Source organism: Corythoichthys intestinalis, chromosome 5, assembly GCF_030265065.1.
Source record: "Corythoichthys intestinalis isolate RoL2023-P3 chromosome 5, ASM3026506v1, whole genome shotgun sequence".
Lineage (NCBI taxonomy): Eukaryota > Metazoa > Chordata > Actinopteri > Syngnathiformes > Syngnathidae > Corythoichthys > Corythoichthys intestinalis.
Genome location: NC_080399.1, coordinates 5,241,943 through 5,314,031, shown reverse-complemented (window position 1 = coordinate 5,314,031; position 72,089 = coordinate 5,241,943). Strand labels below are relative to the sequence as shown.

General features: G+C 40.1%; 1 protein-coding gene across 1 annotated transcript; it reads right to left on the bottom strand.

The window, feature by feature from the left end:
- Positions 1-49,963: 49,963 nt before the first annotated feature.
- On the bottom strand, positions 49,964-68,391 carry lrrc4.2 (leucine rich repeat containing 4.2). The gene is made up of 2 exons (XM_057837570.1): positions 67,342-68,391; positions 49,964-67,259 (listed from the first exon to the last, which is right to left on the bottom strand). Exon 2 carries the CDS (start codon positions 67,137-67,139, stop codon positions 65,151-65,153), a length of 1,989 nt encoding a protein of 662 aa, XP_057693553.1. The 5' UTR covers positions 67,140-67,259; positions 67,342-68,391; the 3' UTR covers positions 49,964-65,150.
- Between the last annotated feature and the right edge of the window lie 3,698 nt (positions 68,392-72,089).

Here is a 72,089-nt window from a genome sequence, read left to right as displayed (position 1 = left end):
TAATATTGCTGTGCCTGTGTGGCCGAGCAGGAGTCTTATAACAGTGAATAATGCGGCACAGAATGTCACGGAGGCTAACTCTGTTGCTCGTGCTCTCATCTGGCCAGGTTTCTCAAGGGAACAGCCGGCTCGGGTCTGTTCGAGTTAATCTGGAAAATCAGGCCAACGGCACCACTTCAGACACAAATTTATTTTTCAAACGTATTCTGCATTCTATGTCATTACTGGAATGCTGCAAGTGGGCTTCAAATCATTTTCCGGAATTGTCCAAATGACAATTATTAAATGACGAGACATGAGGAAAAAATTGCTTGGGCGGGGGAGATAAGACTTAGTAATATTGCTTGAGTGCTGGCGTGTCTTTAGTATAGAAAAGGCCGATCATGTGTTTATATGGTGTCAACCTGTGAACAAGGTTTATAATGTACATTGGATTTCATTTTGAAGGGCCATTATGTTGTCCAAACCATATATTATATATATATATATATATATATATATATATATATATATATATATATATATATATATTTATTTATTTACCTTATTTAGCTGCCATTGAAGGGACGAGACGTCCAATCCATTTTACTTTCAGGAATTTGCTCAGTGGATGGTTGACACACACTTGGTACGAGTACAAGTTTGAGCAGACTACAGATATTTTACTCGAAATTACAAATGTGACCACTAAAATCATTTTTAGAAATATAATGATAATGATGACAACTAACTCTTTATGGGGATACTGGCTAAATTTGGTGATAAGGAGCCGGGGAAAAAAACATCACACATCCTGTTGAGCCTATTATCATCACTAGAGATCGATCGGGTCCGATCACGTCATTTTCAAAGTATCGGAATCGGCAAAAAAATATCGGACATGCCTTTTTTTTATATATATATTTTTTAAATAAATCGTTTTCTAATTGTATTTAACGTTACAGACATAATATGTTACACTCATCCAGAGTCCTTAGTTTTGGCTTAAGGTAGGGTTATCAAATTTATCCAGATGATGGCGGTAATTAATTTTTTTAAAAATTGCATCACATTAAAATTTAACGCAATTAATGCATGCGCTGCACGACCCACTCGCGCATTGTCGTGCTCAATCTGTAATGGCGCCGTTTTACCTATATAGAGAGTTAAAAGCAGCATAAAATGAGTAGAGTGAATTTTGGAAGCCTTTGGAGCCTTTTTTTTATTTGGCTAAAGCCTTAACATCTCTCTCTCAACAATTAGAAATATCGTGGGAAACAATGTGGGGAAGCAAGGTAGTAATTGATCTTTTTCTTAACACCCTATGTTATTTCCCAACGCAGAGAAGATATATCAATTGGTAGCACTACGCACAGTCATGGTTCCACTTCCCATCATGCATCTGGGCATGGCTACAGTAGCATTTACTGAAAGCTCAACAAATACACCAGATGGCAATATTTAGTCACAATATACAAAGTCACATTAGTCCTTTAAGAATTACAAGTCTTTCTATCCGTGGATCCCTCTCACAGAAAGAATGTTAATAATGTAAATGCCATCTTGAGGATTTATTGTCATAATAACCAAATACAGTACTTATGTACTGTATGTTGAATGTATATATTTGCCCGAGTTTTATTCATTTTTTTTCTTAATGCATTGCCAAAATGTATATAATCGGGAAAAATTATCAGGAATGATTGGAATTCAATCGGGAGCAAAAAAAAAGCAATCGGATCGGGAAATATCGGGATCGGCAGATACTCAAACTAAAACGATTGGGATCGGATCGGGAGCAAAAAAACGTGATCGGAACAACCCTAATCATCACAAAGTTGGCGTTGTCCTTTTAGATGCTACAATATGTGCTCATCCGTCTATGTTCATTCGATATTGTTGGAAACCTTTTTTGAACTAATTAAATCGGCTGCCAAAAACAACACTGCTCACAATACAGTGCCCTCCATAATTACTGGCACCCCTGGTTTAGATGTGTTTTTTAGCTTCTAATTATTTGTTTTTTAAATTCGAATAATATGGGACCTTAATGGGAAAAAAAGAGAAAAATCCAACCTTCAATACAAGTGCATTTATTCAGTGGGGAAAAAAATCCCACATAAAGAAATAATTATTTGACATCAAATAATGTGTGTCACAATTATTAGCCCCCCCCCCCCCCCCCCCCGTGTTAATACTTTGTACAGCCCCCTTTTGCCAAAAAAAACAGGACCTAATCTTCTCCTATATTGTTTCACAAGCTTGATTTTGTGTCTGGTGAACCATTTCTGTGTAGATTTGGCCATATGTTTAGAGTCATTGTCTTGCTGAAAGACCCAGTGACGACCCATCTTCAGCTTTCGGGCAGAGGGCAACAGATTTTGATTTAAAATGTCCTGGTATTTCAAAGCATTCATGATGCCATGCACCCTAACAAGGTTCCCAGGGCCTTTGGAAGCGAAACAGCCCCACAGCATCACTGACCCACCCCCATACTTCACAGTGGGTATGAGGTGCTTTTCAGCATGCGCATCTTTTGTGGCACGCCAGACCCACTTAGAGTGTTTGTTGCCAAAAAGCACAATCTTGGTCTCATCTGACCAAAACACACGGTCCTAGTTGAAGCCCCAACACCGCTCGGCGACGTTTGTGTTTATGATTGTGAGTGAGGAAAGATTTTCTCCGTGCATGCCTCCCAAACAGCTTGTTGGCGTGTAGACAGCACATCTTAACCAGGGGTGTCAATAATTATGGAGGGCACTGTATATTGTTTAATGACCTATAATAAATAAAATACTATATAAATATTAAAAAAAACACACCTCGGATCTTCTTATTTGGTTAGTTTTCTTCCCGAGTAGGTCAAAACTCTATGAGTTTGTACAATGTCGACATTTGGTCCAACACTGATTGGTTGAGATTGCCACCATGATCGTGTCCTGACTTCAATTCAAGTGTCAAAGGGGCAGGTTCAAAATAAAGAGGTGTCAGATCTGCCCATCTGTGGAGGACGGAGAAAACGAAACAGCTTGTGCTCTCTGTGCCAAACACCAATATGCACGGATCACAGCGACAAGCTGCTACTTTGCTGTGAATGTGTGCACTGAAGAACATCAGTGGATGCAAAGTGAGTGCTTGCCCGGTCAACAATAGAGGGTGTGACAACCCAGATAGAAAAATATAAGTGGAACGGACATGGGCCAGATGTACTGCAAATTTCAGCCCAATTTCGTAAAACGGATCCACCTCAGTGTCTTTTGAACCATGGGCCATACTCAGTTAGGAGTCACCTGACAGATCAACAACCAGTTTTGGGCCAGAATTGGTTCAAAGTAGCAGACACTACATTAATGTATGGCCCAAATGTGGCACGCATGTTACCCAGTCTGAGCCACATTTGTATCAAAACCATTTTCAGTAATAAACTTGGGGTCCATTTGTTCAATGTATCATACAGTAATGTGTTTATAAGGCAAATTAAATTAGCCTATTAATTGCAATGCAATTGCAAAAATTGCAGAATTACCTTGCAACATTGTTTTTTTCACAAAATATTTTAATCGAAACAAGCAACTCCACATAAAAGATGACCCCTTTTTAAACTGTAAACAACATACTGTATTTGTTAAGTTTCTGGGGTAACGGGTAACCAAAGCGCAGAGACAGAGGCAAACTGGCAGTGGTAACAAGAGTTCATTGACGATGAGAGGGAGTGGCAGATAGTGTCCGAAGAATCCGGTGGGCAGTTTGGTGATAGAACAGGTGAATGGGCAGTGTGTGTGTGTGTGTGTGTGTGGGGGGGGGGGGGGGGGGGGACAAAACTGAGCTCAGTATCAGAATTAGGGCTGCAGCTATCCAATATTTTAGTAATCAAGTCATCGACTGAAAAGTCTATCAATTAATCGGATAAAACATATATTTTTAGGTGAAGCGCAATTATAAATATACATGAGAAAACAAGACATTTCATCTAATATTGAACTATTTTCAGTCAATCAATGTCTTTATTTTCGATGTACATTGTTAAAAGAACAGCCAACAATTGCATCTCAGATGTAACTAGAGTAAAAAAAAGACTAATTCACTGCTTTCACTCAAAATACTTTTAGATCTTATTAAAAAAAAAAAAAAAAAAAAAAAAATATATATATATATATATATATATATATATATATATATATATATATATATATATATATATATATATATATATATATATTAGGGCTGTCAAACGATTAAAATATTTAACAGAGTTAATTACAGCCTAAAAATTAATTAATCGTAATTAATCGCAATTAATCGCAATTCAAACGATCTATAAAATATGCCATATTTTTCTGTGAATTATAAATATATTCTGTAAAATAAATTGTTGGAATGGAAAGATAAGACACAAGATGGATATATACAATCAACATACGGTACATAAGGACTGTAGTGGGCATTTCACTCTACTGTCATTTAAATCTGTCTATGCTGTCCTCACTCCAAAGCGTCTACTTTTTCCAAAGCTAGACAGCTAGTGAACGACGCCTTAATAATCAGACTTCTTCCTTTTTCATCTGATTTATTAATAAAATGGCCTCAAACCATTGTCCTCTTTAGACCGTTTACGTAAAACTACAAAAAAAAAAGTAAACAAGCATTGCATTAGCGACAACGTTAGCTTAGCACGCTATACAGGTTGACTAAACATAAACAAAAAGCGTCTCATACAAAAAATATAACATTTCGCTTATTCACGTAATATGTACATTCTTTACAACAACCATACTTACGGACAAATCTTTTCCAAGGATCATATAAGCACAACAGAGACGTCGTGCAGCCATATTGAACTGGCAAGAAAAAAATAAACCATGTCGCAAAGCGACCACAAGAGTTCGCTGTTAGACAGCACAAAACGCCTTGCTGTAAAACTTACCAAAAGGCAGAATACTGTCTGAGAGGGACATGTGCGTTAATTGCGTCAAATATTTTAACGTGATTAATTAAAAAAATTAATTACTGCGCGTTAACGCGTTAATTTTGACAGCCCTAATATATATATATTTCTTACCTAAAAATGCCATTACACTTGATAACACACATCACTTATAAGTTAGGATTTTTTCCCACGTGTTTCAATTGAATTTCTATTCGTGTCAAACCATTTTTAAGTTCTAGTTAAGTTTTAAGTTAGTCTAAACTGTAAGTCCTGATAGGATTTTGAGTTTTTGCAGTGTTCTAAATAAATGTGTGATACAGGCTGTATTGGAGCACATTAGGGACCAGTGCTACTTGGTGTTTTATCCAGCAATGACTACTGAGCTAAAATTGATAGTTAGCATTATTAAGTTTTTATTTTACACCCTAATAACTCCACAACGCTATGTTATGTTAAAGCCTGTATGTAAGACACATTAGCCACGTATAGACAGTGGTCATAATTAATAGAAACCTAACCTGTTAATCTTATTTATTAGTGCTTAGCGCTCTTGATTAGCGCTTAGCGCGCTACTGCTTTATGATGGCGGCTGTTTACTAACGCCGCTGACTCTGTCATTTCGCATCTAGTTCAACATACATGTGATCTCTATGAGACGCATTAGATGCTACCTGCTACCAACGTAGCATCATGCGGGCTAGTATTTAGCAACGTCGGCGTCGTTTGTAGCGGCTGTCGGCTGCAGTAAGTTTTTTTTTTTTTTTGCTTCTTCCACTACGCACGTGACATCAGCGCGTTGTCCCGCATTAAAAGCACTCCGAGCAAAACGTGATGCTTGGAGCTGTCAAAATAAACAATTACTCGAGGTGAATAAAATTACACGGATCCGTTTTTAAACTCGAGTTACTCGAGTTGCTCGAGTATTTGTTTCAGCTCTAATCAGAATTACAAGATTCTTTGAAAACTGAAAGTCACGTAGGTGAGTTGTTGATCTGGCAATGGTGTGAGGCCAAAGACCAGTTTAAGTTAGCTGCTGACGATGATCAGCGGCACCTGGTCCCAGGCTCAACCATCTGTGCAATCAAGGCAATGACACAAATACACAAACACAAGGAGGAGGGGCTCAGTTTGAATAATGGTATTCAAACATTGAAATATTTACAGCAACACAGAGTAAATGCTTTCTCCCTTATGCAACTCATTTTAAATTACTTGAAGACATGGCAGATCACTAGAATACACCGGCCATTTTATTAACGCTCGAGTGAATAACTTACGTAGCAGTCAAGAAGTGACTCCAAAATTCAATTATGACTTTCAATTAAGCACTTACCCTAAAAATTTATGTACGCTGAGATGATGTGTCCTGAACCCTATGTGTTTTCTTGTTTGTTGTTGCAGCGGATGCCTGCCTTCATGGTGCGCGCTGTTGTGATGTCACACGTCGATTGTCAAATTTCAGATTTTAAGTGCATCACGTCTGCGTGGTCTGCCCCGAACCAGTGCGTAACCTATCATTTGGACTGTCGGATTAATGATCCCGGCGGAATCTGGCGCACTGAGGCCGTTCAACTGATGCGATTGCGATGTGAACCTGGCGAGCTGACACCGGATCCGACGCACAGTCACCTGCTATCGGGTTCGGACTGTCAGATTGATGATCCCTGCAGCATCTGGCGCACTGACGTTCAACGGATGTGATTGCTATGTGGATCTGGCGAGCTGACGCCGGACCTGGTGCACAGTCACCTGCTATCAGGTAATATATCATTTAGGTGATATATCGCGATACTTTGTAGCCTAAAAGGTTATCCCTATGCTTCCACCAAAAATCGATAGATTGCTTAAAAAGTTATCATTAAAAAAAAAAAAAAAAAGGAACTAATAGGTTGCTACCAAAATCGTCCATTAGAATAGTGTCTACATTAACTCACTAGCAGCCATTGACGGCGCTAGTTCATTTTGACCGGATTGGACGTCTAGCGCCGTCAATGGCAGTGAAACCAGAGTATTTACAGCCAGTCTTTTGTGGGGATTTACAGGTCACTGTCTGTTCATTTTAGGGCATTTACAGGTTACTTCCTGTTGAGTTTGAGTCACTTCCTATTTACCTAGGGACATATTTAAGTCACTTCCTTTTCAGGAACCCAAATTCAACAGGAAGTGAGCTGTTATCACCCCAAAATGAACAGGAAGTGACTCGTAAATGCCCCAGAAGGAAAGGGAAGTGACCACAAATCAACAGTAAATGATGTGAAATGCTCCAAAACTAACTCACTGCCTGGCATGGGCTGCCACTGATGGACTGATGTTGATTTTGGGGCATTTCGGGTTCACTTTCTATACACATTGGGTCACTTCCTCTTTATTTTGAGACATTACAGGGTCCCTTCCTGTTGAATTTGAGCCAATTCAGGTTCACTTTCCGTTCATATTGGGTCAGTTCTTGTTGATATGGGGGTTGGGGGGGGGGGGGGGGTCAGGAAAAATCAGCAATGATGAATGACAGAGGTAAGCTAGGTAACCTATCTAGGCAACATAAACAACTTTTAGTTCACAACCTGCCACTACCAAAAACAACTTTTTTACTGAAACATGTATTTTGGTTTGATTTTATAGGCTGTTTCTGACTTTTTATGATAGATAAATGCTAAAAACAAAAACAAAAATCTGCTCACTTGCCAATGCCCCACTGTGCTCCAGTATTGTGTTAGGTCTAGTGACGCCCCTGGTAAGAACCCTCCAAAGGAAACCTTAACTACAATGTGGCCCACATCAAAATACAGTATGAACCTTTTATTCCCTTCTTGGGAGCAACAAAAGACACAAACAAAACAAATGTCCTCTGTTGTGCCGGACATGTGATACTGTAGAACCTAAGTGGGTAAAGATGGAGCTTCAGCGGGATCATAATGCAGTGCAGAGGCGCGTGAATGACGCCTGTGCTTGGTATTCCCAAATCCCCATCCACTGCACCGTTTGCTCTTTTCATGTTATTATCCTTCTTCACTCCCTGAGAAGCTCGAGAGGGGATTCGCAGGTATTTTACTGAGGAACTAAAGCTGGAAGGAGAAGAAGAAGAAAAAAAAATACTGAAAAATGAAGCAGTCTTCATGTTGACAGGGAGCCAATAAAGTCATTCAAATTCAGGGTCTGACTCAGCTGCATTATGAAAATTTATAGAATGTAGAGCAATATATATATACACCTATATAAATACAGTGGGGCAAATAAGTATTTAGTCAACCACTAATTGTGCAAGTTCTCCCACTTGAAAATATTAGAGAGGCCTGTAATTGTCAACATGGGTAAACCTCAACCATGAGAGACAGAATGTGGAACAGAAAATCACATTGTTTGATTTTTAAAAAATTTATTTGCAAATCATGGTGGAAAATAAGTATTTGGTCAATACCAAAAGTTCATCTCAATATTTTGTTATGTACCCTTTGTTGGCAATAACGGAGACCAAAGGTTTTCTGTAAGTCTTCACAAGCTTTTCACGCACTGTTGCTGGTATTTTGGCCCATTCCTCCAAGCAGATCTCCTCTAGAGCAGTGATGTTTTGGGGCTGTCGTTGGGCAACGCTTTCAACTCCCTCCTCACCCCGTGGTGTCAAAATGATAACAAGAACGGTGAGCAAAAATCCCAGAACCACTCGGGGGGACCAAGTGACTTCATCTTTATGACCAGTGTTGGTAATCTTACGTTTAAAAAGTAATTAATTAGTTACAAATTACTTCTCCCAAAAAGTAATTGAGTTAGTAACTCAGTTACCTGAAGGTAAAAGTAATTAGTTACTTGGCAAAGTAACTGGTGTTACCATTCATGTTTTTTTACATTAAAAAAAAAAAATAATAATAATAACCTTTGCTATGTTTAGAAATCGTTTAATGTTGTGAATCAACTGCACTTGCTAAACTAAAATTGCTACCATTTTTGCAATAGTTCTCTTCCGTCTACTTTCAACATATTAAAGTTTTAAAACTGTTTCATCATTTAAAGATAGATTCAAGTCAAGATTTTGCCGATTTAAGAGTATTTTAGATAAAAAGTTACTTAGGTTCGCTGGGAAGGTTCACTACAACAGAGCCTTTCTGAGAAGTTTACTGCTTTTTGATGGCGGCTGTTTACTAATGCCGCCGAGTCTGTCATTTCGCTTGTAGCTCTATATGCATTTGATATCTAGGCATAGATTGTAGGCTGTCGGCTACAGTCAGAAGTGGCGCCTCCAGAAATTTTTCATGGGGTGGCCAGATGGGGCCACTTAAAATCTTGGGGTGGCCAAAACTAATAGCCATAATTTCAGGTTTTCATTATATTATTGCAGTAAATAGGTCAGGGGAAAACTATCAGAAAGACTTGAGGACACGGCTACTGATATACTTTGGTGTATTGTGTAATATTTGATGTTACTAATGATTTAATGTGCATAGTCCATAACTGTATAGTCAACATTTTGAGTTCCACAACAATTCTGTTTTATTGTGTTATGTATATATTGGGCATAAGGTGTACATTTAACTAGGGCTGTCAAATGATTCAAATTTTTAATCGAGTTAATCACAGCTTAAAAATTAATTAATCGTAATTAATCGCAATTCAAACCATCTCTAAAATATGCCATATTTTTCTATAAATTATTGTTGGAAGGGAAAGATAAGACGGAAATATGCATTCAACATACTGTACATAAGTACTGTATTTGTTTATTATAACTATAAATCCACAAGATGGCATTAACATTATTAACATTCTTTCTGTGAATGGGATCCACGGGTAGAAAGACTTGTAATTCTTAAAGGATAAATGTGAGTTTGTATATTGTGACTAAATATTGCCATCCAGTGTATTTGTTGAGCTTTCAGTAAATGATACTCGACCGACTCAACTGTTCTGCCCAAATGCATGATGGGAAGTGGTGCCACCATGACTGTGTGTGTTGGCTGCAAATGCTATATCTTCTCTGCGTTGGGTACACTACAGGGTGGTAAGAAAAAGATCAACTCCTGTCATTTTTCCCCACGTCGCTTCCCACAATATTTATAGTTGCTGTGGGAGAGACGACAGAGCTTTTGCCAATTAAAAGCATGGCCCCAATGAATGCTTGTATCTACTCCACTAACTTGACACTGTCTCTTATCTCTGTATATAAGTAAAACGGGGCCATTGTAGGCTGTTTGCAGCAATGCGTGAATGAGTCGTACCGCTAATGCGTTAATAGCAAAAAATATTTTCACGTGATTAATTTTTAAAAAAGTCATTACCACCCGTTAACGCAATAAATTTGACAGCCCTACATTTAACAAAACAAAATAAATGCATTCATTTGGGATCAAATGCATAACTGATGCTACAACAATCTAACGATATACTGGCAAGCGGGGTGGCCCCTGGTGGCGCCACTGACAGTCAGGAAATATTGGAGCCGCCTAGCTTAGCATCGCGTTTGCTACAGCGTCAAACACTCTTCTCGCTCAGTGTCTCTGACTTTTCTCGCGTCATTCAACCAACGTTGTAACGGGGACTCACATTGTCTCGGTGCCGAAATGGTGACAAAATCCGAACGGAGAAAAAAAAACAGTAGGCACGAAAAACGTACCGATTTTGAACGAACGTCGTACACATTTAAAAATCAGTGCTCACTTGTACAAATTACGGCGAAACCATACAACTTGACAGGTATGGGTACAATAACGTACAGTTTATGCAACTAAAAAAAAAAAAAAAGAAAAAAAACGACTGGAGACAAAATGGCGGATCGGCGTCGTACAGACAAAATCGCATTTGTCAAGTCTGTCGAAACCCGGGGACCACCTGTATTTTACTCACTGTTTGCCTCTGACGGTGTTAGACGTCCAATTCATTTGGATATAGTTCCGCTAATAACAATCAAGTTAAAACTTAAGAGTTAATATACACAATTCAAGTGGACAATTTTGGCCACGTGAAAAATTTCACTCGCAACCGATTGGTTCCTTTTTGAACAGAAACATCTTTTTATAACGATGCTTGGCGGTAACATAAGGAAATGATACAAAATATATCACTATATCGTCATATCACATGTTGTCAACAGCTTCATTTAGGCAATTGGATCAGATTATTGTTACATGGAATCATCAGAAATGCTTAATTAACATTGTTTGTCTTGGCTGAACTGCAAAGAAAAAACCTTAACGAGAAGCGGGCTATTATTAGACTGAAATCTGCTGCGCTTTTCTACCTTTCTAGGAGAACGTTTGCCCGCACATCTCGCATCTGCTCCCATTTGCTGTGCCAATTTGTTTGCTAAAGCAAAACCGTCACTGCTGAATATTAGAAAATATTCCAGCGCGTCAAGGTTATGATCCGCTGTCGATGACGCTGACAGTCAAAAAATGTGAAAAGTGTTGATGTTTTTATTTAGTCATTGGCTGATATTGCCTTAGAGGCCAATCCATTTTGACTGGGAGGGGGAACATTTGTTAAACTAAATGAAAACATTTATTTATTTACTTTATGAGATGAAAAGTGAAAATGTTTTCTTTGTTCAATATATATAATAAATAAATATAATAATAATAATGATATGAAATATTAATAAAAATATTCAGTTTAAGCCTTTTTGTTTGATTAAAAATGAAAAAAAATATTATTATTATTATTATTATTATTATTATTACTGTTTCCCTTATATATTATTAAGTTAAAAACAAACAATAAAAAAAAAACAACCAAAAATACTGAAAATAATAAAATCATTTGAATTTAATAAATGTGATTTATTTATTTATTTTTAACAGAAATAACCACAAATGTTTTAATTCATTTTTATTATTATTATTATTTTTTTTTTTAAATTTGGACCATTTTAGGTTTTTGGACCTGTCTTTTTTTTTTTTTTTTTCAAATAATGTTTTTAATGATTAATAATTGAAAACATGTTACGTCTTTTGAAAAATAATATATATATATATATATATATATATATATATATATATATATATATATATATATATATATTTTTTTTTTTTTAAACTTAAGTATTTCCATAAATATTATTAAAATATACAATGATCCCTCAGTACTTAATGCTTCAAACTTTGCGTCCTCAGTCCATTGCGGATTTTTTTTTTTCTAATAAAATAAATAAAATAAATAAATACAGTATTTTATTGAGCTGTCCTCATCCGATCGCGTAGTCTCTCACGCCCTCTCCTGCTGCTTTTCTCAGTCAGGCAGTTTCTTGTTAAAGTTAACGACGATTGACATGTGTTAAGGTTTGATCTTGCCAGAGAAGCTTGGGAGCTGAAACTTCAATGTGCCGCATGTGTCAATCATCATTTAAGCTTGTTCAACACTTGCTGTGGCAACTTATTGTGTGAAAGTGAACAGCGTGAGTGGATTTGAGTTGACCGACTCAAACATTCAATAAAGACAAGCATTTTTCTATGTTATTCTTGTTTTAAAATAATTCGCTGGGACAGTAACATGTTTAAAACTTATTATACTTATTATATTTGAAGTGCTTAAAAACATTTACAAAATATATACAGTATATACACACATGAGTTTTTTTTTGGTTTTGTTCTTTCTCTTATATCATGTATCTCTTTCCAATGCTAAACCAATAAAAAATTAAACTGAACAAACACACCCACACACAAAAAAAATGCTTAATGGAGGGGCAGTCCCCATTAACTGCGAAAAATGAGGGATCACTGTAAACAATATTTAGTTTTTCAGAATAGAATAGAACAGACTTTGTCATTATACATATGACAATAAGATTAGGATGTCCATTTTTTATGACAAAAAAAAAACCTAAAGAAATGTGGAAAAAAAATAATTTCAAACTAAGCCTACAAGCAGGACCGAACAGGCCAGTTTGGGGCAACCCAGAGGTCACGCTCTCAGGGTGGTGGCAGATTGTTGCCCTCTCATCATATCATGAAAAACTAACATGAGCTCGAAACTTGCCTTTTTTGTGTGTTGAACCTCTTTTGTGTCTTAGGCATGGCTGACAGAGATGTTTTTTTATAGCCTGAGATGAGAAATACATTTACACATGGCGGTGAAAAAACACCTATTGAAGACGGTCCTACATAAAGGGGGCGCTACTGAGCTGCGCAGCCACGCCTTTATTCAAAACCCAAATGAGTCTTCTAATTTGGCCAATTCGACCAAGTAGGCAGCTTATACAGCCACGAAATGTTGCATAAGTCCCTGAAGGAGTATACTTTCTTTTAATGTCGAACAAAGGGTCGTTACGGCAACAGACAGACATGTGGACATGGGCCTTAAAATGTAGAATTACAAAAGCTCTTGTAAGGACACTGACCAACACAGATATATATGTTATATATCTGCCAAGTTTTGACTGTTCAAAATGTGTGGTGAGACAAAATGGTGACGGTCATTTTCACTTTCCTGTTTCAATAGCGTATCGCACGTAACGTGACTTTAGCTCATTAATATTAATGATGTTAGCAACTGTTCCTAGGGGGGCTCAAACTTGTGTTTGTCCTTCATGCGAGATACATGTAAAAACATCAGTGTACGAGTACAAACGAGATGTTTACTGACCTAAACCTACCAATTCAGTCCGAAAATGATGTCCGTGGTGCCAAATTCACTGGTAAAGATGTGGAAGAACATACAAATGTTCAGTTAAAGATATGGCTTGAGTGTCAAGGGCTGAAAAAGTGCCGACCTGATCCAGAGGTAGCTTTTTTATCGACACCTTTTGCCTTACACGGACAATGACATTCTCCTGTTTCAACACGCTATCCTTTACCACCATATGCCCTGTCTGTCTTATGTATTATATCCTCTGGTTGTCTTACGTCTCTGACCATTCTTGGGGGTAATTTATATTGCTATTTTAGTGTAGCGATCGCAAATACTACATTTTTAAATGTTTCCATTAATAACAAATCTTTATTCTATTAATTTATTTGGACTTCCCCCTTAATAAAGTTGTTTCTTTACAACAGAAAAGGTAACAACAGTGGCGGTCAGATGCCATTTTAATTTTTGTCAGGTCAGTCATTGTCAGACAGAAGCGGCACGCTAAAACGCCATGTAAAAACTAAGTAAATATTAGAATGGCTTACCTCTTTGCGGCAGGCTGTGGCAGCCAATGGTCATCTGTAGGACCACCGCCCCCAACATAATGTTTACTGCATATGAAGGTGAATGGCTTCACCTTGCTGGCGTTAAACTGGTCATTTTGATGTACGCAGAAGTTGATCCTTTGTTCACATTTTTTCCTCTTGAGTTTTTGGCTTCGGGAAACGTATAAAGAAAACATTCTTCATGTCATAACGTCTAGAGTCGTTTCTACAAGTTCCAGAGCAGCAGTGTTTAGTCGGGATGTTGTTTTTTTGAAAGATTACCGGCAGAAAACAAGCAGTACTAGCATGGGTTGTATACGAGGGCGCTTCTATGTTGACCCCCTTCCGGTTTAAAATGGTGACGTCACGCAGCTTTGCGGTCGAAATATAACATTCGCTTCCTTTGGAAGAGGAGCCCGTCTAGTAAGCCTGAACGAGATATCGTTTAAGCATCGCCATTGCAATTTGCACGATAGTTCCATCGCAAGCACGTGCGATAGTTTTTTTTGTTTTTTTTTTAATCCACATACCCTTGCTTTCTGCTCTGCGCACAGCCTCACACATCCCCTCTCCCAGCCCTTTGTTCCTCACAGTCACTGCAGCACTTGCTTATTAAAGTTAACGATGCTCGTTGTCTTTGATCTTGCCAAAGAAGCGAACTTCAAAGCGCAGCAATGTGTCAATCTTCGTTCAACTTGTTAAACAGTTTCTGCAAGGAAGCCGCGGTGGAATGAATGTGTGTGTGTGTGTGTGTGGAGACGTTGGAGAAATAAAATAAATGCCAGAAGGGATTATGAGGAGTTTGAAATTTCTACATGTCACTCCAAGAGTCACAGCTAAGGTAGATAAACAGAAGCATTTAATAAACTCAAGCATTTTTCTATTACAGTACTTTATTCTTGTACAAAAATGATTTGGTTGGACAGTTATGTTTAAAACTGATCATATTTATGATATTTCAAGTGCGTATAAACCATTTATTTATATACATTTTTTAAATCACTTGGGGGGGGGAGTGAGAAAAAAACTATGCTAAATCTGAATAAATACATTGAGCACAAAAAACACACACACAAAAAAAAATTGGGGGGGGGGGGGGGGGTTGTGCTACTTCGCGGTTTTTCACTTATCGCGGCAGGTGCTGGTCCCCATTAACTGCGAAAAACAAGGGATCACTGTACACTGTGGTGATGGTGAGTCATCCAAAGTCTTACCAAACAGCTATTCAAGTCATCTAATGAAAATTTCTTTTAAAAAAATATACATATATTTTTATTAATATCGCAATATATCGCAAACCCACCCAAAAAATCGCAACAACTTGCCTTTTTTGTGTGTTGAACTTTTGTGTCATGGGCATGGCTGACAGAGATGTTTTTTATCGCCTGAGATGAGAAATACATTTACACACGGCGGTGAAAAAACACCTATTGAAGACGGTTCTACATAAAATGAGGCGCTACTGAGCTGCCCAGCCACGCCTTTATTCAAAACCAAAATGAGTCTTCTGATTTGGCCAATTCGACCAAGTAGGCAGCTTATACAGCCACGACATGTTGCATAAGTCCCTGAAGGAGTATACTTTCTTTTAATGGCGAACAAAGGGTTGTTACGGCAACAGACAGAGACATGTGGACATGGGCCTTAAAATGTAGAATTACAAAAGCTCTTGTAAGGACACTGGCCAACACAAAAGGAGCTGGACATGAATAAGTAAAATGAGTGACTTTCTGTTGCCACTATTCGGCGCTGTAGGGTTGATACAACTGTCCCATTCAAAACCTTTCAAGGTACGACTCTCTTCAAACACGGGAAATTTGGTGCAAAAATGTTATATATCTGCCAAATTTTGACTGTTCAAAATGTGTGGTGAGACAAAATGGTGACGGTCATTTTCACTTTCCTGTTTTGACTCCTCTGCTTCAACGAAATTTCAATATTTTACACCAGGCACCTGAACACATGTCTTAAGGCTCCCCTGATTCAGGTTTGAGGTCAATAGCGTATCGCACGTAACATGTGACCTTTGCTCATTAATATTAATGATGTTAGCAACTGTTCCTAGGGGGGGGTCAAACTTGCGTTTGTCCTTCATGCTAGAAGCATGTAAATACATCAATGTACGAGTACAAACAAGATGTTTACTGACCTAAACCTACCAATTCTGTCCGAAAATGATGTCCCTGGTGCCAAATTCACTCGTTCACAACAATCATTTTTTCCAATATCGTTCAGGCCTACCGTCTAGTTAAAACGGTGTTTACATCAGGCACCTGAAACCCCTTTGACTCAAGCTAGCTTAGCCATTTTAGAGCCCTGAAACTAACAAATAACTAATAAACTGCACGGAATTTGTTGAAACCCACAGACTAATAAAACCCCTGCTAACTCAAAGATTTAGCCTAGCGTCAAAAATTCTGAACTTCCCCTTTAAATAAATCGAAGACCTTTGAATCGAATAGTCACAAAAAAATCGTCTCATTGTCCAAAGAATACCAGCAAGACATATTGTTCAAGCCCCCCTCTTCCACCCTATGAATATTTTTCTAGATCCTCCGCTGTCTTCAATGAAGCTAACACGCGTCTATTTTTCTTTTTAAAGATTCAAAGCACTAAACTATGCTAATCGCTCCTCTAAATCAAGCTATCAAGATATTATTCACTGCTGTTTTCGTTTTAACATCAACCGCCTTGAAGTAAAATGATTTAGGCCGCCGCTCAACTCAACTCAGCATGAATGAGCCTATACAGTAGTCATTTTCCTTTCTAGTGGCTGTCCAAATCAAGGACCTCCGCGTAAATATGAATGCGGAACATTCTGCCACGGTCACAGTAGGCTCCCTATTCACGCTGCTCTGTGTTTACCACCATATCCTCGACAGCCAATCGGCGCTTCAATGGGCTGCAGGGAAACCATAGCAACCCGAAGGCCTTGAATGTTATTGGCAGGGTCAAAGGAGACGGAAATCAAGTTTAAAAAGGAAGAAATGAATGCGCTGAATTATTTGGGGGGGGCTGCCAAGATGCGAAGATGAGACAGTTTGACAAAATCGCACGGGAAGAGCTTTTCATGACTTCGTGGTTTGATACTGCCAACAAAGTTGAATGACGATTTCTCTCACATCGTGTTTAAAAAGCCTTCAAACACTGAAAAGTTGGAGTCATGGGCGTCGTCAGACATATTTCACTGCGGCACGTGCCCCAGTATAAATTTCACCGGTAATAAAAATAAAATAGGGCTGTCAAAATTATCGCATTAACGGGCGGTAATTAATTTTTTTAATTAATCACGTTAAAATATTTGACACAATTAACGCACAAATGCCCCGCTCAAACAGATTAAAATGACAGCACAGTGAAATGTGTACTTGTTGTGTTTTTCGAAGTTTTGTCGCCCTCTGCTGGCGCTTGGGTGCGACTGATTGTATAGGCTTCAGCACCCATGAGCATTGTGTAAATAATTATTGACATCAACAATGGCGGGCTACTAGTTTATTCATTGATTGTGTGACGGCCCTGGCCGTTTAATAGTTAATTTTCTGAGGTTCTTCCAGTCAGCTGATCGTCGCCTCCACCAGCTGGCTGCTTCCCCTCCCACTGTGACGACAGCTGATCAACGCAGGACGGACCGACGACGTCACCACCGCTGATTGGCCACCGGAAAAGGCGCCAAGCTTCTTAAACCTGCCGCTGTCAACGCTCTAGGAGGTCGCATTTGACAGTATTCTGCCGTGGTCCTCCTCGCCAGCTTTTTGCTCGCCATTCACGCTAGTCTGATACACTCCCGCTTTTTCGGTGAGGTCTTTTGTGTTTATTCGTTATTGGATCGTTTTTGTTCACCACTGTAAATAAGAGCACTGAAGCAAGTAAGGGTAAGTCGCCATTTCTGTTCAACCCGTTTTCTCCTGTTTTGTAAAGAGTAGGAAGTTAGGTTAGAAGCTGTCTTTTCTTTGTTCCTTTTACATGATCAGGGTTTAGTTAGCGGGTGTGGTTTAAGTGTAGTTCCTTTTGTTTGTTGTTTTGGCCTGGGCTTACCCTGAAGTCACGCTTCATCAGCATTCTGTACATATTCATTGCGAGTTTGATTGTTCTGTAAATAAATTTGTGTCCACTTGTACATTTCTGTGGATTGTTTTATGTTACGCCCTTCGCGAGCCGTCTTTGGCACGTAACAATTGAAAATTTTACAAATTTTGTTAAAACGAAAACATGAAGAGGGGTTTTGATATAAAATTTCTATAACTTGTACTAACATTTATGTTTTAAGAACTACAGGTCTTTCTATCCATGGATCACTTTAACAGAATGTTAATAATGGTAATGCCATCTTGTTGATTATTGTTATAATAAAGAAATACAGTACTTATGTACCGTATGTTGAATGTATATATCCATCTTGTGTCTTATCTTTCCATTCCAACAATAATTTACAGAAAAATATGGTATATTTTAAGAAATGCTTTACTATAGATTAATTCAGTTACTAACTCGGTTACTTTTCGGAAGAAGTAGTGAGTAACTATAACTAATTACTATTTTAAAATAACGTGCCCAACACTAGTTATAATTTATCTTTTTTTTTTAAGAACATATGCCGTCTAAAATGTTTTGTTTCACATCTCATGTTCAATGTTTTAAAATAGAACAAAATCAAATTAAATTTGGCTGCCACTGACGGCGCTTGACGTCCAATCCATTTGAAGTGGTAGCGATTGTCCCACTTAAAATTGATTGGATGTCTTCGAGTGATAATCTCATTTCAAGAGTTTTAATTTAGAAGGGTACTTGCTTAATTTAAAATCAGCGATTCGCTAGAAAATTGTGATCTGCGCACTGCTATTAATGCATTTAATTTTCCAGACACGAGCATTACAAGCGCAAAGCCCTGTAGTTCCTTTCCCCGCAGAAACTGCGCGTCCCGCTGTACTCACCAGACTATGTCCAAATCATAAATAAAATCACCCGAGTGAACGAACACCTTAGCCTCGTAGCCCGCCTGAGCACTTTAGCAAAGAAAAAATACAAATTGACTTTACTGTGAGATCAGATTTGATTTTTCAACACATCTTTCATTATGTTGCTGCGCAGCAAGTGTTTGCGCAAACTCCTACCTCCCACAGGCAGTGAGTGGGAGAGGTTAAATAACAAAACCTGGGCACACACAACAATAGACAGAAAAGTGACAGAAAACAGTACTTCCAGGAACAAGGTTCAGCTGCCAATGCTTATTCAGAATTGTACAGTTCCAGAAACCACACGTGGTCAGGGGTTAATTTGTGCCGGATCTAGCCAGAACAAGATCCGGCACCTCTTAATTTTGGCCTCCCTGTGTTCCGGGACTTATTTGGGCAGATCCGGCACCTCTCGTGTATAGAAAATAATAATAATTTAAAAACCTTTTTTTAAAAGATGTATTGTAATAGCCCTAAATGGGGGGAAATAAGAAGAGGAGTCATTGATGACTTTCTCCACTTTATTGTGGCAACAAATAAGAAAACAACAAACAAAATAACAGCGGACTGTCTCCACATTCGACCGTAAACTTTTGCTTCTCGCCCGTCTCCCCCTTGCTTCCTACTACTCACAGCTCTCCAGTCCCAGCTTCTCTTAAAGGGATCCTCTATTTTTAAGACAAGTAATTCTTAAAAGATACATGTTAGTATGAGTTATAATAATTTGGTATTAAAAACCCCTCTTAATGTTTTTGTTTTAATAAAGCTTGTAAATTTATTTTAAGTGATAGGTCGCCATTCTTGTTAAGTCGCAGTGCGTGACGTCACTGGTCCCGTTGACGAAATTCCAGCATATCACTCGTTAGCTTTCCCAACAGGTCGTCAGTTCTACCCTTCCTATTTGAACCAGATCTGAAAAGTGAAGAGCAGGACAGCACTGTCGGTCGTTCACAAGACGAGCTTCAGGGAAAAATGCGTGCAGCAATTACCTGATAAAACAAAAGTTGGGCAAAACTGGTGATGCGAGAGAGTCCTGTTGGGAACTCTGGTTGGGAGCGAGAGTGCGTGCTGTTGGGATTCGGGAACTCCGGTTTTATTAGCAGATATTCAAGGTAAGCATATTGCGTTTTCAAACTTATCCCAATATAATTATGTAGATTGTTAGCATCCAGAGCTGTCGAGTGCTTTACATACAGTAGAGGCCAAAGAGCACACCTTGTGTAATCCATGTCTTGTACATTGTAACGCGTGGTAGCTAGGATACGTGTATAAAAGTACGAAAAAGAGGAGAAGCTTCCATTTATGCATTTATTCACAAAAAATAATATTTCCACCTTGACCACTCTTCACTGGGAGCTCAGCAGAACGCAAACACGCGTTCCCTGACGAACTCCCAATATTGTTGTAAGGTCCACGTCAGAGTCACTGTCGTCACTAGCGTGCCATAGTGCTTTAATTATTTAGTATGATTTGGGGAAAACTCCCACGAAGAATAGTCAACATAAAAGATAGCAATAGTAATCCAAATACGTGTTTGTTACTCACTCGAATATCCAGGAATTAGACCGATCCCATAGCAATGTCGCAGCCGTTGATTCCACAAAATAGAATGTTCGGAAAAGCCACTTTAGGACCGACGAATCAATAAAATGGATAGATCCGAAATTAATATTGCAGACGTGGTGGGACCGTCGGATCCAGAAAATAGACGGATCCCTTACTTGACTGAGGTTCCAGGAAAAATGTTCGGGCGCCAGTTGTAACGCGTGGTGGGTAGGGTACGTGCATACAGGGACCAAACATGGGAAGAAGCTTCCATTTATGCACATTTATTCACTAAGAATAATAATTCCACCGTGACCACTCACTTCACTCCCCTTGTTTCCATTTAACTGGAAATTGCATCCAAAAGCAGCACATCGTGGCATTTTACTTCGCGAGTTTAGGCAGCAATAAACAATTGTTTAACACGCTACAAATTTGGAAAGATACCAATGACGTCATCACTGCGAGCCCGTAAACCATGGCGCCAACTAACGGTCAAAATATGGACTAAATATTATATAATATTGCCATTGATTTAACATTTTATGTGTTTCTAACAACATATTTTAGTACAAGAGAACAATTGTGGTTTATTAGAGCCTACATGTATTTAAGTTAGAGGATCACTTTAAAGGAAACTTGCATAGTGTCTTCTTTTGAGCTTTTTGTTGACAAAGGTATCGAACACACAACGTGCTGACAACTGCTTCTTTATAAACACAAGGAGCTAACAGCACAAACACAATTTGGGACTCTCAGCAGGATGTGCCTCTCTATCTCACTCCCGCATCACCTGACCAAAAAAACAGTAATGTTGCGTGCACTTCAGGGTGCCTCGGAAAACATTATATCAGAATATTACACATCGTTAAGGACATTACAGTATAAAATAAAAGAATAATAATTAGGGTTGTTCCAATCATGTTTTTTTGCTCCCGATCCGATCGTTTTAGTTTGAGTATCTGCCGATCCCGATATTTCCCGATCGGATTGCTTTTTTTTGCTCCCGATTCAATTCCAATCATTCCCGATAATTTTTCCCGATCATATATATTTTGGCAATGCATTAAGAAAAAGAAAAAAAATGAATAAAACTCGGACGAATATATACATTCAACATACAGTACATAAGTACTGTATTTGTTTATGATGACAATAAATCCTCAACATTCTTTCTGTGAGAGGGATCCACAGATAGAAAGACTTGTAATTCTTAAAGGACAGATGGAACTTTGCATATTGTGACTAAATATTGCCATCTAGTGGATTTTTATGAGCTTTCAGTAAATGATAATTCAGGCATTTAACTTCTCACCCAAATGCATGATGGGAAGTGCACCCATGACTGTGCGTAGTGCTACCAATTGATGTATCTTCTCTGTGTTGGGGACTAACTTATGGTGTTAAGACAGAGGTCAATTGATACCTTACTTCCCCACATTGCTTTCCATGAGATTTCTAATCGTAGGGAGAGGGATTATAAGGCTATAACCAATTACCAAAACGCTCCAAAGGCTGCCAATAGTCACCCTACTCATTATACGCTGTCTTTTATCTCTCTAAAATTGAGCGCGACAATGCGAGAGTGGGTCGTGCAGCGTTAAATACTTCAATGTGATACGTTTTTAGAAAAATTAATTACCGCTGCTATCGGGATAAATTTGATAACCCTACCTTAAGCCTAAACTAAAGACTCTGGATGAGTGTAACATATTATGTTTGTAACATCAAATACAATTAGAAAACGATTTAATGAAAAAAAATATATATATATATATATATATATTTATATATACATATATATATTAAAAAAAGGCATGTCCGATATTTTGTTGCCGATTCTGATACTTTGAAAATGACGTGATCGGACGATCGGGACATCTCTAATAATAATATTCTGTCCTGTTCAGCTGTTTGACACAGAGAATGGAAGTCTAAGTGCCCGGATTCTGAACAGTTTTAATGTTTCACATGGAGAGTCTGACATACTCCCATTGTGATCCTTCAAAATACCTTTTTATTATGACAAAGCAGCGAACAGGAAGGGATTATGGGGGGACAGAAGAAAAGAAATACAAGAGAAGAAAGAAAAGAAACACATACACAAACAACAACAAGAAATACATTGAACATCTAAACTAGTTACTAATATGCTGGTGCTATCGTCAGCGAGATGTATTTCCGGTTTACACCATGTGGGGGCCAATTGGCCAGTGAAAGAGGAGAATGGGGGTGGGGGTGTCTATAAGACTATAAGCTAAGTGATTGAAAGGGGTAGAGTGTACACAAATCAGTTCTGTGATCTAGAACCCAGTAATCATGTGAATCTCTTATGAGTGTAAGCCCGTTGGCGACCAACCCTACGCCGCCGCATCGCCAATCCCGGCACCGGAACCCCCAACCCGAGCATGCCCTACCACATCCAGCAGCACGCAAGCCCCACCGGGCGCGCGACAGCCACGCAGACGGGCGGAGAAACCGCGCGGGCGCCAACCCAGGGCCACGGCCCCCACCCAGCCAGCCCGGGGAGGGAGGGCGGGCGGGGGGGGGTGGGGGGTCCATGCGCAGCCCATCCCTCCTCCCGCCGCCCAGCAAAGAAGCCACCGTCCCCCCCCCCCCGGGACCCAGGGTGGTCCCCCGGGCCACCCGCGTGCCCATCAACCGGCCTTCAGGGATGGCAGGAGGGGACGCATCACCAACCCCACGCCTACACCCACCCCCACCCGCCCACCCGGGCCACGAGCCACAGCCCCCCAACCGGCACGGCACGCCACGGGACCCCCAGCGGCCCACCAAGCCCCAGGCAAGGCAGGGTCCCCCGCCGGTGCAGGCGACACCCCGCTGATACACCGGCGCCCAGCCAGCGACCCGCGACGGAGCGCAGGGCGGATGCCCAGCCAGAGAAGAGAGGGGAAGGCAGAGGCAGGAGAACGCCCAGGAACTGCCACGGGGCGATGCAAGATCGGAGACCCGACCCCCCAACCCACTCCCGCGGCCGGCAGCCGAGGCAGAGGGGAGGCCACACCCCGGGAGCCACGCCATATAGAAAAAGTGTGGGACCCACCTACCACCCTATTACTGTGGCTGCCAGGTTCCCGACTGGCAGCCATCACCCAGCACCGTGATGGGGATGTGAGGGGAGGGTAGTGCAATGTATGCATTAAAATAGGAGAGCTTGGCTTGGGGCAGTGGGACCGCAGCATGGAGTTTCTGTCCAGCCGCCCGTCCCACCGCCCTTTGCCGGAGCTCTCCTGTGGAGTATGATGTGTGTGGTGCATTTAAAAAAGGTGCAGGGATGGCGGGGCCTGTGGTGAGGAGGCAGCCGTGAGGCCCCCCCCCACCCCCAACAGGTCCCAACCATCCCACAACCTTGGTGTGTGGTGCATTAAAAACAGGGGGGAGTCGGGCTGGGACTGTAAAGCCCCGTCCCAACTCTCCCCGGAGAAATGTATGAGCATGTAAGTGCCAGGGTGAAAAATATTTACAGTGCCGAAGTGAGAAGTGCGTGAGTTAAGAGGCAGGCTCCCGCGGGCGTGGCCCCGTCCACCAGAACCACCGGCCCCAGGGCGGAAGAAGTGTCAGGGCCCCGATCTAATAATAATATTCATAAATTAGGGCTGTCAAACGATTAAAATTTTTAATCGAGTTAATTACAGCTTAAAAATTAATTAATCGCAATTCAAACCATCTATAAAATTTGCCATATTTTTCTGTAAATTATTGTTGGAATGGAAAGATAAGACACAAGACGGATATATACAGTCAACTTACGTTACATAAGTACTGTATTTGTTTATGGCATTAACATTATCATTGTCTTAAGGTGATCCATGGATAGAAAGACTTGTAGTTCTTAAAAGATAAATGTTAGTACAAGTTATAAAAATTTTATATTAAAACCCCTCTTAATGTTTTTGTTTTATTAAGATTTGTAAAATTTTCAATCAAAAAATAAACTAGTAACTCGCCATTGTTGATGTCAATAATTACACCATGCTCACTCATTGTGCTGAAAGCCATAAAATCATTTGGACCCAAGCGCCAGCAGAGGGCGACAAAACTCCAAAAAACACAAGTAACAAGTGGACATTGCACTGTGCTGTCATTTTAATCAGTTCGAGCGGTACATGTGCGTTAATTGTGTCAAATATTTTAACGTGATTAATTAAAATAATTAATTACCGCCCGTTAACGCAATAATTTTGACAGCCCTACTTTTTACGCTGACCGAAAAAAGCTTCTAATATCCCTCCTCATCGAGGGGGCAAACTTTCTGTCTGGGCTGTGAGTGAGGTTGTATGTGTGTGGGGGGGGGGAGTGTTAACGTTACTTCTCATAGAATAATGATAATTTCGTCTTCATTTCGGTTGCATTCCGTAAATAAAACTTTTTGTCACACAACTATGTAGTGTACTCATGCTTGAAAGCTGCACAGCGGCAATGCCCGGCTTCACAATACCGCCCAAGGACAATATCATCCATTCATAATTTATATCAAGAGAAGTGCCAATTAAGAAATAAACAATTACATAACAGCAGATGCTCGGGAAAGATAACAGCATGCAGACGCAAAGCATTGAGTTCATTACAACGCGTTTGGAAAAAGTAGGCTGAAGAAGAGCATTGGAAGGAAAATGTTTGCCTGATGTACATCTTTTAGGTTGTATTTTATAGGGATTTTAGATTAGATGATGATTAGAATTTGCCGTGCCAAGACAAGGTGCAGATACGGGCATAACAGATACAGAACGCCTTCTGACCACGGAATCCCTCTGCGCGCGTCATGCAGCTGACTGTGCAAGACTGACGCTGACAAGCAGGTGATAGGCAAGACATCTACAAGCCCATGTCTGCACCACCAAATCGGATCTTCTGGACAGTCCAGAATAAATGGCGGGACATCTTGTCATGCCGCAAGGACCATCTGATAACGAGGAACCCGCGACTGAGAAGTTGACACTCAGCACTCACGTGGTGCTCAGGTGGCAAAATCCTTAACTCTCTTTGCCCTGATCAATCGCAATATTTAACATATCACATAAGTTTTTGACCAAAATAGCAACTTACTTTTTTTCTTGTTTACTGTAAGTTTTTAACAGCTAATAAATCACTTAATTTAGCATCAGAGACTTAATACTTGAGGAAAACGTGCAGAATCAGTTATAAATAATTTGCAAATAGATTATGAATAAATTCCATATTCAATCACAACTTATTATACAATAGAATAGCCTTTTCTAATCATTATACACTATATATCGTTAGCAAATGAGGCTAGCGGCAGCCTGGCGTAAACAGAGCTTTTCTGGTGAAAGGTCTTGTAAATAAATGCTTAAATCCGTGAATTCTTTATAGATATGGACGTAAAAAAGTCTCGATTCTTGGTTAAAAGCAAAAGAAACCGTGCAGTTAGTGTTCATTTTACGTACTATATTGATGAAGTATTATGCTACTCTGTTAGCAAATGAGGCTAGCGTCCACCTGGCGTAAACAGAGCTTTTCTGGCTAAAGTTCTTGTGAATAAATGCTTAAATCCCTGAATTCTTTATAGATATGGACGTAAAACAGTCTCGATTCTTGGTTAAAAGCAAAGTAACTGGGCAGTTAGTGTTTATTTTACGTATATTGACAAAGTACAATGCTACTCTGTTAGCGAGTGACGCTAGCGGCCGCCTGGCGTAAAAGGAGCTTTTCTGGCGAAAATTCTTGTGAATAAATGCTTAAATCCCTGAATTCTTCATAGATATGGACGTAAAACAGTCTCGATTCTTGGATAAAAGCAAAAGAAACCATGCAGTTAGCGCTTATTTTACGTATATTATCGAAGTACATTGCTACTTTGTTAGCAAACTAGGCTAGCGGACGCCTGGTGTAAACAGAGTTTATCTGGCGAAAATTCTTGTGAATCAATGCTTAAAGCCCCGGATTCTTCATAGATATCTACATATGAAAGTCTCGAATCTTGGTTAAGAGCAATGAAACCGTGCAATTAGCGTTTATTTTACGTATATTGTTCTAGTACCATGCTACTATGCTAGCGAATGAGGCTAGCGGCCGCCTGGTGTAAACAGAGCTTTTCTGGCGAAAATTCTTGTTAATAAATGCTTAAAATCATTAATTCTTCATAGATATGGACGTAAAACAGTCTTCTTGGTTAAAAGTAAACTATGAAGCTAGTCATTTATGAAAATTAGCCGCCTCCATGTGTAAACAAAGAAGAACATTCCTGCGAATAAATGCTTCAATCACGCATGCATGGTGCGAAAAATATAATATTTACCTTGAGTCCTCGAACAAAACACTCCTGAGACAATTCTTCCTGTTTGTATGCGTTACAGCTTTCATAGTTCTTCCAAAATCCAAGCTTAAACCAGGCTATGACATGACCATGTGCCGCCTTCGACTGACTATTACTAATGATGATTCAAGCTCGGCCCCCAATGGTAAGGCGTCGTGCAAAGAATGACGAAGTGTCACATCAACAGTAATGAAGTCTATGCATAAGTTTTTCTCACTGCTTACTTCTTACCACTTGACTGCAACATTCAGTCCTCATTTAAATCAGTTGAAAGTCTATTTTTATTAATGGCAGGCAATGAGTTAACTGTAATCAGTACTGTAACTCCTACAGTGTGTGTGTGTGTGTGTTTCCTGTTTGATTGTTATTCTTGCTCAGCACTTTAACTGCAGTTGATTTTTACAGTGCTTTACAACTACAGTAGCGTTTAACAAATGTTTTAGTAATTATAGTCTTACATCAAGCAATAGTCAATATCGACTAATTAATTGAAAAGGGACGGGGTTGCGGGGGTGGAGGTATATCTCCAACTGGCTAAATCGTTTAATGGCTTCTTCATTGAAGCACTTTGTAGCAGCGATTACAACATATTTTACAAGCAATTTCGGCTCTCAAATGGATGACGGTTTCAGGTCACCTTTGATGTTACAGTGGGTTCACACCAGGGGCCCTATTTTTGTATGTCATCTATATCTAGACTAGCATGAATTGGCGCCAAGTGAAGGGTAGTTTTTAGAACAGGATTTATGAAAGAAATGTAAGCTTTAAAAAGAGGGTGAGGTGTACTGGTAATAGACAACTCTTCTGTGACAATCAGCAGGCTGTTTTACATTCCCTTTAACAGTAGTGCATTAGTTGCGGAGGGAACAGTTATAGCTGGAATTCAGATTCCATTCAGTCAATGTGTAAATTTCAGTCTATGTTGAACCGTTTTTTGTTAAATCTGAATTTTTCAATGTGAACGGAGAGAAACAAAATCAATTAAAAAACAGACGAACAGACAAAGACATAGAAATTGCCGCTTTAGTGACAACAGTACACTCACTGGCCACTTTATTAGGTACACCATGCTAGTAACGGGTTGGACCCCCTTTTGCCTTCAGAACTGCCTCAATTCTTCGTGGCATAGATTTAACAAGGTGCTGGAAGCATTCCTCAGAGAGTTTGGTCCATATTGACATGATGGCATCACACAGATGGTGCAGATTTTTCAGCTGCACATCCATGATACGAATCTCCCGTTCCACCACATCCCAAAAATGCTCTATTGGATTGAGATCTGGTGAATGTGGAGGCCATTTGAGTACAGTGAACTCATTGTCATGTTCAACAAACCAGTCTGAGATGATTCCAGCTTTATGACATGGCGCATTATCCTGCTGAAAGTAGCCATCAGAAGTTGGGTATATTGTGGTCATAAAGGGATGGACATGGTCAGCAACAATACTCAGGTAGGCTGTGGCGTTCCAACGATGCTCAATTGGTACCAAGGGGCCCAAAGAGTGCCAAGAAAATATTCCCCACACCATTACACCACCACCATAAGCCTGAACCGTTGATACAAGGCAGGATGGATCCATGCTTTCATGTTGTTGACGCCAAATTCTGACCCTACCATCCGAATGTCGCAGCAGAAATCGAGACTCATCAGACCAGGCAACGTTTTTCCAATCTTCTATTGTCCAATTTCGATGAGCTTGTGCAAATTGTAGCCTCAGTTTCCTGTTCTTAGCTGAAAGGAGTGGCACCCGGCGTGGGCTTCTGCTGTTGTAGCCCATCTTCCTCAAAGTTCGACGTACTGTGCGTTCAGAGAAGCTCTTCTGCCTACCTTGGTTGTAACGGGTGGTTATTTGAGTCACTGTTGCCTTTCTATCAGCTCGAACCAGTCTGGCCATTCTCCTCTGACCTCTGGCATCAACAAGGCATTTCCGCCAACAGAACTGCCGCTCACTGGATATTTTTTTCTTTTTCGAACCATTCTCTGTAAACCCTAGAGTTGGTTGTGTGTGAAAATCCCACTAATCAGCAGTTTCTGAAATACTCAGACCAGCCCTTCTGGCACCAACAACCATGCCACGTTCAAAGTCACTCAAAATCACCTTTCTTCCCCATACTGATGCTCGTTTTGAGCTGCAGGAGATTGTCTTAAACCATGTCTACATGCCTAAATGCACTGAGTTGCCGCTATGTGATTGGCTGATTAGAATTAAGTGTTAACGAGCAGTTGGACAGGTGTACCTCATAAAGTGGCCGGTGAGTGTATATTTTCTTAACTTAATATTGAGGCTAAAAAAATACTCAATGCCATTTTTCATACTACATAAATTAAAAGAAAACCTAATTTTTTTTTCCTTTCAATGTTTCTCAATAGGCGGTTAGTTTTGTTAACAAAAAAAAAAAAAATCCTCAAATTGCAACATAATTAACAGGTAGTGACCCAAATTTCAGGAAGTGACCGGTGAATGCCCCTCCCCCAAATATCACAGTATGATTTGTGTACACTGTACCCCTTTCAATCACTTAGCTTATAGTCTTATAGACACCCCCACCCCCATTCTCCTCTTTCACTGGCCAATTGGCCCCCACATGGTGTAAACCGGAAATACATCTCGCTGACGATAGCACCAGCATATTAGTAACTAGTTTAGATGTTCAATGTATTTCTTGTTGTTGTTTATGTGTTTCTTTTCTTTCTTCTCTTGTATTTCTTTTCTTCTGTCCCCCCATAATCCCTTCCTGTTCGCTGCTTTGTCATAATAAAAAGGTATTTTGAAGGATCACAATGGGAGTATGTCAGACTCTCCATGTGAAACATTAAAACTGTTCAGAATACGGGCACTTAGACTTCCATTCTCTGTGTCAAACAGCTGAACAGGACAGGTTTAATAAAAAAAAAAAAAAAAAAAAAAAAAAATTTCAGGAAGTGACCGGTGAATGCCCCCCCCCCCCCAAATATCATAATGTAATCCCAAATCAACAGAAAGTGACCTGAAATAAACAGGAAATGATCCGGAAACACCCAGAATCCACAAGAAGATACCAATTTACCGGAAGGGATCCCTGGACTTCGCTCAACCAGTGTACATGTGTTTTGTGGCTTTGGAGAAGGTGTTCAACCGTGTCCCTCGGGGAGTCCTGTGGGGGGTGCTCCGGGAGTACAGATTACGGAGCCCATTAGTAAGGGCAGTTCGGTCCCTGTACAACCGGTGTCAGATTTTGGTCCACAATGCCGGCAGTAATGCAGCAATGCCGACCCGACCCCGGACTAAGCAGAAGATGATGGATGGATGGATGGATGGATGGATGGATGGATGGATGGATGGATGGATGGATGGATGGATGGATGGATGGATGGATGGATGGATGGATGGATGGATGGATGGACTGATTGATTTTTGGTGACCTGTGGTAGTGCAAAAAAACGTGAGTACCATATTTGCTATGAAATATCGTATCCCAATACAAAATTTCAGTATGGATAATTCTATACTTTTTAATACTTTTGCACTCATAGAAGTAACTACTGTAGATGAAATTTGGACAGCAATGCGTAGTCATGTGTGGGCTGACTTGACTAATCAAGCAGTAAAAACAAAAGAGCAAAGAAAACTGTAGTCTAGACTATTTCTTAATAGCAACAGTCATGAATCATCAATTTTACTATGATTTTATTCTGCGGTCGCGGAATAGCATCAGTCACCAGGGAAACTTTGGCAGACTCACTGTTGCCTGGTACTGCTGGAGACTTCATTAACAGATACAGATCTGGAGGCTCAAGGACCCGCTTGCAACAAACCCTTTAGCTCAAACAACGGCAGCCACAGCGTGTCATCGTCGCCAGCTCCCGTTGGCTTTTTTTCTCCCTCTTCGTCTTTGCTGCAGATCCTATCAAGCTGGAGTGAGACAAACTACTGTATGTGCTGGCACTTCATTCTTTTCATCTCCACCATGCCTCGCTAATATGGATAGCATAAGCCTCCGACAGGCTACTCTAAGTGATGTCTTTGGCAGACGGTTTTCCCATATTGCCTCGTCATTTGTAATGGCGGCTTTGTCGAGGAGAGGATAATGTTTTTTTTATCTTTTATTTTTTAAAATGCTCCATACAAGAGGGACTGTATGCTTGATTAATACATCATTGCCCTTTAACAAAACAACAATGCCAAAAAAACAGATTACAAATGATAATCATCTTAATACGAGCACTTTCTGAATAACAGGCTTCTTTTTTCGCCTTGGTTAATTAAACAATTTGACTTTGTGCTTCATAAACACAAACAGACAACCAGGCAAAATTTCATTCGGGAAAATTATCTGATTTTCCTGAATGATCGATCATTACTAGTGTTGCACTGATACTCGTATCAATCATCCTTCAGCTGTGAATTTAAATGAGTTTGAACTTTTCCCTACCCCCATCTCGCCTGGTAGGGTGGGTGGCTGTTCCTCTGAAGCTCGGGTCCAATACCAGAGGTTTGGGAGCTTGAGGATCCTGCCCAGGAACTTTGCTGATCTTAGGACTGCGTTCTGCTGGACGGAGATGTCTGATGTTTCTCCAGGTATCTGCTGGAGCCACTTGATTCCAGAGCAGACAAACATGGGTTGTGGCAAGTAATATTTTATTAACGATCACAAGAAAAAAACGTGTCAGGTGTAGATCGCTCTGTTCGTGGTAGCTGAGCCGGTGTGAGATGTGGAAGCTTGGAATGAGGCAGGAGTGGAATCTGAAAAGGAGTGCGTACAAAACACGACCGAAGCAAATAAGTCGTAAGCCAGTGATCAGAGATAACATTTAGGAATGCGAGATTCAACTGAAGTAGGACACAGACGACTTGATTGAGCGACGAGGTGGCGTCATCCACTGGCTTTTAAAGATGCCTAATAGTTATTGCCCGCACCTGTGGCTGATCCACCCATCCTAACCTGTAATCAGATAAAGGCATTCACACCTGCCCAAGGTGGGTCAGGTTCAGGAGGGAGGGGCAGAGGCCCTAACACTTCTCCAGTGTGGGGGACACAGTCCCTAGTGCTCCTATGGCAACAGGCACTACTGTTGCTATCACCTTCCAGGCTCGCTCCTTGAACCCTTAGTATTTCTGTAGTTTCTCGTGTTCCTTTTTCCTAATATTGCCATCCTTGCGGCTGGCCACATCGATCACAATGGCTGTCCTCTGCTGTTTATCTACGATCACAATGTCCGGTTGGTTGGCCAAGACCGTCTTATCAGTCTGTATCCAAGTCCCACAGGATCTTGGCACTCTCATTTTCAACCAGTCCATACTCTACACAGATATTTCTGTACACCAGAGGACTACTTGGTTATGGCGTTCCTTGTATTCTTTTTCTGCCAGTATCTTACACCTTGCTATTTTGTGTGGGACTGTTTCAGGGGCCTCTTTGCACAGCCAGCACCTGGGATCCTGCCTGGTGTGGTATACCTTGGCCTCTATTGCTCTGGTGCTGCCATGATTAGCCCCTCTGTGCAGTCTTGCAGTCCAGCCCTCTCTAACCATCGGGAGGACTTCAGCTCTGCCACTTCAGTTATCTGTCGGTGGTACATCCCATGCAGAGGTTTTTCCTCCCAAGATGGTTCCTCCTTTTCCAGCTTCCAGTGCCTGAGACATTAACTAAGTGCTTCATATCTTGGGGCCATCTTTGTGATGTATCTGTGGAGCTCGGATGTTTTGTCTTGGATAGTGGTCCCGATGCTTACTAAACCTTGACCTCCCTCCTTGCACTTCTGGATACTGGATTTGGGGTGCAACCCTCCATGCATGGTGAGTAGGTTCCATGTTCACATCTGTGGTCTGAACTTCTTCCTTTGGCAAGCTTATTATCCCAGCAGGGTATCTGATCACTGGTAGGTCATAGCTGTTAATTGCTCGGATCTTGTTCTTGTCATTGAGCTGAGGATCTGCCTTACTCGTTGCAGATACTTGACTGTTGCAGCTTTCCTTGTGGCCTTTTCGTGTTTACCAATTGCCTGTGGTATTCCAAGGTACTGGTAGCTCTCCTCAACATCGACAATCCTGCCCTCTGGGAGTGCAACCACCTCTGTCTCGAATGCTTATATTTACACAAAGTTACAGCCGATACTACACAGTTGGGAATTAGAATCAGTATCAGGAGGCTAAAAATGTCTGCAACATAAATAATTTTTAATTAAAAGAGTTTTGAACATCTCATCTATCGTTAAAAGGGGTCGCGGCAACCGATTATAAATGTTACACCTACTAAATATGATTGCAAATTCTTCACCTTTGATGGGTATAACAGTTGCAAATCATCTGTGCTACCTTGTTCAGCGATGAGTAATCTAATTGTTATTTTCAGTCACATTAACACGTGTACAGTAATTGCAAAATAACACTGTGGAGCACAAAATCGCACGCCTTACAATAAATGAATTAAAAATCATCTTTAAAGGTAAAAAAAAAAAAAAAAGGGATTGCAAAAATTACTTACTAATTACTAATGTTGCATCGATACCACCCTTTGGCTCCCGATACTGATTCTGAAAATACTACAGACTAAGTACTCACTTGACTGAAAGTAATTTAACATCTCTAGGGATGTCCCGATACAGATTATTTTACTTCTAATCCGATCCGATTTTTTTCAAGATGTTTTGCCAATCCCATTCCGATACCTATGTTTTTAGATCAGTCAAAATAATTTAAAAAATAATAAATAAATAAAAATTTGCATTAAACTGAGCTCTGCTGGTATCTCCTGCTAGTATTACACAATGCTCTGTAACTATCCGTAGTTTCTAAGGAACAGTAGTGTCACTCAGTAGACATATTTGCCTAGCGGTTGGAATTAAAGCCACCAAAAGGCACCATGGTACTGAAAACAAGCGACAGCTGGATCGGATTTGGTCACCAAATATACTGTCCGATACTCCAAAATAGCCGTATATAGCGCCAATACCGTGAGTATCAGAACGGGACATCCTTTTGCCAATCAGGGCTTAGTCAAATGCAGCATAACTCATTGTCATCCACTGGTGGAGCTACAAACTGAACAAACGTTAAACCTCTGCCAGTTCTTCTACATAAATTGGATTGGACGTCTACAAATGTTAAACTAATAGGTGTATCTGGGCCAAAGGAAGAAAATATTTTTTTTAACTCATTGGCTGCCACTGAAGGTACTAGATGTCTATGGTGGCCGAGAGGTGTCAGGCGAAATGCACCATTGCTACATTAGCCACGGGAGCTAAACTGAGGAAAAGCTACGAGTGACATCACCACTCGAAATTAATATCTCAATAAAAGCATAATACTGTAGCTACAAAACCGTTGCAGCACAAACGATTAACATAATTTTTATATAAATTTGCAGGGTGGGGGCAACTTCATGGAGGTCCGTAGAGATGGTCACAAAGCACATTGAAAGTGTATAAAGTGTCGTCTTTTTTTTTTTTTTTTTTTAAACTTCCGGGTCATCCTCTTGCCGTTGTGTTGCGTGATTTTGCTGCTGTGCTACGAGCTATTTGCTGTTGTGTTGTGGCAGTTGGGATTCGTGCTTTGGCCAATTTGCAATCGCGGTTTAGGAATTGGGGATCGTGTTGTGACAATTTGCATTCGTGCTACGAGCCATTTGCTGTCGTGTTGTGGCAATTGGGGTTCGTGCTTTTGCCAATTTGTAATCGCGCTTTAGGAATTGGGGATCGTGTTGTGGCAGTTTGCATTCGTGCTTTTTTCTTTTACAAAGCGTTAGCAATTTGGGTTCGTGCTTTTTTCTATTTGCAAAGTGTTTGGACTTTGCATTTCGCCTGACAGCTATCGGCCACCATAGATGTCCAATCCTGCAGCAAATGAATTAAGTTGTTAGCCCTTACCAGAGGTTGTGCTAGACATTTTCGTTGTCTGTCATTTTGACTGACAGGGTCATAAAAATCCGGTCATAATCTATTTTTACCCGTCACTTAAATTTTTAAAAGGATAATAATGACATATTCAATAGCATTTAGTTTTCATTCATTTTTAATTAATATTGTAACGCTTGCTTGGCAGCGAAAAATTAGACACGGAAGTCATGGTATTTTTCTCCCTCTTTTTACTCTGCTTACCGCCAACAACACCAACAAAACAACAACTCCACCCCCAAAGAAAAAGAGGCAACTATATAGACCCCAATCACCAACGTCACACAATGATCTTAATTGTAGTTGTCAGCCCATAATCTTCTAAATATATATTAAATGCATCTTACCAGATATAAAATGACTACTACATAGTCTGTGGTGATCGTTTGGTGCCCAGATTTCTTGTCGAATTACAGCATTCCATCTCGCTCTCCTCTTCGGGTCTCTCAGAATACGGTAGAACTTCAAGTCTCTCCGTCTATCTTCTCTGTTACTGCAACCAACCGCCACACTCGCCTTCACCATTTTGATTATTAATGTTAACGAGCAGAAAAACACGCCGTAATAGGAGGCATGTACGTAGCGGTACTGTTTAAACACGACGAGCTGACGGACAATATGGCGGCTCCAGTCAGGGGGGCGGAGTTGTGACATCATGTGATTGGGGTCTATACACAGGCGGCAATCTAGTCCACCAATTGGATGACGTGCTGGCACACCGGGTGCACCAATAAGAACCTCGCGTTGATGTGTCAATCACGGTGCCGCCGCCAGACCCCGGTGACGCTACAATATTCTGACAGAGTAGCCAACGACGTCATGCATTAAGAGAGACAATAGCTAATTAATATGCTTACTCGCCACCCTGTGGTCTGGGGTGTGAATTGCAACCTGTCAAAATGACGGACGGACTTCAGTTTTTTCCGTCACCGTTTTAAAAAACCGGTCAACGACGGAAAATATTCGGTTAACGCGACCCCTGCTTACACTTCAAAAGGAATGGACATCTACTACTCATAAAATTCATAGCAGCCACAGTAATAGGGCAGTAGGTGGGTCCCACACTTTATTTCTATGGTGTGGCTCCCGGGGCATGGCATCCTCTTTGCCTGGCCTACTGGTTGCAGGGGTGGGAGGGGGTCGAGACTCAGGTGCCGCACCGGCCCACGGTGGCTTCTCAGCACTTTCCTGCTTCTGGCTTCCCCTCTCTTTAATGCCCAGGTATCCTGCATGGGCTCCAGCGCGGGTTGCTGGTTGAGTGTCGATGGGGTGTCGCCCATTCTGGGTGGGGATCCTCTCCCGCCCCGGGCCTCGTGGGCCGTTGGGGTTTCGTGGTGTGCCGTGTCGGTTAGGCGGTTGTGGCGTTGGCTGGTGGACGGGCGGTGGTGCGTTTCCTTATTGCATCCCTGAAGGCGGGTAATGGGGGCGCGGATGGTCCAGGGGACCACCCTGGTTCACGGAGCGATTGTCGATGCCCCTTTGCTGGATCTGCGGGAGTAGGGATGGGCTGCGCTGGCTCGCCCCCCCCCCGGTTGGCTGGGGAGGCCCCAGGCCATGGCCACCGCGCAGCATTTCCACTTGTCTGCAGGACTGTCACACGTCAGATGGGATTCACGCATGACTGGGTGCAATTTGACACACTCAAGTAAAAAAACTATCGGTGCCAGAATTAGCGCTCAGGCAGCATAGTATAGAATGTCAACATATCCACACTTACAAGTGATTCACATAATACTTGCTTCTATACTTCACACTGCTAATTTGTGTATGCTCCACCCCACCTAATCAAATCCCCCCCTCCCAAGGGCGTAGGTTTGGTCTCAATATGGGTAGGGACGATATAAACAGCATAACCTGCATGTACACTTTTTGCTGGGGACAGGACATTAATAAGACCAAACAGATGTAGTGAATCGGGGTCAGGCTTACATTTGTCACGAATATGAACCTAATTAATTTATAGGCTAAATGATCAATACAAAATAAATCCGTATTGACTTATACTAACTTTCTGTTAGGTTTTGTGTTTGTTTTCTCCTAGTGTGACTTGTCCCTGTGATTGCCCATTGATTTCACCTGAAGTGCCTTCTCCTAGGCTATCCTCCTGTGCTCACCTGTTCCTTGTTGTCTCGTTACCCCTTGTCTGCATGTGTGTATATAAGCTCCCATTTTCTGTTCACTCCTTGTTGCGTCATTGTCTATGTCTATGTCAATGTCTTTATGCCAGTGTCCATTCTTGCCCGTTCCTACGTCACAGCCCTCGTGTTTCTCTGCCTCAGTAAGTTTTTGATACCCAGCGTTTTGTTAGTAACCTGAGTTTTGTTTGCTACTGTGTTTTTTGGGATCACATCAGTTTTGGTTTGTACTTTGTTTTTCTGTCGGCATGAATTAAATTACTTTTGCACCGCCTTTTTGACCCGCTTCCTTTTCCCTGTACTTGGGTCCACACACCACCTGCCTGCCCCGCGTCCCTGACAACTTTCAGACTGCAAATTTATAACATCTAAACCTGATATTTTTTCTTGAATCTAGTCGAATAATTTTCACCATCTTGTTTTGCGTGTTCAAGACTAGTTAATTAACACATTAATGGGCCAGATTATTCTATTTACTTTAAGTATATATTACCATTTGTTGTTGTTAAGCCCATACATCTAAAAGTTGGACATTTTTCACCTAAATCAAGAAAAAATGCTTTCAAATATTGTTTTGAACAACATCTATTCTTGAATTAAGAACATTTGTTTTTTTTAGATGAAATATACTAACTTTTTGTTAAAATAAGTGTGTTAAGATTATTTTCAGATAGCCATTTTTTACTATTTCAAGAAAGCTGAGAAATTTACTTGAAGCACTGGCAGATCATTTCACTTATTTCCAGTAGATTTACAGTAAAAACAAGGGAATTTAACTAGTTTTAAGGAGGTGTGTTTTTGCGGTGCATATGTATTGGTTCAGGTGATTCACCGTTGGATTCAAACCTTTGTTTTTAAAAGCTTCCTACTCGAGTTCGAGAAATTCACACAGATTAATGTTATGCTAACTCTGATGCAGGTCGGACTTTCAGTAAAAAATTTGTGGTGTGTTCACCACCTCCACAACGTTGACATATTTTCACATTACTTACAGCGGCTGCTGCTGGCGAAAAAGAACTTCTAATATTCCTCGTCTTCAAAGAGGGCAGAGGAGGCTGCATGCAGGTTTTCTGTCACGGATGTGACTCCGTGTGTGTGCGTGTGTGTGTGGGGGGGGTGGGGTCAGATCAGGTCATCAGCCAATCAAACGTGTGTTTGAGGGAAAAAATTGGACTGGCACATTCAGCAAGGTGAAAGGGGTCTGGGTAAGTCTGAACCTAATGAAAATAATTCACTTTATAATGGTAGGGTCAGTTCTATCCTTACAACATATAGGAAGACAATCTAAATGACTTATTTATATGAAGTCTTTATATAATGGACATAAGGTTGCTTAAAAGTTGGTGGGGACAATTTCAGCATCCTGAACAGATGGTAGTGTTATGTCCCTACCGCCCCTATGCAAACCTACGCCCTTGCCCCCTCCATTTTCTCCTCGGTCATCAGGCCCCCCACATTTTATCCACCAGAAATACAATTAGCTTACGATAGCACTACTATATTCATAGTTAGTTTAGGCGTTTAATGTATTTCTTGTTGTTGTTTTTCTCATCTGTCTCTCTCATTTTCCATTCTGTCCCCCCTTAACCCCTTCCTGCTCACTGCTTTCTCCTAATAAACAAAACAATGAATACTCACAAAGGGAGTATATCATACTCCCATGTGATACATTAAAACGGTTCAGACCAATAGGACACTCAGATTCCCATTCTTTGTGTCAAGAATCTGAACAGGACAGGATTTAAAAAAAAAAAAAAAAAAAAAAAAAAAAAAAACATTTGAAACCACAAGACAAGGATGACTGGACGTCACTTGACAAGATGTCAAGTATTGTCAATGGCGCCGAAAGATTTACAGAATCAAACTCTGCATCATGATTTCTCATGAACACGGCCTCTGTTGGTCAATGAGGCAATATTACATACATACATGCATGCAGTACATACTCACAACCTACTGTGCTTCCAGAAAACACTTTCAACGAACATCCCATGTTTCATCCTGACATAACCTGCTCCCATTCAATCTATATGCCAGACTGTTACATAATTACTGTCCCTTTTTGTGCTGAACCAGATGTATAGTCACGCCTATTAATAGAGCCAGTCCCCAGAGATTTTAGTCGGATTTTGCTCTAAATGAATCAGTACTAAGCTTAAATATGTTTAGAGTTGCATTCGGCCTTGATTTTTTTTTTTTTTTTTTTTTCTTAACCCATACTTTCATTTTCTATAGACCCTACTCACGTGACGTCACAGCCACGCCCCCGCGCCATGTTGTCCGTATACTCGTCATGTTAATGCATTAGCGCTTCGTAAATTCCTCCTATTATGGCGTGTTTTTCTGCTCGTTAACATTAATAATCAAAATGGTGAAGTCGTGTGTGGCGGTCGGTTGCAAAAACAGAGAAGATAGACGGAGAGACTTGAAGTTTTACCGTATTCTGAGAGACCCGGAGAGGAGAGCGAGATTGACTGCTGCAATTCGACGAGAAAACTGGGCTCCAAACGACTACCACAGATTATGTAGTAGTCATTTTATATCTGGTAAGATGCATTTAATATATATTTAGAGGGTTTTGGGCTGACAACCACAATTAAGATCATTGCTAGGCTAATCGCCGACAACATACACTCAGACGTTGTGAATGAACTACCTGAAAATATATAATTATAAGGGGATAATCAGACAGTTCTCATACAATTAATTTACAATTTCACTATTGAGGTCAAAAGCCAAAAAATAAATTTAACTAGGGACAATCTGGAGTAGTGCTATCGCACTTCATATTTATTACATATTGTATATGTATGTAGTGAGAGTGCTATCGCTAAACCATATAAACATTAAAAGCCCTAGCTCCATTGACAAATGACATGAAATACATTAGACTTGACAGTGGATGTTAGCAAGAACAAAAGATTTTGAATTGAAAATTTCGTAACTCACCTTCCCAGCACAAGATTCCTGCCGAATTTTCGTGTACGAGGACCTGTTTCACCCAACCAGCAACGTAGCATTTATAAGCCTCCAAGCTCTTAAAGTTTTTCAAACTTTCGTGAGAATAGGCTGATTTTGTGTGGACAAGATAGTTGTAAATATCAGGGTCAGGCAAAGATGGCGAAAACAACGGGTCGAAAAACATCGATTTAGGCATCAAATTCGGATCTGGCGAATGGATAAACTGAAGCTTTTCCACGTAACGCCTTTTATGCAACGCATCCAATGAGTTTACAGCGTCAGATAACACCGGGGCTTCCATGAATTGCTCTATAACTTGCACGACTAATTGAAAACAATGAGAATAGGTCTAAAAAATAGGTACAATATGGCGGCCGGATACAGCGACACGTCATTTTGTGACGTAGGTGAGTAGGGTCTATACCGATTTTGTCCTCATTAGGCTCACAGGTAAATGGGAGTCAATCCAAGCTCGTAACTATGGACAATTAGCATAATAAACAAAGCTAACATGCATGTTTTTGGTAAGCGGTTGCCAACAGTCCCTTGAAAAACAGAAACTTCCTGTCTTCTGAAACAAAAGTACACGTCTGTTATTGAGTTTCTAAGAAACTCGAAAATTGTGTCTGATTTGTACAAAAAACAGATACTGGGATGGTGCCTTTTATGAATATGTAGGGAAACGTATTCCCCCACTTCTCTTGCTTTGTGACCAATGAACTGATAGAACAATGAAAACACAAAATCTCGCTGATCTCATTGGTCAAGTTACTGTTGCTTGTCATGATAATAGAAGACAAAATAGCAGCATGGATGACCCATAGACTTCATAATGTATTGACGGGTCAGATCGCTCATGCACTGCGCCTCGCATTCAAGTAGAGGGCCGCTCACATCAAGAGGAGATATTCACAAACACACGCTTTTTCTGTTGAAAAAGTACCAAAGCTGTACCACATACAAGCAGGAAGGATTGTCTGAGCAGTGATTTGTTCGAGGACTCAAGGTAATTACTATATTTTTCGTGCCATGCAAGCATTTTAAAACGTTGTAAAAAAAAAAAAAAAAATCAATGGGAGAAATTAGCCGCTGCTGCATTGGCATCATAGTTCGCAATATTTATGTAATATAAATGCTAACTGCAGGGTTCCGAGAATCAAGAATCGAGACTGTTTTACGTCCATATCTATAAAGAATTTGGCAATTTAAGCATTCATTCACAAGAATCTTGACCAGAAAAGCTAGCAGACTAGCATTGTACTTTGACATATTTACGTACAATAAATGCTAACTGCACATTTTTTTTTTTTTTTTTTTTGCTTTTAGCCAAGAATCGAAACTGTTTTACGTCCATATCTATATAGAATTCTGGGATTTGAGCTTTTATTCACAAGAATTTTCACCAGAAAAGGTCTGTTTACATCAGGCAGCCGCTAGCTACATTTTCTAACAGACTAGCATTGTACTTAAACATATTTACGTAAAATAAATGCTAACTGCACGTTTTTCTTTTTTTTTTTTTCTTGCTTGTAACCAAGAATCAAGACTGTTTTACGTCCATATCTATAAAGAATTCCGGGATTTTAGCATTTATTCACAAGAATTTTCACCGGAAAAGCTCTGTTTACATCAGGCGGCCACTAGCTACATTTATGAACATACTAACATTGTACTTTGACATATTTACGTATAATGAATGCTAACTGCACGTTTTTTTTTTTTTGCTTTTAACCAAGAATCGAGACGGTTTTACTTCCATATCTATAAAGAACTTGGGGATTTAAGCATTTATTCACCAGAATTTTCACCGTAAAAAGCTCTTTGTGGTGATAAAGCGGCGCCACAGTGGCTTAAAGACTAGCAGCACATACGACATGTTTACGTAATATAACTGCTAACTGCAGGGTTTTTTTTTTTTTTTGCGTTTAACCAAGAATCGAAATTGTTTTACGTCCATATCTATAAAGAATTTGGCAATTTAAGCATTTATTCACAAGAATCTTCACCGGAAAAGCTCTGTTTTCATAAGGTGGCCGCTAGCTACATTTACTAACAGGCTACTATTGTACTTTGACATACTTAAGTAAAATAAATGCTAACTACACATTTTTTTTTGTTTTGTTTTTTGCTTTGAACCAAGAATTGAGACTGTTTTACGTCCATATCTATAAAGAATTCAGGGATTTAAAGCTTTAATGTAAAAAGCTCTTTGTGTTTCCACTCAGTCAGCTTTGACGGAGATAGGCCCCCTATTAATTGGCCCCGCGCCCATGTCCCCTTTATACATTATGAAGTCTATGGATGACCCCCAAAATTATTAAGAATAGCATTTCTTTTCAAACATATTTTGTTTACAGGTTTACGTCCCTTTTTCTCACTGAACTAAACAACCTCTGTGAAGCTAGCCCCTCATTAGATGCACATTTATAGGAAAAGTATGTCATTCGTTTGTGCTAGGTTTGTTCTGAAAAGAAATTAGTTTGTGCTGCTATCGTTTTTTAGATATTAACAATTCTTGTATAAGTTAATTTGAGGTCAACTAGTCCACCATTTTGATTAAAAACGGCAAAAAATGGTGTCAATCGTATGTGCTACATTTGTGCTGTTTATGCTGCTATCGTTTTAGAGCTATTGAGATATTAATTTGATGACGTCATGCAGCCCCCCATTTATTGCAAAATGGACATGAAATGGTGCCTTTTGTTTATACTACGTTTGTGCTCGTTTGTGCTGTAAAAATTTCCTCCATCGCGGCTGACCAAACGTACAAACTCTCTCAATAACAGAGTTGTGTTTCGGGTCTATTTTGCTGTAAATGGCTTGAGATATTTACTGATGATAGATATTCATTGATGGTGCTAGACTTCCAATTTATTTTTCGCAGAACAACCTCGCAGGCCGGATTGGCTCCGCTTGCGGGCCACTTCTGGCCCGCATGCCATAAATGTTTGACACCCTGGTTTACAATGAATTCCAAGAATAAACACTGCTTTTAGGATTCGTTTAATTTGAGTGGAATTGTAATGGTTTGTTTTTGGCAACAGTCAATATGACATAACTCATTTAACATGGCTGAATCCAGCTGCTCCCTGTTAAGACCAACATATAAGTTTAGAGTTTTTGTTTGAGCTTTTATGTTTATTTTTATGCATTCGTACTTTTTATAGGCATATTTAGCAGTTTTTTTGTGACAATATGTGTTTGAACAATTTGCTAAGAGATTTAAAAAAAAAAAAACGTTAGCATTAATAGTATTTAAGCTAGCAGACTTTTGCTATGTAAGTTAGCCAGTTGTTCTTTTGTTATACTTTGATACTCATTTATATATATATATATATATATATATATATATATATATATATATATTTTTTTTTTTTTTTTTTTTTTGTTGTTTTTTTTTTGCCGTTTGAGGCTAAGCTCAGGTGTTTTAATTTATTTTTAAATGCATTTATTGCTCTTGTAAAATGAAAGTGCAATTCTGCATGGTTTGAAAAAACAATGAGGAATTTTATTTTGTGCACGTTTAATGCTCTTTTAAAAGTGCAATCTTAGGAAGCCTTTTTTTTTACATCTACGAAAAATTTATTGTGAAACGCATTACATTTTCCTAATCCGATTACTTAATTATTATAATGCTAACGAGTTGATACTAGTTGATCACATAAATAATCGATAGTCTGTATGCTAACAGTTCTTGTGTCATGCGTAATAATGATAGTGAATTCCTATAATTAAAAATATGAGTTGTTTTATTTACAGTTGTTTTGTCAGACCATCTTGGGACAAAAAAATAACCTCCCCATGATCGCCATTTTCTGATTTCTGTCCCCTAACGTGGGGTACTTGCAGGCAAATGTTTACCACTGGAAAAAAATAGGAAATATAAAAAAGATATATAAAGCATATTAGATATCAAATTCTCATGTGACTATGTGATTACGAGGAAGGTCAAAGAAGCAAACGTGGGTGTAGCGTTCGATAAAATAAACCTTGATGATAGCTAAATCTTTGTGATTAGCAAACGAACCATCAGCCTAGTGCTTGCTGTTCCTGCCAACTTTACCATGCTCTATAATTATCACAGAGGTCGGACTTTAATTTCTGCAAATAGCCTCAGCTGGACCATTTTTTGCGTATGCAACATTTTATAAATAATGAGCTATCCGCATGGTTTGATTAGTGTACATCAGCTCTCCGCAATGCGTATACAACTGTACATCCACAACACATTTAGGTAATGGCTACCATTGACGGCGCTAGAATTCATAATCAAAAATGGATTGGACATCTAGCGCCAGTGTTGTTTTTGTCAGCCATCTTAGTCTTAGTCTTTTTGACAATAGTACTTTTAAGTCTTAGTTATATTTTGATCATTTCTTCATCTAGTATTTGTTGATGACAACTAATTTCGTCAAGTTTTAGTCAAGGTTTACTCAATATTTTCATCTGTAAAATTTAAAGGTTTCACTCCAAAAATAAATAACTATTTCCAACTATTTTGTAGGAACATTGACAGGCAAGCACATACAGTGGGGACAACAAGTATTTGATACACTGCCAATTTTGCTGGTTTTCCCACTTGCAAAGCATGTAGAGGTCTGTAATTTGTATCATATGTTCTCTTCAACTGTGAGGGACGGAATCTAATACAAAAAAACTGAAAATCACGTTGTATGATTTTTAAATAATAAATTTGCATTTAATTGCATGAAATAAGTATTTGATACATCACAAAAATAGAACTTAATATTTGGTACAGAAACCTTTGTTTGCTATTACAGATACCAAACGTTTTCTGTAGTCCTTTTTGGCCCACTCCTCCATGCAGATCTTCTCCAGAGCCTTCAGGTTTCAGGGCTGCTGCTGGGCAACACGGACTTTCAGCTCCCTCCATAGATTTTCTTTCGGGTTCAAATCTGGTAACTCGCTAGGCCACTCCAGGACCTTAAGATGCTTCTTACGGAGCCACTCTTTAGTTGCCTTGGCTGTGAGCTTTGGGTCGTTGTCATGCTGGAAGACCCAGCCACGACCCATCTTCAGGGCTCTCACTGAAGGAAGGAGGTTGTCAGCCAAGATCTGGCGATACATCGCCCCACCCATCCTCCCCTCAATACGGTGCAGTTGTCCTGTACCCTTGGCAGAGAAGCAGCCCCAAAAAATGATGTTTCCTCCTCCATGTTTCACGGTTGGGATGGTGTTCTTGGGGTTGTACTCATCCTTCTTTTTCCTCCAAACACGACAAGCCAAGTTTAGACCAAAAAGTTCCATTTTGGTCTCATCCGACCACATGACCTTCTCCCATTGCTCCTCTGGATCATCCAGATGGTCAGTGGCAAACTTCAGACATGTCTGGACATGCACTGGCTTCAGCAGCGGGACCTTGCGTGCGCTGTAGGATTTTAATCCATGATGGCGTAATGTGTTTCCGATAGTTTTCTTTGAGACTGGTTCCAGCTCTCTTCAGGTCATTGACCAGGTCCTGCCGTGTAGTTCTGGGCCGATCCCTCACCTTCCTCATGATCAGTGATGCCCCACGAGGTGAGATCTTGCATGGAGCCCCAGAAGGAGGCAGATTGACCGTCAACTTGAACTTCTTCCATTTTCTAATAATCGCTGCAACAGTTGTTACCTTCTCACCAAGCTGCTTGCTTATTGTCCTGTAGCCCATCCCAGCCTTGTGCAGGTCTATTATTTTATCCCTGATGTCCTTACACAGCTCTTTGGTCTTGGCCATTGTGGAGAGGTTGGAGTTTGTTTGTTTGAGCATGTGAAGAGGTGTCTTTAACAAGGTAACAAGTTCAAACAGGTGCAGCTACTTCCGGTAATGAGTGAAGAACAGGAGGGGTTCTTAAAAAAGAACTAAGAGCCGAAATATTTACTAGTTGGTAATGTATCAAATACTTATTTCATGCAGTTAAATACAAATTTATTATTTAAAAATTATACAATGTGATTTTCTGGATTTTTGTATTAGATTTCGTCCCTCACGGTTGAAGAGAACTTATGATACAAATTACAGACCTCTACATGGCTTGCAAGTGGGAAAACCAGCAAAATCGGCAGTGTATCAAATACTTGTTCTCCCCACTGTATTGTAGCATCTTTAACCATCCACATATATACCACGTGATAATACACACTGAGCAGATAAACAGTATATTATTTTCAATGAATTATACCCACCTGAACACCACGAACTGTATGTAAAAATAAAATTGTCCGAGAGTTTAAGAGGACACTGGCTGTTAGCAATAGCCTAATGCTAGCGCGAACGTGAATGCAATGCTAATGCTACGAGTTACAGTACATTTAGAGTGTGATGATCACTCAGCACAGACCATTAAAGTGCCTGTGACAGCATAAAAAAATCAAAAATAGCATTACTAAAATCAATATTTTGAGACGATTCGACTATACACAACAATTTGGAAAAGCGCAGATGATGAGAAATTAGTCTTTTCATCTACTGTTTAGCCCCACCTGTCATTATAGCGCTGTAGCGTCCCCAGCTGAATGATGACGTCGGCGAGGTCACGATTTCATCTGATTTAGAATTCAGACCATTGAGGGTGAAGATTCAGAACGAAGAAAATGTGACAGAGAGCAGCAAAATTTCATGATTGTTTCAATCGCTTTAGTCCATTTTTTAAATCTAAGTATTTTTCCTCAATTGCTAAATAAATGGTATGGTCATGACAAATAACAGTCTTGTCCTAAATAGAATATGAAATATTAAAAATGTTTTTATTCAGTATGACAGAGCAAAATTACTCCAAAATGGTCAAAACTGCCGACTTCTTGCACCTCCCGAACGGTATTTCATACCAACGGAGTTGGTCCGGCTTTATTCATTTCCCTGCCCCGACTTCGGAGATGGAGGAAAGAGTGTAAACAAAACAGGAGGCGTGACAGCTCATCGACATGCTAACCCGAACCAAGCGGCGTTTCCAAGTCTTTTTCTCGCCTTTCGAGAACTAAAAATCACACAAAACTACCCTGACCATGTCACACAAGGCACCGGGGTTGATTGTCTTCACCGATCGGCCAGCCCCTGGCGGCGAACAGTTTACGGCTTGTCGTTCTGCTGCTGGACTGGCAGGCAGGCAGTGCTCGTTGCTGGGGAGAGAAAGGGACACACCGAAAATGTAAACAAAACAGGAGGCTTGACAGCTAGCCGACATGCTAACCCGAACCGAGCCACGTTTCCAAGTCGTATTCTCGCCATTCGAAAACGAAAAATCTTACAAAACTACACGGACTCATGTCACACAAGGCAGCAATGTTGATTATATTTACCGATCAGCCAGCCTCCGGCGGGGAACAAGTTACGGCACGTTGTTCTGCTGCGGGCAGGCAGAAAGGCGAGAGCAGGGAATGAACGCCGAAAATAGGGCATTTTCGGTGGACAAACTGGCGGACGTTGGATTGGGTGGGCTGCTATGCGCTATGTGGGCGGATACGCGAAGAGGATCAATGGGGGTGTGCGACAATCCACTGGTCATCTGTCATGTGGCCTTCTCGGTGAACAGGGAGTATTGTCACCCACAAAATGCCAAGCCACCTCCTTATTAAAGAGTATACCATGATCCAAGAATTTGACATCACTTCATCGGTCGAATGGTGTCACAGTTGTCTGACTTGTTTTGGCCATTCCCTGTGGCGAACGGGAACTTTTTGAAACCCAAAAAAGGCTGACACGCCTGTCCCTTTGTGCAGCTACAAAAGCCTGCAGCACATTGGGCTGGTGTGATGCAAAAAATAAACGAATTAATCCGCAAAATCAGCTGAATCCGCAGTCTTTCTGCATGCTATATAGTAATGGCTGAATTGTAGATGGTGACCCGGCTGATGTCACATTCGCATTCTTCCTCAATCCAGGAAGTCGCTCATTTTCATGGCGCGGGATTCAAAAAATTTAATAACTCAATCGATCGCTTCCACACACATCCAAGCAATACATTTCATTCAGGAGAATAAAATACCGCGTGAAATATGAAATAAACAATAAACGGAAAAAAAAAAAGAAATAAACATGCTTTTTCCTGTCACAGGCTCTTTAAAGGCTAAAGCAACATTGCATATTCTCTCTTGCCAAGATAAGAAGATAAATCTTACCGTGTGTCTCAACAAGCAATGAGGAGACTGGAGAGGACACTAGTGGTTCAGTTGTCTCAGATGGGTTTTGAGTGTCCGTGACGTTGCTCTATGCTGAATGACGCCTTCGTTGCCACAGCAGCCTGTCAGGTATGTCAAAAATGTGGCCCAATCTGAACAAGCCCAAATCTTATTTTACAAATACAGTGGTATGAAAAAGTATCTGAACCTTTTGAAATTTCTCACATTCCTGCATAAAATCACCATCAAACTTGATCTTTGCCAAAATCACACAGATGTAAAAACAGTGTCTGCTTTAACTAAAACCACCCAAACATTTATAGTTTTTTTTAATATTTTAATGAGGATAGCATGCAAACAATGACAGAAGGGGGAAAAATAAGTAAGTGAACCCTCTGCCTCAGGAGACTTAAAGAGCAATTGTAACTCATTTTTACCAAACAATTTAAGTCAGGTGGGTGCCCAATCACTGATGAGTTATTTAAAGCTGCCCTGCCCACTATAAAACACACACCCGGTAAGAATTGTTTTGATGAGAAGCATTGTCTGATCTGCATCATGGCTCGGTCAGAAGAGCTGTCTAAAGACCTGCGATCAAGGAGTTTGGCGCTGTTGCTTCTATCCCAAGGAGTGGCCGTCCACCAAAGATGACGCCAAGAGTTCAGCCCAGAATAGTCAGAGAGGTTAAAAAGAACCCTAGAGTGTCTGCTAAAGACTTACAGAAATCACTGGCACAGTCCAATATTTCTGTGCACATATCAACTACTATATATGTAAAACTATGGCCTAGCATGACGTTCATGGGAGGACTCCAAGTTGAATTAATGGAGTAAGACACACTGTCATGTGTGGAGATTACAATGGAACATCTCACCAACATCAACACCTCATCCCCACCGTGTAGCATGGTGGGGCTGTTTTGCTACCTCGGAGCCTGGACAACTTGCAATCTATCATGACAGAATGAATTCAAAAGTTTATTAGGATGTTTGGCTGGAAAACCTGAGGCCGTCTGTCAGACAGTTGAAGTTAAAAAGAGGACTGATGCTGCAACAAGACAATGATCCAAAACACAGAAGTAAATCAACTTCAGAATGGTTTCAAAAGAACAAAATACATGTTCTGGAATGGCCAAATCAAAGTCCAGACTTGAACCCCATTGAGATGCTAACCCTAACCCTAACCCTAACCCTAAGTTATTGCTCCCAAAGTGGGGGCAACAAAACATCAAATGTGATGGTTCACTTACTTATTTTCCCCCCTTCTGTCATTGTTTGCATACTATCCCCATTAAAAATGAAAAACTGTAAATGTTTGGGTGGTTTTAGTTAAAGCAGACACTGTTTTTTCATCTGTGTGATTCTGGCAAAGATCAGATCACATTTGATGGTGATTTCATGCACAAATGTGAGAAATTCCAAAAAGTTCAGATACTTTATTTATACCACTGTAGTGTAAACAGTCTGTCGTAAAAATCAGATTTGAGGAGGAAACTGATTGGAATCAGATATTTCTGCAGTCTGAACGCAGCCTAAAAAAAACTAACAGAAGATGATGTTGCACCAAGAATATGCTACTAGCATGTTTTCTATTCTCTCGTTGCCGTGTGACTTCATTCTGTAAACATGTACTAGCTAGCTAGCGCTAAAATAGCTCTCAGCATGATCATCAATTCTGCTTGTAATGTCACAACCAGAATTGCTGATGCATTATTTGGTTGAAATAACTATGAAAAGTTAAAAAAATAAAAAAATATATATAAGAAAAAAATAAATAAAAAATAGCCAGATTTCAATGCCAAATTCGTGTCTACATTAGCGCAATAATATTTGTTTTTTTTTTTTTTGTGACAAGGGTAACATTTCATAGCACATTTAAGTTAAAGAAACCCACAAACATCAGTGGAATACATGCATTTCTTCCTCTTTTGCTCATTCACTGAAAACGATCAATGTTTTAAGTACTAAGTGGAAGCATCAAAGACCAACAGCCGATCTGACCTGCATAGAGCCCCACTGTGGGGTATAATGCACCATTGTACACCACTTACTTAAAGACCCATTCATGCAGAGATGGAGTAAATGCATAGGAGCGTAAAACGGTGAGTTTGGGCTTAGATTTACAATCTGATGCCCTTTTTTTCTTTACGATTGTACAAATCACACACACAAAAGACCTGGGATGAATGTGTTTCCATTTAAAGAAATACAAACCAAAAGGTTTTATTGTTTTTTTTTTCATGGCCTTTGTTTGTCTCTCCATAAAAATAGTGTTCCTCAAAATAAACCGGTAAAACAAAGTCAATGTAGTCCATGGAAAAAGCCCCGGATATCAGACAGACATTCATTGTGTTAAACATCAATCCATTTTTTTTTTGTTTTAATCATTCCCAAAACCAGAATAGTCCGTAGAGCCCTGTTTCATTGCACCTTACGACCGAGTATTCGGGCCACACAATGAAAAAGAACAAAACAGGGTATAACAATAATGTCATATCAGTACGAGAATAAAGTTGTACTTCGTAATATTACAAGATTTAAGTCGTAATGTTACGTAACTTCACATAAAAATACGCGAAAATGTCGTAATATTTCGTAATTTTTAGACATGTGACCAAAAAAATGGCGCCGAAAACTTTCGGTTGAAAATAGCTGAAATTGCATTTTCGGTAGAGATGTCCCGATCGATCGAGTCCGATCATGTCATTTTCAAAGTATCGGAATTGGCAAAAAAATATCGGACATGCCTTTTTAAATAATATATATATATTTTTTAATTAAATCATTTTCTAATTGTATTTAACGTAACAGACATAATATGTTACACTCATCCAGAGTCTTTAGTTTTAGCTTAAGGTAGGGTTATCAAATTCATCCCGATAATGGCGGTTATTAATTTTTTTTCTTTAATGTATCACGTTCAATTATTTAACGCAATTTATGCATGCGCTGCACGACCCACTCACGCATTGCCGCGCTCAATCTGTAATGGCGCCGTTTTACCTATATAGAGAGCTAAAAGGCAGCGTAAAATGAGTAGAGTGAATTTTGGAAGCCTTTGGAGCCTTGTTTTAATTGGCTAAAGCCTTACAATTCCTCTTCCTACGATTAGAAATATCGTGGGAAGCAATGTGGGGAAGCAAGGTAGTAATTGATCTTTTACTCAACACCCTAGGTTATTTCCCAACGCAGAGAAGATATATCAATTGGTAGCACTACGCACAGTCATGGTTGCACTTCCCATCATGCATTTGGGCATGGCTACAGTATCATTTACTGAAAGCTCAACAAATATACTACATGGCAATATTTAGTCACATTTGTCCTTTAAGAATTACAAGTCTTTCTATCTGTGGATCCCTCTCACAGAAAGAATGTTAATAATGTAAAAGCCATCTTGAGGATTTATTGTCATAATAAACAAATACAGTACTTATGTACTGTATGTTGAATGTATATATTCGTCTGAGTTTTATCCATTTTTTTCTTAATGCATTGCCAAAATGTATACGATCGGGAAAAATTATCGGGAATGATTGGAATTGAATCGGGAGCAAAAAAAAGCAATCGGATCGGGAAATATCGGGACCGGCAGATACTCAAACTAAAATGATCGGGATCAGATCAGGAGCAAAAAAACATGATCGGAACAACCCTAATTTTCAGTTAAAAGAGCGAAAGTTTACCATCGAAAAGTGTGAAGAACCGCAGTCCTCTTGTGATGATGTAATCAAAATACAGCGAGAAGCGACACTACTGGTTAAATGCCAACATGTCCGCGGTTTGGAAGTATTTCGAGGTATCAAAGAAATACAGGTAGTCCCCAGGGGTACGACGGACTCGACTTAACGCGATTTCGACTTTACAAAGCCAGAGTAACGTCCGCCATTGTGTCCAGTTGTTTTCTTTTTAAATGGTGTTAATGGTGTTATACTTATATAGCGCTTTTCCACCTTTCAAGGCGCTTTACACTACATCCCCATCTACCTACTGGTGACGCAGCACCAGGAGCAGTATCTTGCTCAAGGATACTTAGGCGAGTTCATCAGGGCAGAGAATTGAACCCACAACCTCTGGGTTGGGGGACAACTACTCTACCACTGAGCCACACCATCCCCGCAGCATGTTTTTAAGCAGCGTGAACAGTACCTTATGGAAGGACGGAATAGGTAGAAAGTTATCGGTCGTGTGCAGATGAGCGAGGTATTGCTCGTATCCCGTTCAAGAACTGCTTGTTTTCTAGCCGTCAGCCACCTTGCTGTCCGCGACAATCTAGACCCCAGCACGTCTACCATACATCATTTGATTAGACTGGTCAAGTGTCGATATGCACGAAAGTGTCGGTAACACTTTACAATAAGGGTCCCTTATAACTAATGTTTAAGTAACATTACAATAATTAATATAATTGCTTAGCTAACATTTATTAATATATTAATTAACACGAGTTAATGCATTAGCTAATGCATTAGGTAAAGCATTAGTTAATGCATAACCAGACAGTAACTAATGGTTTGGTAAAATTAAAAAAATATATAGGCCTATATAGGGTTAGGGTTTAGGATTAGGGTTTGTTAATTTAGCATTTATAATTTCTTAGTTAAGTATTACTTAACCTTAATTAACCATTACTGAATGTTTTTTGGACCCTTATTGTAAAGTATAGCACATGTATCCATTAACTCAGAAATTATAAATGCTTAAGTTCCCCCCTCTTAACCTTTATTAACATTACTGAATACTTTTTGGACCATGATTGTAAAGTGTAGCACATGTGTCCCTTAACTAAGAAATTATAAATGCTTAAGTTACCCCCCTTAACCTTTATTAACCATTACTAAATGCTTTTTTGGACCCTTATTGTAAAGTGTAGTGCATGTGTCCCTTAACTAAGAAATTATAAATGCTTAACTTAACAAACCCCAACCCTAAACCCTTACCCTATATAGGCCTATATATATATATATATTTTTTTTTAATTTTACCCAACCATTAGTTACTGTCTGGTTATGCATTAACTAATGCATTAACTCATGTTAATTAATATATTAATAAATGTTAGATAAGCAATTATATTATTAATTATTGTAATGTTACTTAAACATTATTGTCTTAAAATGCATTAACTAATGCATTAACTCATGTTAATTAATATATTGATAAATGTTAGATAAGGGATTAAAATAATTATTGTCATGTTACTTAAACATGAATTACTGTCTAAAAATGCATTGACTAATGGTAATTAAGGGACCATTATTGTAAAGTGTTACCAAAGTGTCCTTTCCATTTTATCCATATGTGACGGACGTTAATCCTCCCCGTGCTTTATTCCAACACATTTTCGAGGACAGCAAGGTGGCTGATGGCTAGAAATCCGAGCAGTTCTTGAACACAATATGAGCAGCTAAGTCCTCTCCCAGCGAAACAAGCGTTGCTTCAAAACATGTCGATGGACTATTTTGTTTGCCTTCATGAAAACACAGAGAAACAGGCAACTTTTTTGAGAAAAACTACCGTATTGGCCCGAATATAAGACGGTGTTTCTTGCATTGAAATAACACTGAAAAAGAGGGGGTCGTCTTATATCCACATTATACCCATTCACGACGCTAGATGGCGCCAGATATCATTGAAGCGATGTTCTGTCATGACAAATCTCAGCTACTCTCAAGTTTAACTAGTTTGCATTATTTTATTGCAATGTTTTTCCTTATTCAGATTTGTTTCAAGACTACAGTTACGGTTAGACTTCACTTTGATGGTTAATGCAGTTATTGCAATTTTGTTGTTTTATTACAATAGATTGGTTTATTTACATTTCAAAAACCAGAAGCTATTCATTTACGAATGTGATTGCACTTTAGTTTACATATTTAAATGTTCAAATATTAAGATTTGAATGAGGCAAAATAACATGCTTTTTCTCTCAAATATATTATTATAATCAGTTGTTTCGGATATACTGTAATTATTTTCTGTATACAAAATAATTTGGTGTTCAAAAAGTCTTTTTTCAAACTTGAGTCTTGAAAAAGAGGGGGTCGTCTCATAATCAGGGCCGTCTTATATTCGGGCCAATACGATACTTCACTTGCAGATATGACAGATCACTTCAATATACCGGCCATTTTATCAACGCTCAATAGCGTACCGCACGAAATCTATTTTTAGACCGCGAGATCGCATTGTAAAGCCGAAGTAGGACATTATAGACACACCCTCGCATTCAAACCATTATACTTCTGCTATTTTTCTCCGGTAATCTTTCAAAAACGAACATGCCGATCAAGCACTGCTGATATGGAACTTGTAGAAAGGACTCGAGACATTACGACATATGAAGGATGTTTTCTTCATACGTTTCAGATATTAAGATTTGAATGAGGCAAAATAACATGCTTTTTCTCTCAAATATATGATAATATGGTGTTCAAAAAGTCTTTTTTCAAACTTGAAAAAGAGGGGGGTCGTCCTATACTGTAATTAGGGCTGTCCTATATTCGGGCCAATACGGTACAAAGGTAAATAAGGAAGCCCTCAAAGCCAGTTACCTTGTTAATGAACTTGTTGCTAAATCCAAAAAGTCCCACACGGTGGCAGAGGTATTAACACTACCTGCCTGCAAAGCCATTGTCAGCGAGATGGTCGGATCTGATGTGGTTAAAGACATTGCTAAAGTCCCTTGGTCTGATAATTCTAAGCTTTTCAAGTCTAACTGCTATAAATATATATATATGTATAATATATTAGCAAAAGTCCGGTAGCTTAAATGCTACGAATGCTAACTCATTTACAATTTCCATAGCAAATGGCTTACACATAACTCCACAAACTGTAGCTCTAAACTTAATTTCAAATGCATACACAAACATATATTAGCTGAAACAACTTACAGCCTCATGTGGGCCAAACCCGAACGCAACTGTCCTGTACCCATGCCAGACGATTCACCAACTAAGTAATAGAAACCAAGGTGACAGTCTAGCCACACCCAACACTGCCACCAAAAGGGCAGTGTACACTTCTTAAATAAACAAAATAAAATACTTTTGGACTTGGATAGTTGTCATTTTAATGGGGTTATTTCCGACTTACGTGGAAATTCAACTCGATTTAAATTGAAATTTAACTTGAGTATTTGATACGAAAAAAGATTTGAATTAAATTTTGCTGCTTCGAGTATTCGTTTTTTTAAAGTGGCGTGGTAATGGTTTGTTTTGAAAGCGTTTGCATTTAGTTTTATTGATTTGGGTGGATACACTGCCTTATAGTCTGCCTCATTTCACGTGGCTGAATCCAGCTGCTCCCTGTTAAGACCAACATAAGCTATATTTTTGTTTGAGCTAATGTTTCCTTTAATGCATTCGTAAAGTATATTTAGCCGTTTTTTGTGGATATATGTGTCCAAGCCATTTGTTAAGAGCGTTGTAAAAAAAAAAAATAAAAATAAAAAGTTAGCGTTTTATAGCATTTAAGCTAGCAGACTCTTGCTATTTAAGTTAGCCAATTGCTCTTTTGTTGTACATCCTCATTTTTTTTTTTAAATATATTTGAGGCTCAACTCAAGTATTTTAATTTTTTTATGTTGCTTATCTGATTACTCGATTATTCAAACTAACTAGTTCATCGATTAATCGACTGTTAGCCCTATTTACAAGTCAGTTCCTGTTGAGTTTGTGTCCCTGCCTATTCATCATTTCCTGTTCTGTAACCCAAAATCAATGGGGAATGACCCAGACCTCAAAATAACCTGCCTTATAGTGTGCCTCATTTCATGTGGCTGAATCCAGCTGCTCCCTGTTAAGACCAACATAAGCTAAAATTTTGTTTGAGCTAATGTTTCTTTTAATGCATTCGTAAAATATATTTAGCCGTTTTTTGTGGGATTATGTGTCCAAACCATTTGTTAAGAGCAGTGTAAAAAAAACGTTTAATAAAAAGTTAGCATTTTATAGCATTTAAGCTAGCAGACTTTTGCTATTTAAGTTAGCCAATTGCTCTTTTGTTGTACATCCTAATTTTTAAAAAGTTTTATACTGTTTGAGGCTCAGCTCAGGTATTTTAATTTTTTTATGTTGCTTATCTGATTACATGATTATTCAAACTAACGAGTTCATCGATTAATCGACAGCTAGCCCTATTTACAAGTCAGTTTCTGTTGAGCTTGTGTCCCTGCCTATTCATCATTTCCTGTTTTGTAACGCAAAATCAATGGGGAATGACCCAGACTTCAAAATAACCTGCCTTATAGTCTGCCACATTTACATTTCACGTGGCTGAATCCAGCTGCTCCCTGTTAAGACCAACATAAGCTAAAATTTTGTTTGAGCTAATTTTTTTTTCTTTAATGTATTCTTAAATTCTGTCTGAACCATTTGTTAAGAGCATTGTAAAAAAAAATAAAAATAAAATAAAAAATAATTGCGTTTTATAGCATTTAAGCTAGCAGACTTTTGCTATGTAAGTTAGCCAATTCTTCTTTTGTTGTACATAGATTCTCATTTTTTATTTTTTTTAATACCGTTTGAGGCTCAGCTCAGGTATTTGAATTTGTTTATGTTGCTTATCTGATTACTCGATTATTCAAACTAACTAGTTCATCGATTAGTCGACTGCTAGCCCTATTTAAAAGTCAGTTCCTATTGAGTTTGTGTCGCTGCCTATTCATCATTTCCTGTTCTGTAACCCAAAATCAATGGGGAATGATCCAGACCTCAAAATAACCTGCCTTATAGTCTGCCTCATTTCACGTGGCTGTATCCAGTTGCTCCCTGTTAAGAACAACATAAGCTAAAATTTTGTTTGAGCGAATTTTTTTTTTTTAATGTATTCTTAAATTCTGTCTGAACCATTTGTTAAGAGCATTGTAAAAAAAATATATATAAATAAATAAAACTTTTGCGTTTTCTCGCATTTAAGCTCGCAGACTTTTGCTATGTAAGTTAGCCAATTCTTCTTTTGTTGTACATAGATTCTCATTTTTTATTTTTTTTTTAATACCGTTTGAGGCTCAGCTCAGGTATTTGAATTTTTTATGTTCCTTATCCAATTGCTCGATTATTGGAACTAACTAGTTCGATTAATCGACGACTAAAATAATCGATAGCTGCAGCCCTATTTACAAGTCAGTTCCTTTTGATTTTGTGTCCCTGCCTATTCAGTCGGGGTGATTTCTGGGTAATTTCCTGTTCTGTAACCCCAAATCAACGGGGAATAACTCAGAAATGCCTCAAAATAAACTGGAATTGACCAAAAAATCAACAGCAAATGCCCCAAAATTAACTCATCGGCTTCCATTGACCCCCATAGACGTCCAATCCGTTTGAAGTGGGAGGGATGGCAGCAAATGAACGAACGTTCATTCGCTGCCACCCTCCCACTTCAAACGGATTGGGCGTCTACTAGTGATAATCTCCAATTCACAACAATTAGCACGATTTCCTGACCTATGTATCGCTTTATTTTCTCGTTTTATTACAACTTTATCTCGTCGTCCGATTTCTCTTTCTTTGTATGGACCAAATACTCCGTCATAGCGCTGCCTGTCAGTTCCTCTGAAAAAAAAATAAAAATAAAAAGCTTTAAAATGAGCCCTTGCAGAGACAAGTCAGGCAACTGCTGTAATGCATCACTAAATTAGCCCTAAACACTACACAAGCCATTAAGAAGCGAAAACCTAGAAGGGGACAGAAACAACACAACAGAATGCAACCCAGAACAAAACTAAGCTATCGGTCTGCACGTTATGATCATTTGATGCCCACACGGAATTAACATGTTTTAGGTTTGAAACAAACAAACAAAAAAAAAACGTCAAAGCGTGTCATCAGCAAACACGGGGTTAAGTCTGAGCCGCAGAAAACGGACCGCAGTCCAAAAGCGTTTGTCTGTTGGCTACTGAACAACACACACTCGATCTGTGCCATCGCTCTGCTTATCCGTACACAAATATTCTCAAATGGAGAGACATTTTGCTTCAGTGTCCTTTTTCTCCTTTTTATCGCATATTGCAGGGGTGTCAAACTCGTGCAGTTATGGTTGTGGTTATGATGTTTGCCAACACATGTGTATATTTAAGTCAAACGTCCAATCTGTTTGACTTATAGATTAGTTTGGAGACAGTGTGAACCTCAAAACTGTTTTTTATACGCCTAAAATAAACAATTTATTATTTCCGCAAAAAAAAAAAGGCAGGGAAACGGTTAAGTATACTCTTTTTGTTTTTAAGTATACTCTTTTTGTTTTAAATTTACCGTAGTTTTCGTACTATTTTTTGATTTATTTAGGTGAATAGGCAACACTTTATTTGACAGTGGCGTCATAACACTGCCATAAGGCCGTCATAATTATGGCATAACACTATCATGGGCATTAATGAATGTTTATAACAGATTAAGTGTCATCTGGCAAATCTTGTCACTAACTTCATATGTAGTGGTATGAAAAAGTATCTGAACCTTTTGGAATTTCTCACATTTCTGCAAAAAATTACCATCAAATGTGATCTTTGTCAAAATCACACAGAGGTAAAAACAGCTTCTGCTTTAACTATTACCACCCTAACATTTATGTATTATGTTTTATTTTAATGAGGATAGCATGCAAACAATGACAGGGGGGGGGGGGGATAAGTGAACCCTCTGCCTATGGAGACTTAAAGAGCAATTGAAACAAATTTTTACCAAACAATATAAGTCAGGTGTGTGCCCAATCTCTAATGAGTAGGGAGAGGAATTGATACGATTTTACGATTCCGTTTCCATTATCGATTTTGCTTAACGATTCGATTCTTTATCGATTCTCTTATCGATTCTAATTTGGGGAAAAAGAAGAACAAACGTTTTGATTGGCTTGGAGTTTGTTTAATCAGAAGTCATAACCTTACAAACTCACAAGAGGCCCAAAGCCTCAATGGTAACTGTGGCAATAAGTGGCAAATGCCAAGAAAGTGTAACATTTTACTGAAACATTTTTCTAATAGAAATTAAAAAATATTTGTATATATTGGCATATAGGTCGTTGTTCTGCCTTTGGCAATATGTGTTACAGGGGTCCCCAAATTTTTTCCTGTGAAGGCTACATAACTTTTCCCTTCTCTGTTGTAACAGAAAAAGTGTGACGATTGCAGGAGTGCCTAAATGTAAAAATTATAGTTTTTCAGAAGGCCACAATCAAATAACCCTTTCTGGATTCTTCACTGAACAAAAGTAAATAAAATAAAAATGATAATATAATATAATAATAACATTATTAATTAAATAGATAATAACCAAATAAGGCTCTCTGAGGTCTTCACAGAAAAAGGCCAGGAAATAAATAACACTATTGAAAAAAAAAAAAAAAAAATCAAAATGCTCTCTGGTATTGTTCAGGGGGCCGAACCAAATGTGGATGCGGGCCGTATCTGGCTCGCGGGCCCTAGTTTGGGCCCCCTGAGTTAAAGTGTATTATTTACCATTATATTGAAATGCATGCCTTTTAGTTTTTATGGTGCTTTCACGCTCAAGTGGGGGCGCCCTTGCGCTGCCTCACGTGAAGAATAGCGCGCCTACACGCGAAAAAGTGCCGCATCCAAGCGAGTGAGCGAGTTAGTGAGAGAGGGAAACACTGCTACGAGCCTACGTTCTTTGTTAATATTTGTCAAATATCGACAGAGGCAACGCCTGTATGTATCATCTTTTGTGTTGTTGTTGTGTGTTTCCCCTCGCGATCGGACACTTAAATCCAGTTGTTTAGTGGTTTGAACGATGTGCTAATGCTAGCGAACGCATGCTAACAGTTTGTGTTATTAATGTATTAGCAGCTAATCATAGCTGATTTACGTTGATGCAAACCTGTTTGTTGTTGGGGACGAAATTGATTTGTTTAATTTCTATTTTTAGTTTCACTCTTCAAGTGATGGTTGAATAAAGTCAGCAAATTATACCAACGTCTTCTGTATCGTCATTTGGGAGTTTAGCTAGCTGTATAGCCAGGACTGAGCCTTAGCGTCTCGGTGAGGACATTGCAGTCGTATTCCCTCCCGATGCAGTTATCGCCACCTTGCAATGACTGCAAGTTGCTTTGTTATAATTTTTTCTCGTGAAGTGAAGACACACTTTTGAGCGTTTGAACCTACGTGCTGTCATTGTTTACGGCTGCAATGCTCACGCTAAACCATCGTAACCTTTTATTTTCACCCTTTCCTGGTGAAGTGTAGCCAAACTTTGGAGCGAGTGGTTCTTGGCGCCATGCTAGTTTGATGCGTCTGGACAACAAGACACGTCACGACGCAATATGCGTCTTTAGGAATCGTTAAAGGGATCGTTAAGGCTTTTTCATTGTGATGTCGAGGCCTCGAAACACTAGGAACCGGAATTGGATTTCGATTCCCATCCATACTAATGAGTGGTTTAAAGTTTCCCTGCTTACTATAAAACACACACCTGGTAAGAATTGTTTTGATGTGTCTGATGTGCATCATTGCTTGGTCAAACGAGTTGTCTGAAGACCTGCGATCAAGGATTGTTGATTTGTATAAAGCTGGGAAAGGATACAAAAACATCTCTAAAAGTCTGAATGTTCATCAGATAAGTTGTCTACAAATGGAGCGAATTCGGTACTATTGCTTCTCTCCTGAGGAGTGGCCGTCCACCAAAGATGATGCCAAGAGTTTAGCGCAGAGGTAAAAAAGAACCCTAGAGTGTCTGCTAAAGACTTACAGAAATCACTGGCACAGTCCAATATCTCTGTTTTGCTGCCCCAGGGCCTGGACAACTGGCAATCATTAATGTAAAAATGAATTCAAAGGTTTATCAGGATATTTTGCTGGAAAACCTGAGGCCGTCTGTTAGACAGTTGAAGTTAAAAAAAGGATGGATGCTGCAACAAGACAATGATCCAAAACACAGAAGTAAATCAACTTCAGAATGGTTTCAGAAGAAAAAATTACACGTTCTGGAGTGGCCAAGTCAAAGTCCAGACTTGAACCCCATTGAGATGCTGTGGCATGACCTAAAGACAGCGATTCATGCCAGACATCCCAGGAATCTGACTGAAATGTAGAGAAGAATGGACCAAGATTAGTCCTGATCGATGTGCCAGACTGATCTGCAGCTACAGGAAGCCTCTGGTTGAAGTTATTGTTGACAAAGGGGGGGCCACAAAATATTAAATGTGATGGTTAACTTATTTATTCTTACCCCTTCTGTCATTGTTTGCATACTATCCTCATTAAAATACGAAAACCTGTAAATGTTTGGGTGGTTTTACTTAAAGCAAACACTGTTTTTTCATCTGTGTGCTTTTGACAAAGATCACATTTGATGTTGATTTTATGCAGAAATCCCAAAAGGTTCAGATACTTTACATACCACTGTATGTCCAGCTTGGATCTTTTACATCCATTCAAAAGTGAGATCATGCTCATGGCAGTGTCATGTCATAATTATGATGGTCCTATGATACTCTTATGGCGCCTCTGTTAAATCAAGTGTTACCAAATACCATTAGTAGAAATAATAATATAATAATAATTAATAACTAGCAATAAATTGGAACAACTGGAACAGTAACTGAAGAAATAATTAGCACAGAACATGAACGTATATTGTTTTTACAACTTTAGCGCTACAACGCATGCTAGGAAGCATGTTAGACGACAACAGCGTTGACAGCAGGTGGCAGGGGAGTTTTACTGTCTCCCACAAGGGAGCAGAGATGGTCAAATGAGGCTTCTTGAAGCAATAAAGCTTTGCAGCCAATTGGTTCATTTGGTCTTATGACAGTCGTATGATGCCACTGTCAAATAAAGTGTTATAGGTTAATATGTAATTTGGTGGGTGACGGCTTATAGTTCGAAAATTACGGTATCATTTTAAAATATTTGTTCTTTTAACTAGAAAAATAAGGAAAGAAATAAATATTAACTTATACTGTATATTCATTTGTATTTTTATTATATATTTTTATATGATTATAATTATTATTTATTACATTCATTTTTATACTTCATATTATTCTAATTTATAGTTATATAATTTATTTATTTGTAATTTTTAATTTTAGAATAATTAGAATTTTTCGAGTATTTTGGATTTTTATTGTTATTTTAAATTTTTTATTTTTATGTATTCTTTTAAAAACAAACAAAATGGTAACTATTCTCTGATTTCTGTAGAAATTTAACACCATTATTATTTTAGAGAAAGGCATGAATGTCAAAGCACATGATCTTTTATGTAGTCTAAATTTTTAATCAAATACATTTTTAAAAAAATAGTAAAAATTATCTTTTTTCATTTCTGAATTTAAAGTAACATTAGGTAACTTTTCAGTTTTGGTCAATTTTAGCGAAGCAGGTGGATAAAAGTGGTAGTGTTTTGCCTTTGTCGTAAAATCCTGATCTCCCAGTCGACTGAAGATGGATTGAACGCCATTTCTGTTTCCAGTGGATTTGCGAAGGATGAATCGTCATGAGGTAATGACTCCAGCTGTGGCTAAACAATAGCATATGAGGATGTTGAAAATAAGAAAATGTTAGATTTTGTTCTATATTCCCCCACCATCGTCCTCAACGTTAACTCATTTGCTCCCAAAAACGTATAAATACGTTCTATTTTTAATTGTTTCAGTGTCCCAAAAACGTATTTATACGTCTTTTACGTTTTTTCTGACAAGAGGCATCTCTAGGTTCTGTTGCACCTAAACTGCAATGCACAATGCTCTAAACTAATTTTAAAGCAAAAAACTGGCCACTGGAGGGCAGTAGCGCATTTTGTAAAAACTCAACTCGGGCCAAGAAAGGAAGTGAAGAAAAATAGTCAAGAAATGGAAGTTGGAGGGATATTGTGAAGACGCGTGAAAATTTGAGAAAAATGTGGAGAACGATTGGGAAAAAAGGCAAACGACTCCCGAGGAATGTTTTGAAAAGAAAACGAAACCATCGTCAAAGAAGGATTAAAAAAAATCTATCTTCATGAGATAGACAGTGACGGCCACAACAGCGTCAGGTTCCACACACGTTCTGCGGAGCTCAAGTTGCGCTACTCCTGGTTCAAACAAACGATGAAGATGATGAAAAAAGTGAGACCGATCTTGATCCGGACTCATCAGATTACTGGGAGCCACCTCATTCAACCGGGAGCAGCCGAGAGCCTTCCCCGTTGTTATGTGTGCAAATAGTTCAACAGTTCAATAGTTTAGTTATGTGTAAATAAATTGTTACTTTGCAATCAAAAGCTCTATTTGTCTTGTTGTTTATGTTATTTTGTAGAACGAAAACATTATTCAGATGTTTGGGATGTCACAAAAGAGAAAAATAGCTGTGTTAAAGTCAAAGTTATGTTTGAAATGTATGCTTTTTCAAAAAGCTCTATTTCTGTTTTTTTCATCAGAAATTGGAAAATTGCTCAAACTTAGCTATTTTCTAAAGCTGATTTCTAAAGAATGGAAAAAGATATGAAATAACTTTTTATTTCTGCTGAAAGAAGAGTCTAATCTTTCTTTTGGTGGGTTCCATGTTTATATAGCAATAGAACAGAAATATCTGTGGGCCTTGCAAAATCAGTCAAAATCCAGTAAAACGGCCGGGAGCGAATGAGTTAATTCGTGCCAATGTAAGCGATACAGACCCCCCTCAATATATAAAAGAGGTGTCATTCAACTAGTTTTCAGTCGACATATCGCTACAAATGTTATCAAAAATATTTTTTTAAATGTTGAAAAATTTCCGAGTGTTGCTTTAATTAAAACCCAAAGAAAATACTGTAAATATTCTCTATAATAATTATTATTTTCATAAATTCTTTCATTTAAGCTTTTTGACACTATTTCCTCATTTACCTACAAATGACGCAGCATAAGAAGCAACATGTGGGTTTTATTGTCTTGCTCAAAGACACCTCATATTAGAGCTGGGAATCTTTGAGCACCTAACGATTACGATTACGATTCAGAGGCTCCGATTCGATTATAAATCCGATTACACCCCACCACACTTTTAATGTTTTGTACACTAGTTCCAAAATTGTTCAAAAATCCCCTCAGGCGAAACCAAACTATTTTAGTATCAAGTTAACAGTTAAAAACAGTAAATAAAATACTCAAGTCCCCATTCTGTATCAAAAGCTTTAAACTACGTTCAATTAATTTAATGTTGTGAATCAAAGTTGTTAAAATTGTTCCTGTTATTCCATAATTTCCCATCCGTCTACTTCTGACATGTCAAAGTTTTAAAACTGTTTCATCATTTAAAGATAGATTAAAGTCAAGATTTTGCAGATTTAGGGATATTTTAGATAAAAAGTAATTAGGTTCGCTACAACAGAGCCTTCTAGAGAGGTCTACTGCTTTAAGATGGCGGCAAGTCTGTCATTTCGCATCTAGTTCTTTGCATATGTTCCAACACTGTCATTACTGTCATTTCACATCTAGTTCTACAATATGTGATATCTACCATAGCAATATGTTGCCGTATCTTTGTAGCAACTAGCAACCGGTCGCTGTTTGCAGCGGCTGTCGGCCGCAACCAGGTATGATTGTTTTAGCGGCATGAGTTGAACAAGATATTTACTCTCGGTCAGTTCCTCATTGCGTCCCGAAGACCGCGGCGTCCCAAAGACTGTGTTTTATTTCCGCTTTACCTGGTATAATTCAATAATCAGAATTTGGATGTTTATGAATCGTTCTCGAATCTTCCACGGCCGAATCGCGAAAAATCTATGAATCGGAAATTTCGCACGCCTCTACCTCATATGGTCACCAGAGTGAGGGAATCGGACCCAAGACCTATGGGTTGGCGTCAATGCACGTGATTTGTTTTCACAGGCCACACAAAATGACGCGAAGGGCTAAATCTGGCCCGCGGGCCGCAAGTTTGACACCCCTGCCATATCGTATTTGGCATGGTTTAAGTAGAGATTACATCTGTGGGGGCTGTGATCAGAAACCAGACAGAAATGAATCATCTCTTACTGCATCCTAAATGTGGTCCAGAAGCCTCCTTTGTTCACTAAAAGTAAACCTGTTCTTAGAAAATAGTGTCAAATTTCTTTCTTTTCTAATAGAATCTTACCTCTGCCTGATAGACGTACGTACGCATATAGATATATAGATTTGTAATCTTTTTCCGTGATATACTTATGTATAGGCATGTACAAGAAACAAGAAGTGTCTTTGCGGTTCACTTCTGTACAAAAGAAAGGTACCATTTTTTTTTTTGTGCATTCTACGACGTGGACAAAAGGTTTTGGGGCGAGTCAGAGAGAAATCCACGGGGAACATGGTTTAGATTTGGGTCTCTTGAACCTTCTCTTTTCCGTGAGTAGTCTTAATGATATAAGGATCCGCGATGGTGCTGATGTTACTGTGATGCTGTCTGGTTGAACGGTGCAGCGTATTGTTCTGGGTCCAGTGGGCAGCGTAGGCCCCTTGCCGAGACGATGACACATAGCCAGGCTTAAAGGTGTTGCTGTTGTGTTCCACTAAGGTAGGCAATACCAACCCCGTCTCCTCAGAGCCGCTAGATCCAGAAGTGGGCGGAACCGGAGGAATCTCCTCCTCCATTTGTATGATCTCTATGGTCCTGGCGGCGGCCACTGTGCTCCTCTGCTGATGCCGCTTCCGCAACTTGTAGAAGGCTATCAACATCGCCGCCGCCAACAAGGTCACGGCGACGAAACAGCCGATGATGATTTTGGTGGTTTTCATCACCTCGTCCAGGGTAGCGGCGGGCCCGCTAGGGACTCTGGCAGTGGGAATCGACACCTGCCTTGGGGTTTGCGTGTTCTGGAACAGCACGGTAGGCGTGGAGATGAAGACGGGTTTGAAGACGGAAGGCGAGGCGGGGGAGGTCGGCTTGGGTTTGGGGGTTTCTTCCACCGTCGGTTCTAATACCTCCACGGTCACGGTGGTGAAATAGGATAAATTTGAGGTATTGAGCTCGGCGTTGCTGACGTTCAGGTAGGCCGAGGCGTTTGAATTCCCTGCCATGTTGCTCACCATGCAAGTGTAGACCCCCGTGTCTGACGGCAGAACGTTGGAGAAGTTTAGGGTTCCGTCGTTGAGGACTGATATCCGTGGGTGAACCGAGCCGTGCGTCAGGATCGTCCCGCCGGGGAGGAGCCATCTGACGGAGCTCATGGAAGCCGTGCGACACTTCAGTTCCGCCACCCTCGCTGCAGAGATGTTCAGATCTCTCGGAGCGTCGAGTATAACCGGCGCTGAGCACTGAAACGTGGTCTGGTCCACCTCCACTAGGTATCTACCCCTCATGTAGCCTGGGATGTGGCAGCGTCCGCAGCAGGTGGAATTGGTGGGAATGTACTCTCTGAGCCACCAAGAGAGCCAGACTACATCACAGTCACATTTCCAAGGGTTATGATGCAGATGGAGCTCCACTAAGTACTGCAGCGGCGTGAAAAGATTATGCGGAAGAGACGACAGATTATTATGAGCCAGGTTCAACTCCACCAGTGCTGTGATGTCGTCAAACGCGTTCCTCTCGATGACGGTGATGGCCGAGTTCATAATCCATAGCTTGCGTAAATTCTTCAGCCCGTGGAAGGCAACGGGTTTGAGTTCAGGGAAAACATTCTCTGATATTTCAAGCTCCTCCAAACCTACCAGTGGTGAAAGATTAGGGAATTCCCTAAGGTTGCACATCCCCAAGTTGAGGTACTTGAGATTCTGAAGACCCTCGAACGCCCCGTCGGAGATGTACTCCAACTTTTTCAGTTCTCCGAGATCGAGCCTCATGAGCGATGGGACACGATTGAAGGCGTAAGACGGGATGCTCTCGATGGGATTGTTCCTCAGCCACAATTCTCTTAGTTTTGACAAGTACTCAAAAGCCCCGCTTGGTATGACTGTCAGCCTATTGTCGAACAGCTCCAAAGTGTTAAGACTGGTCAGGCCGTTGAAGGCCCCCACCTCGATCTGCCTGATATTGTTTCTCCCCAACTGCAGCACTTCCAGGTGATGCAGTTGCCTGAAAGTGTCAGCCTGAATGGTCTCTATGCTGTTTTCCATCAGGTTAAGGTACCTGGTATTGGCTGGGATGTTAGGAGGAACCCGAACCAGGCCTCTGCGAGTACACACCACCTTACTGAGCTGGTTGGTGCAAGAGCACATGCCTGGACAGCTCTGCGAGCTGGCTGAGCCCAGTGCTGGGCTGCTGGACTGGCACATACTGAGGGCAGGTACCATGAGGGACAGCACGGCAAACAGGGCTGCGTTCCAGGTAGGCTGCACACTAACCTGGCCCAAAGGACTCATGATGTGGAGGGCACATTATTCTGCATGGCGGGGGGAGACGGCACACACCAGAGGTTGGATCACCCTAGCCCGGCTGGAGCAACTCGAGGCTCCCGAGTTCCATCGACAGTACAGGAAGATCTGCAGCAAAATGGAATGTGCCAGAAGCAGGAATAAGAGAGGCGGGAAACGGCAAGCTTTCATAGAAACAATAACGACTTACCTTATTAGATTGGGAATCATTTTCGTCTCATTGATTGATAAAGTTCGTCCATGGGTCAGCGTGGCAAGATTCGATGGCCCTTGATTGGCTAAGGGTCCCAGGTAAGGCCAAAAATTCTTGCCGGATGCGCGAATCGGCAATTCCACAGCTCACCCGATCAGGCCCGAGTCTCCCAGACGCAAAATTGCTCCATGGTGATTTTCATCAAGTAAAGATTGCCCGGTTTGATGACGAGACCTCCCTCAGTGTGACTTTGCCGAGGGCTTCTCGTCTGGTGATTAGCCCTGTTGTGACAGAGACTGAAAGACAGGAAATAGCTGAAGAAGTCCGGGCGCAATCGCAACCCCACTCCTCCTCCTCCTCTCTTCCTCTTTTCCTTTTCTCTGCGCTACTCTTGCTTCCTCCCAGCGTCGGGCTGGCCCCGGTCAGAGCAGCTGCAGGCTGCCGTGTGCACAGTTAGCAGTAATCCGTCTATTCCTCCTGAGGGAGGTGGGGGTGGTGGTGGGTGAGATGCTGGTGCAAGGGGGTAGAGCGTGGTGAGGAGGGTTATCATTTGTAGAACGGGGATGCGCTGCGCTGTCGGAGCTTGGCAAAAGGCTGTTGAAGAGTACGCGAGAGGGAACGCTCTTGTCCTCAAAAGCAAAGAAAAAGCGGACGGACGTGTGACAAAGTCAGATCCGTGTCCGGAAACGACAATCAAGGGCTTGTCTCTCCGTTCCAAGGTCCTCCTCGTCTCTTGCGTAGTTTTCCTCAACCGGGGCTGGCTGAGGTAGTAAGTTGTGTCAGTTGGCCATGTGTGCGGCTGGCTGGCTGGCTGGCTGGTGGACTGCTGCAGTAGCCCGACTAGAACAGTGAGAGGGAGAGAAAAAGAGAGAGAGAACTAGTGACAGATCAAGAGCAAGGGGAAGATAGAGTGCGCAAAGGAGAGAATATGGGAGGGAGATGGAGAGGCGGAGGCGGCATGCGAGCGCTCAACAAGGCAGCCCACCGTCACACACAAGCGGGCGGCAACGGCATCCTAATCCCAGTCTTCTCTTCTTGTTTATGCTCCAATCTCTCTTTTTTTCACCCTCCTCAGTCTCCCCCATGTGTGTTGCAGGCAACTAAGATGCTTGCTCTGCCCCCCTCCCTTTGTCCTTCAGTGGGAACGTGAATGTACTGCTGACGCACTCCTCTCAGCTGCTCAGACTGCCTCAGAGCAGTGCATTGGTTTGATGCAGTCTTCCTGTGTATTAACACATTCAAGTATCACCCCCCCCCAACACAAATCACAATTCCACGTACCCCAAAACCACGCAAGTTTTTTTCCGCCTCCTGGTTTCACCTGTGCTGAGCTCCTCCTCCTTTTCCCACACTCCTTTCAAACTTAGTTAAAAATTCCCAGATCCTACAAATTCAGAGGGAAAGGTTGAACTCTGGGTCGAGAGGTGTCTCTGCAGCAGTGCGCAAGTGCTAGCTCTCGCAGGGCACGTGCATCATCTTTATCTCTCTTGAAGTGTTTTTTTATTTTGAATACATCAGATGCGTCTGTGTATGTACAGCAAGTGCCCGTGGAGGGTCGAGGTTGGCGTGGGGGGGGGGCTGTGACATCAGAGAGGTGCAGAAATGCTGACTTGGCTGCTCCGGCTCTGTTGGGCAGTCCTTTCTTCGGGGAGGAGAAAGATGAAAGCACACTGTTATCTCCTCCAAAGATGAGAGAGACATGGAAAGGAGGGAAAGAAGAGCATCAGAAGTGGATGTGAAGTGAAGAGAAGTAATGCACTGATGCCATGTTTTGGCACCCGATACAGATTTTGATATCAATGATCAGTGTGTTTTCGGCCGATACTGTACCTATACAGGTGGGTACTCGACTTACGCGATTTCAACTTTACGACGCCAAAGCCTCGTCCGCCATTTTTGTTTTTTAGTCGCATAAACAGTACATTATTGTACCTCACACTATATTATTTTTAAAGGGATCCTCTGTTTTTAAGACAAATAATTCTTAAAAGATACATGTTAGTATGAGTTATAATAATTTGATATTAAAACCCCTCTTAATGTTTTTGTTTTAATAAAGTTTGTAAAATTATTTTAAGTGATAGGTAGCCATTCTTGTTACGTCGCAGTGCGTGACGTCACTGGTCCCGTTGCGGAAATTCCAGCGTGTCACTCGTAGGTTTCCCAACAAATCGTCAGTTCTACCCTTCCTATTTGAACCAGATCTGAAAAGTGAAGAGCAGGACAGCACTGTCGGTCGTTCACAAGACGAGCTTCAGGGAAAAATGCGTGCAGCAAATACCTGATAAGACAAAAGTTGGGCAAAACTGATGCGAGAGAGTCCTGTTGGGAAGTCCGGTTGGGACCGAGAGTGTATGCTGTCCGGTTTTATTAGCAGATATTCAAGGTAAGCATATTGCGTTTTCAAACTTATCCCAATATAATTATGTAGATTGTTAGCATCCAGAGCTGTTGTGTGCTGACAGTACAGGCCAAAGAGCACACCTTGTGTAATCCATGTCTTGTACATTGGAACGCGTGGTAGGTAGGATACGTGTATAAAAGTACCAAAAAGGGGAGAAGCTTCCACTAATGCACATTTATTCACAAAAAAATAATATTTCCACCCTGACCACTCTTCACTCAGGAGCTCAGCAGTACGCAAACACGCGTTCCCTGACGAACTCCCAACATTGTTGTAAGGTCCACGTCAGAGTCACTGTCGTCACTGTAGCGTTCCATAGTGCTTTAATCATTTAGTATGATTTGGGGAAAACTCCCACGAAGAATAGTCAACAAAAGAGATAGCAATAGTAATCCAAATCTGCGTTTTTTACTCACTCGAGATCCAGGAATTAGACCGATCCCATGGCAATGTTGCAGCCGCGATTAGGCCGTCGATTCCACAAAATAGACTGATCCGAAAATCCGCTGTGGGACCGACGAATCAAAAAAATGGACAGATCTGAAACTAATATTGCAGACGCGGTGGGACCGTCGGATCCAGAAAACAGACGGATCCCTTACTTGACTGAGGATCCAGGAAAAATGTTTGGGCGCTAGTTGTAACGCGTGGTGGGTAGGATGCGTGCATACAGGGACCAAAAAGGGGGAGAAGCTTCCACTTATGCACATTTATTCAGTAAAGATAATAATTCCACCTTGACCACTCACTGCCCTTGTTTCCATTTAACTGGAAATTGCATCCAAAAGCAGCACATCGTGTCATTTTACTTCGCGAGTTTAGGCAGCAATAATCAATTGTTGAACATGAAAGATACCAATGACGTCATCACTGCGAGCCCGCAAACCATGGCGCCAACTAACGGTCAAAATATGGACTAAATATTATAAAATATTGCCATTGATTTAACATTTTATGTGTTTCTCACAACATATTTTAGTACAAGAGAACAATTGTGGTTTATTAGAGCCTACATTTATTTAAGTTAGAGGATCACTTTAACTTTACTTTATCAAGCATGCAAACTGGTTAGGGGTGAAAAAGGTGACAAAGTAACATGGACACACAGCATGCGCGGAAAAGTGCATTTCTTAGTGCAACCGGAGACATCTCGAATTAAACACAGTGCATAATAATTTAACATATACAAGTCTAAATCTCTCATCCTGAAATCAGAACATATAAGACGCATTAAGTAGCAAATTATACAAACTCTAAATGATAAAATAAACAGTATGTCCCATTTGCATTAAGCAGAGAACAGCTGTACTCCCGTCTCTCACTGTTGTCAGTCATTTGTTGTCACGAGAAGAGAGTGGCGGTGATAGGTCTTGGTCATCGGACTAGAGCAGGGGTCCCCAACCTTTTTTGCACCACAGACCGGTGTTCTGACAATTTTTGCAAGCCATCAAAAATTGCAACGATGTGGTTCTGCGCATGCGCGTAATGTTAAACTTAGCCACAAAATGTGCAAATGCAGCGATTCCAAAGTAAACACTACACAAACTTTCTTGAGAGAAAGGAATATTAACTTACGTTTGATCATGGAAGGACTTGTAGAAAAGTTCTCAACAGATACATCCTGCCATGTTACAGTGCCTTGCAAAAGTATTCGGCCCCCTTGAATCTTGCAACCTTTCGCCACATTTCAGGCTTCAAACATAAAGATATGAAATTTAATTTTTTTGTCAAGAATCAACAACAAGTGGGACACAATCATGAAGTGGAACAACATTTATTGGATAATTTAAACTTTTTTAACAAATAAAAAACTGAAAAGTGGGGCGTGCAATATTATTCGGCCCCTTTACTTTAAGTGCAGCAAACTCACTACAGAAGTTCAGTGAGGCTCTCTGAATGATCCATTGTTGTCCTAAATGACCGATGATGATAAATAGAATCCACCTGTGTGTAATCAAGTCTCCGTATAAATGCACCTGCTCTGTGATAGTCTCAGGGTTCTGTTTAGAGTGCAGAAAGCATTATGAAAACCAAGGAACACACCAGGCAGGTCCGAGATACTGTTGTGGAGAAGTTTAAAGCCGGATTTGGATACAAAAAGATTTCCCAAACTTTAAACATCTCAAGGAGCACTGTGCAAGCCATCATATTGAAATGGAAGGAGCATCAGACCACTGCAAATCTACCAAGACCCGGCCGTCCTTCCAAACTTTCTTCTCAAACAAGGAGAAAACTGATCAGAGATGCAGCCAAGAGGCCCATGATCACTCTGGATGAACTGCAGAGATCTACAGCTGAGGTGGGAGAGTCTGTCCATAGGACAACAATCAGTCGTACACTG

Excerpts from the sequence above, each read along its gene's own strand:
- lrrc4.2 (XM_057837570.1), bottom strand. The coding sequence starts at position 67,139 with ATGAGTCCTTTGGGCCAGGTTAGTGTGCAGCCTACCTGGAACGCAGCC.